Consider the following 72,089-nt stretch of genomic DNA (forward strand, 5'->3'; position numbering starts at 1 on the left):
GTTTCCTTGATTGTGAGATGTTTTCCTTACTTAAGGATGATTCCCTGTGATTTTCCATCTCACCCGTGATTTTCCTTAACTAATTGCTTTCAAAATCAGTCTGTTTATATGCACACTATATGCTTATTTACTTTCCTTACTTGTAATTATGTTGTACCTTCCTTATTTGATGCATTTTTCTTTACCGTTTGAGCTGTGACTCCCTAATTGAAGGCAATTTGAGTTTTAATTGATTCTAATAGGTTTTCTTTCTATAATTATAATCAGTCTATATGTGTTACCTTATTTTTCACTTATTTGAAGACTATATATACTCTACCCTCTCTTTAGCATAGAGGGGGGAATCATTTTCTGAACTCTCTCTTACACAAAAGAAGTAATTCAGTACTCTCTCTTTCTTTCACACAATCTCTCTCCCTTGTGACTACTGGCTGCTCAACTAGCTTGAAACTCAGGCTGAGTTTCAGGCTGCTTCATTGTTCCATTGCTCTCTATATTGCTGCTCACTTCACTACTATCGCTGCACACTCTCTATATTGCTTGCTCACTTCACCACTTTGCATATTATAACTCACTATTGTCCTGCATTACTTTGCCTTCAACTGGTATGTCTCCTATTTGATTTACAGCTTCAAAGCAATATGTTTTCTATGGGTATTGCACTTCCTTTTGTTTCTCGTATGTTTCTACTTATGCTTTTGTTGTTCTTGCTGCAATTAGCATGCTTCTATGTTGATTAACATGACTATCTTAATCTGGCATGCCCATTACTCCCTTATATGTCTCATGCATGTCTTTCCTTATCCTCTAACCCCAGTGTAGTTATCAGCATGAAGTTCTGACCTCTTTGGTTGAAACCTACCTGATTGTTTAAGTGCTGAAGTGCTTCTCTTTGATATTTGTGTAACTGTGTTCTCACTCGTGAATTACTTGTCCCCTTCTCCTCCGCCCCTGCTTGTGCTTACCTGACATTGTATCTTCTATTTCAAACTGCTTTTTAATTCAATCTTTTGAAACTCCATCACTATCTCACTACTCTTAGAAGTTTAGGGTCAGCCACCTTAGTGTAAGCATTGCTTTGGGTACCTTGAGTACCCACTAAACTTTGATGTACAAGGCTGGTAATTCCACACTTGCACTTGTCTTATTAATTTGTTTTGGGTGCCTGGTATTGGCCAAGGGTCCCAATGGGCCTTTAGGGATCTTTGCTGCACCCAAACCTTGGTAAAGGTTGTGAAACTCGAAAGAAGTGAGGATTGGAGACTTGGGCCTGGTTGAAGGCTCCCTATAGAATAGCTTCTTATTTTTCTACTCTTCGCTATTGTAATCTGATTACTTCGTCTGTAATAACTTGTAATGAATAATTGGGGCTATAGTGGAATTGGGTGGGACTATGCATGCTTGGTTAATGGATAGAGAACATGTCTATAGGGTTTTACTTACTTATTTGTGCAATAGATATCCTGCATAGGACATGCATCTCACACGATTAGAAATCCTGTTTTAGGCTCTTTTACTTTCAGCTCGTTATTATACTCACTTTGTAATCACGATTAATTAACAACCTGTTATACAAATTGCTACTGCATTTAGGGACCATGTTTTAGGAGCTTTATGTGCATTAGACATCATGTTACTTAGGATCTTTGTTTGAGTTGCAATTGCTGAACGCCTCACTAATTTGTCTAATTTAACAACATAAGTCTGATGAACTATGCCTCCTCTCCTTAAAACTGGATTAATATGCATGCTCACCTTTCAAGTAGGCAATACATACGACGCCTAGGCAAGCTTTAGGCCAAATAAAATTGATTGATTTTGTTTTGCCAGTTTTCAGACTACTCCGTCTCTTTCTTAAACTACTGAACTCCATTCCTTGTTTGCCTCGCTGAGGATTACTCTAATTTCTTTTAAAACTCCAGTCCCATTTTGACATACTCTCGGAATCAGGCATATGTTTTATCATGTCTTCTACTGGGTTGTTTGCTTGTCCAGAATCGTGCTATTTTACTACATCATTACTATATTTTGAAAGTGTTTCAATATGTCTTTTACTAATTCCTAAACTATTATATACCTACTGCCATTTTTTAGTTATACTTCTGAAAATTTCGATCAAACTTTTTGATTTCTGCCAAAACCTATCTTTAATATTCCTGCTTTTAACTCTCATTTCTTTAGACCTTAAATGTGATTGAGACGTGCTAATTATATGTCTATCCGTGGAGGGACATTTGAGCCTCTTACATGCCTTTATGTGATCCCTTACATGAAGTCTTATTTGTTTTGTATGTCGCCTAGTATTTTGACCTTCAAACCTAAGGGTTCAACCTAGTCCTTACCTTATAGGAATAATGGTCCTAAATACCCTCTAGGACTTATAGGACGGGACGGGTAATAGCACGCAATAAGCACTCGCGACCAATCCACACGTTTAATTAACCTTTACAGGGCGGGAAGGGTAGAATATGGAGATTATGACGATGCGCTAATATCTCGTGCGATAATGATTGCTGGGTATTGCACCAAACTGATTCATATTATATTTAAACCTAGGACCCCTTTTCTCCTTCTTTAGTCATTGATGTTTTCTTAAATTAATGTTTCTTTAACTAAGCTTTCTGCTTTTAAAAACACTTGTGTCTTTCTTCTTTCAAAATTTTTCAACTTGTTATGTGCAAACTTTGCTTGTTTATTCCTACTCTTCTTAAAGTCATAATTAAGCACGGTCGGGAACCACACTAGTGGATCTTGGGGGGTGCTTAACACTTTCCCCTCGAGATAATCTCAAGCCCTTACCCGAACTCTGGTTTATCTTTCAAAATCCTCTTTTTTAAGTGTCCTAATGCACTATAATCATTAGGTGGCGACTCTTCAAATTCCATATCCAGATTCCTCAAAAGGGGAATAAGAGTTGTTTTGTCCATAATGTCGTAAACCAGATTTTGCCTTCTTTTAGGAGGGAAAAAGTGGGCGTCGACAAATGTCTCCTCACCTCTTGATCCTACTGTCAAGCTAAAAGCACAAGAGGGCAATCCCCTACCAGATCCCACATACTATAGAAAGCTAGTGGGAAAGCTCAACTTTCTCACCAATGCTAGGCTGGATATATCATATAGTGTGCAGCTCTTAAGCCAGTTTATGCAAACTCCAAGGGACACTCATTTGATTGCAGCATTTCATCTCCTTAGGTATCTCAAAAAGGATCCTAGCTTGGGTGTATTCTTCTTCAACAGTCCTGACTGTTCACTCAAGGCCTATTGTGACTCAGACCGGGTAGCTTGCCTAGACTCTATGAGGTCTGTTACTGGGTACATTGTTCTAATAGGAGACAGTCCTATTAGCTAGAAGTCTAAGAAGCAGGAGACTGTTTCCTTGTTCTCAGCTGAAGCAGAGTACAGATCCCTCAGGAAAGTAGTTGGGGAGTTGGTGTAGTTGAGCAGGCTATTTGCAGAGCTTACTGTTGCCCAATCAAGTCCCATTCAGGTGTTTTGTGATAGCCAATCTGCCATACATATTACCTATAATCCACTATTTCACGAAAAGACCAAGCACATTGAAGTCGATTGCCATTTTGTGAGGAACAAGTTACAAGAAGGTCTCATCTTTCTTCATCATGTGAGTACTCACAATCAGTTGGCTGACATTCTCACCAAAGCCCTCACAGGGGTCAAACATTCAGTTGTTCTAGGCAAGTTGGATGTGCAGGCCTCACCTCCAACTTGAGGGGGGTATTGAGTATAGTTATTATTCATATATTCATTATTGTATTGTATACTTAGCATACTTAGGTAGAGGGGGAAAGGGAGGTAGAGGGGGCAAGGGAGCCTATAGGTTGAGAATCGGGTCATGGACATAGGTTCACTAACGAGTAAGTCCATAGAGTTGGCGAAAATCCTTCAGAAGAGGAAGATTAATATAGTGTGTGTCCAGGAGACTAGGTGGGTCGGATCGAGGGCGAAAAACGTGGATGGTATAAGTTGTGGTACTCTGGAGTCCTGAGGGGTAAGAATGGAGTGGGCATCCTGGTAGATAGCCATCTTAGAGAGTCGGTGGTAGAGGTCAGGCGGGTGAATGATAGACTAATGACTATTAAGTTGGTGGTGGGTGAGGGTACTTTAAATGCCGTTAGCGCGTACGCGCCGCAAGTAGGCTTGGATGAGGAGATTAAAAGGCGTTTTTGGGAGGGGTTGGATCGTTTGTAGTATTCCGCCTTCCGAGAGGTTATTCATAGGAGGAGGTTTCAATGGTCATATTGGGTCATTTGCAGGTGGGTACACTGAGGTGCATGGCGGCTTTGGTTTCGGGGAGCAGAACGGAGGGGGCATTTTGCTGTCAGACTTTGCCATGGCATTCGATCTAGTGATTGCGAACTCAAGTTTTACGAAGCAGGAGGAGCATTTACTTACCAAAGTTTGGTGGCGAAGACTCAGATTGACTATCTCCTCCTCAGGAGATGCGATAAAAGGTTGTGCGAGGACTGCAAGGTTATCCCAGGTGAGACTCTCGCAACGCGGCATAGGCTTTTGGTGATGGACATTTGTATTATGATAAGGAGGAAGAATTGGTCAGTACGAGGACACCCGAGGATTAGGTGGTGCGCCTTAACTCAGGATAAAGCTAAGGAGTTGGAAGGAAGGTTATCGGCAATGGGAGCTTGGAGAAGTAGTGGGGACGCAAATACTATGTGGTCGACGATTGGACTGTATAAGGAAGGCGGCGAGAGAGGTGTTAGGGATATCTACGAGCCGCACTGGTGGTCACAAAGGAGACTGGTGGTGGAATGCAGTTGTCCAAGGTAAATGGGAAGCAAAGAAGGCGGCTTACCTACGGTTAGTAGGGAGCACTGGCGAGGAGGAGAAGAGAGCGAATAGTGAGAGGTATAAGGTAGCTAGGAAGAAGGTGAAGATGGCAGTAACAAGAGTCTAAGACGACAGCTTTTGCTCGTCTGTATGAGGAACTAAGGAACAAAGGCGGGGAGAAGAAGTTATTCCGACTCGCTAAGGTGATAGAGGACAGCTTGGGATCTGGACCAAGTGAGGTGCATAAAAGATGATGATGGCAAAGTTTTGATGGGAGATGACCAGATTAAGAGGAGGTGGTAGACCTACTTTCATAAACTTCTAAGTGAAGAAGGGGATCAGGATATTGTACTAGGGGAATTGAGGAATGCCGACAGTCCCCATGAATTAAGTAATTGTAGGGACATTGAGATAGATGAGTTCATGGAGGCAATGCATAAGTTGAGAAGGGGCAGAGCTACCGGGCCCGACGAAATTACGGTTGAACTTTGGAGGTATGTGGGTAGAGCAGGCGTGGAATAGCTTATTGGATTGTTTAATGTTATATTCAAGACTAATAGGATACCTGAAGAGTGGAGGTGGAGTACAATGGTTCCGTTGTATAAGAACAAAGGTGATTCCAAAGCTGTAACAACTATAGAGGTATCAAATTATTGAGTCATACCATGAAAGTTTGGGAGAGAGTGGTAGAAATGAGAGTGCAAATGACAGTGTCTATTTCAGACAACTAGTTCGGGTTCATGCCAGGGCGATCTACCATAGAAGTTATCCACCTTATTAGGAGGATGGTGGAACAATACAGGGATAGGAAGAAGGATCTCCACATGGTGTTTATTGATCTGGAGAAAGCGTACGATAGGGTTCCTAGGGAGGTCTTATAGAGCTGCTTAGAGGATAAAGGGGTCCCGGTTGACTACATTATGGTGATTAAAGACATGTATGGTGGAGTTAAGACTTGGGTTAGGACAGTAGGAGGTGACTCTGAGCATTTTCCAGTTGTTACGGGGTTGCACCAAGGGTCAGCGCTCAGCTCATTCCTATTTGTCCTGGTGATGGATGCACTAACTCATCATATTCAAGGGGAGGTGTCATGGTGCATGCTATTTGCTGATGACATTATTCTAATTGATGAGACATGAGGCGGCTTCAACGAGAGGCTAGAGGTTTGGAGACATGCTCTTGAGTCTAAAGGTTTCAAGTTAAGCAGGACGAAGACGGAATACCTCGAGTACAAATTTGGGGTTGAGCCGACGGAAGCGGGAGTGGAAGTGAGGCTTGACTCTCAAGTCATTCCCAAGAGGGGTAGTTTCTAGTACCTTGGATCGATTATTCAGGGGATCGGGGAGATCGACGAGGATGTCACACACCGTATAGGGGTAGGGTGGATGAAGTGGAGGTTAGCGTCGAGAGTCCTGTATGACAAAAAAGTGCCACCGTTACTAAAAGGTAAGTTTTATAGAGCAGTGGTTAGGCCTGCCATGTTGTATGGGACTGAGTGTTGGCCGGTTAAGAACTTACACATACAGAAGATGAAAGTAGTAGAGATGAGGATGTTGAGGTGGATGTGCGGGCATACAAGGATGGATAAGATTAGGAATGAAGATATTCTAGAGAAGGTGGGCGTGGCCCCCATGGAGGACAAGATGCGGGAAGCAAGACTCAGATGGTTCGGGCACATTCAGAGGAGGAGCACTGACGCATCGGTGAGGAGGTGTGAGTGACGGGTTGTGGTGGGCACGAGGAGAGGTAGAGGGCGACCTAAGAAGTATTGGAGAGAGGCGATCAGACAGGACATGGCGCGACTTAGGATTACTGAGGACATGGCTCTTGACAGGGAATTGTGGAGGTCGAGCATTAAGGTTGTAGGTTAGGGGAAAGTTGTGAATATTTCTACAACACAATAGAGTGAGACTAGCCAGTTAGGAGTTAGTCTGAGGATGTTATTGGTCGTCTATTGATGCAGGGCTTTATCTGTTGGTTTTTACGATACCATCCATCTATTTCGTATTTCGTATTCCATATTTCGTATCTCTTATATTGTTGTTATTCTATTATGAGTCTATTGATGGTACTAATATATCGTCTCTTGTTGCTTTCTTGAGCCGAGGGTCTCTTGGAAACAGCCTCTCTGCCCCTCGGGGTAGGCGTAAGGTCTGCGTACATATTACCCTCCCCAGACCTCACTTGTGGGATTATACTGGATCGTTGTTGTTGTTGTTGTTGTATACTTAGCATACTTAGCTTACACTTAATTAGCTTAGTTAGTAATTTAGCTAGCTTAGTTAGTAATTAGCTTGGTCAAGTAGTCAACATGTATATATACACTTGTACAATTAATGAAATGAATTGAGGGTTCTCATTTTACAGAAAACACTTTCGTTTATGTGTTTCTCTCTATCCCTCTCTCCTGTTCTCTTTTCTCAGAACCTTCCAGAAGACTCCATGGCAGCTCTGTAGATATGAGCTTGCATGTGTAGATTGTTACGTGGCAAGTGCAAGTTTCATTCTTCTCTTATTTACTTTAAGAGGAAAAAATCTGTAATAAGAAAAATTAGGTAATTTCATTTTCCTTAATCTTTAAGGGTTGAAAAGTAATAATTTTCTGTAATTTTTTTTAAAAATTAACGAAACTACCCTTAATCGTCCAAGTCTTCACTCTTCAATATAATAAAAAGGTCGCTCTTTATCTTTTCCAATTCAAAATACTGTCTTAAAATGCCTTTTACTTAGTAAGTACGCATACAAGTCCTTAATATAACTAAATTCATCAATGGAATAAATTAGAAAATAAATAAATATGTCTTTTTGAAAAAAGAAAAAAAATACGCGACAAAAGTTGATAAAAACAATTTCTTTTATGAAATGATAAATAAATATCTGAGTGATATGCACTTATTCGACCGGGGTCACGTGCGTCACCAACTTTTCTTTGTTTTCGCTACGCTTTACCCAACTCATTGTTTCTTTCCTCAGTTATTACCGCCACGTTTCAAGACAAAAAAGACCCACGTTCGCTTTTACAAAACCCTCTCTATCTTACTTCTTTTCTTTCTTTTTTCCCAGTCAACTTGGTAAATGGAGATGCCTGTAGGTTGAATCTAGTACAGTTTTAACCTCCATTCAAGTCTATGTTGCGTTTTTAGAAGGGGTGTGAATGGGAGAGGCAACTCTTGGATTGTACGTTGTCATCTCATTCTTTCATTGTTTATAAATTTAGAGGTTTCATTTTTCATGCAAAAATTCTGAAATTCTCTCATTTTCTTTACATTATTTTTTTAAAATAAAATATAAGTGTTATGTGTGATTTGCTTCGCCCTACTACTAAAACACTAGAGTTTGAGTAGGATACACCCCTATGCATAATCCGTTTTGTTCTATTTTGGAAGAAAATAATCCGACATCTCGGTACTAGAAGAGCATTGTAAATTCAGTAGGCTGGGATTTAATTTTATTCTTGCTATGCATTTCTGTTTCCCTTTTACTTTACAAAATTTTCTGGTTTAGAACACAGAGCCGTCGCTAAAGCTTTAACATACAACGTTCGTCATGTATTTTAACTTTACCATGTTCTGCTCTGAGTGTGTTCAGTTAACCACTTAGGAAATTAAATAATCAAAATTCCGATTTCAACGTAGCGCAGCTCATCTCCTATTATCGGAAAGATGAATCAGTTATTGGCAAGATCGGTGCTGAGGCGGTTGGTTAATTCTGGCAGTAACTGTAACCGTTGTATGTCGTCCTTGTCATCGCCGTTGTCTTTGCCGTCCGCGGCGGTAGTAGTTTGTATGGAAGTTCATAAGCCGATTAGTGAGTCAGTTTTGATGATGAGTGGCAGGCGGCTGAGATTTTCCGGTCAGTGGTGGAGGATGATGAGCTCCACTAGTGAACCGCCAACGAAGAAGTCAACGTCGTCGTCCACTGCGGTGAGGAAGGAGGATGAGAAGAACGAGAAAACGAGTGGTGCTGCTGTGGAGAAGATGGAAAGAAAAAACGATGAAGTTGTTATTTCCAGCTATTGGGGCGTCTCGAGACCAAAGATTACTAGAGAAGATGGCTCTGTCTGGCCTTGGAATTGCTTCATGGTATGTGATGATCACAAGTGTACGACTTGTTACTTCTACATATTTCTTCAATCAATTAATTTTCAACCACATAGTAATAGGTAAAGTTGACCGAGTCCTACTTTCAGTTACTGGTTTATATCTTTGTGATACATTAATTACTAGTTGATGACTACTTGATTTTGCAAATTCGGAGTTTGATATTAGTGTTTAAAGTTGTTGATTAAAAAAAAAACTATCCTTAGTTTCCGGTTAGAAATATAAAGTAACTACATGTTCTTATAACGTCCATAATTTGAGGTTTCCGGATATAGAGTACATATGTTTGAAATGACCAACTTCCTCACTCTGTTGACTAAATTTTTTTAATTCTAATCAGTTCCAAATGATGAACCTGCTTAAGATTTTTCATTTATGAGAAGCTTTAGCTCATTTTTCTTCAGAGTCCAGTCAAAAAAAAAAAAAATTGTTCTTAGTCAATTTGATGATTAAACAATTAATTTAAAAAACAAACGAACGAAAAAATAGTTAAAATAGTTTTGAGTTCGTTGGTTTAGATTATTACCCATTGTTTAGTCCAAGTTGATTCAGTCCATCTTGGCCGGGGCGAACTTTGGGCTGGTTGGATTATGACTCGTTATTGACTCATGCCCTTTAACTTTTCTACATTTAACTCAAACCACCTATTTGACACTCCTATATATGAGGAAATTTTATCTCCCATTTTATTGAGTTTAAGGTTCAAGCCAAATGCACCTCTGTTGTAAGGTTAGACTCTATTAAATTAAAGAAGGGCGCAAAACACAACGAAGCAGCGTCTCTCAAATTTGAAGTAACATTTACACGATTGAACTAGTATACCGTATAATGAATCCCTTTCACTTTCACTCTTGGATAATGGGATTCGTTCTTTTGCTATAATTTTTATCAGTATTTATCTCAAGGCTCAAAACAATTATTGAATTGCCTTGCTGATCAGCTTTCTACCTTTCTTTAACATGCAGAAGGAAATGATTTCCCGGAATAGGTGGTTAAACTTTTCGTAATTTTGTCTTGCTAGGTTTTGTCATCAATATAATCTCTGTTTTAGCATCTCCTACTTTCTCACTCTCTGAGGGTAGGTGGAGTAAAATTTCAATATATTATGGAGTGATGTTTCAGTAGTACATCACTGATGTATAGAAGAGTTGTAGTTGTTTCATTCTTCTTTTGTCTACTCTGATTTTTCAGTATATTATGTAGAAATTTTGTAAATGTTTTATTGGGACTTTCTTGTGATCTTTTCCTTTGTCCCTGGGACAAGATGCTATGTAAAGCATTAAGTTAGAAATTGTCATGTTTTAGTGCTCTAAAGCAAAAGGAAATCTTGTCTTTCATTAAGCTATACGTATCTAATTCTCCATTTTGTTTGTAGCCATGGGAGACATATCAAGCTGACTTGTCCATTGATCTAAGCAAGCACCATGTACCCAAGGCATTCCTTGATAAGGTTGCTTATTGGACAGTGAAACTTCTCAGGATTCCGACAGATTTATTTTTTAAGGTTTGCTTTCCACTCAAATTTGTAAGGAATCTGTTATCCAATCAAATGCTACATGACTACTTTTTACTACTACTTTGGAAACAAAGCTTCCTTGTAACTTCTCGATCTCGATTTTACCTGGAAGTTCTTAAAAAGAGCTTGTACTAGCATCTTTTAACATAAATAGAAATGCTAAATGGAGTCCAATTCACTTGAGCTTTGGGTTGTTATTTACGTAACTGGAGTTGTCAAAATGTGTCATTTTGGAAAATGATATGTGATCCAAACTTTAAAATGGAGCATCTATTCCGGGCATATACTGATTCAGTCTGTTGATCGCCATCACCATCAGTTTGTGCAACCGACCATTCACATGTCATGCGAAATGTCTGGTGATGAATTTATGTACATGTGGCCAATTGCTCCGATGGCACACTGAGCAGGGATGTCACAGAGATGACCTCTTTACTTCATCCTTCTACAGTTGGATTACATATTTTTGCAAAAGGAAACACGTGACAAAATCACAACACTTGGTATTTGATGGACTATCTAAGAGCACATTTCTTTTAAAAAAAAAAAAAAGAGGAAAAATAAATACTTTTCTGTTCTGGACACCACATCTATTCTTGACACCATTGATAATCTCTGACCTGTATTGCAGAAAAAATATGGTTGCCGTGCAATGATGTTGGAAACAGTGGCTGGTGTGCCCGGAATGGTAGGAGGTATGCTGTTACATCTGAGGTCGTTGCGCAAGTTTGAGCAAAGTGGTGGTTGGATAAAAGCATTACTAGAAGAAGCCGAGAATGAGAGGATGCATCTGATGACTATGGTGGAGCTAGTGCAACCCAAATGGTATGAGAGGCTTCTAGTTCTTGCGGTGCAGGGAGTCTTTTTCAATTTTTACTTCGTGCTTTACGTGCTGTCCCCCAAGCTTGCACATAGAATTGTTGGGTATCTGGAAGAGGAGGCTATACACTCGTATACTTTATATCTGAATGATATTGATCGTGGTGAAATTGAAAATATTCGTGCTCCTGCCATTGCAATTGACTACTGGAGACTGCCTAAGGATGCAACTCTAAAGGATGTTATTACTGTCATTCGCGCTGATGAAGCTCATCATAGAGATGTTAACCATTTTGCATCTGTAAGTGTCTATCTTCAGTTTGGTGGTGTATGGAGTCGATACTCATTTTCTCAGATTCCTGTAGTAAATATATAAACTTTATTCCTACTTGTTACATGTCATACTGCATTGTCCTTTGTCAGTGATGTCTTTTGTCTAGTTGCCCTGCTGATAGTAATTCATTCTGTTTCTTAGATCAAACTTAAACATCACTGAGACTTTACACGTTTGTAGCTGGTAATTTTATCTCCAGTTGGCATTGTGTGCAAAAATTATTTTGCAGCTGATTTAGGTGTTGCTCTTGCTTTGCAGGATATCCATTATCAAGGAAAGAAATTGCAGGAAGCAGCTGCTCCTATAGGTTACCATTAAATCTACATACTATTCTGTCTTGCGTGGTTGTTCTGCTTTCCATGTTTTGTTGTAGATGATGGGTCCATTCTGAAGATTGGTAATGAAATCTCTAGACAGTAGCAGATGTAATGTATGGATTAAACTGATGTTCTGTTCCTGCATAGTGGTATGATAAAATTGTGGTATTGCTCTTCGAAGAGACGCGAGATGTTTGTATTTAACTGAAAAAACTGGGGAAAGTATGAAAGACACTGATACCACTGAAAATATTTTGTTAAAAATGAACCTTTTCGATTGAACTCATGCTTGGAAAACTTTTATCTCCAGAATTCATAGGGAAAGGAGAGGAGGAATCAAGAATTTTACGCATAACACACGAAGTTCTACTAAGCCAAGAGAGTCCTATTGAAATAAGCTAGAGATAGAACTAAAAAGGAAGTAAAATTTATCGTCTGATCATCGAGGGAAATCTTGGTTGGTGGATATGCATTTGAAAGGATGCCTGTGTTGAGTTTTCACATGACTTCAGGAGGTTTTTCTCACTCCAATTTGTATTAGCCAAATCTTTCAGGACCAGAATTTGGAGTCACAAATTAATGTACATAGATTCTTTTACTAGTGTTTCACAACAATATTCATCCAAGAGCCATCAGTTTCCACCCAAAGATGGATGAATTAACATAAAAAGAATGTCACTCTGACTGAAAAATAGGTCATTCAGGTAACTTGCGTGTATTAGCTATATGGTCCAGTGTGTATCTTAAACCATACCTTTCAACTGCCCATTTTGCTTCTCTAAATCCATGACCATATGCCTCAGAATAGCTTTTCTCTATTCCATCTCTCAAAAACTCTTTCAAATTTCTCAAAAACTGAGCTGTTTCTCTTGCACCATTCATAAAGTCATCACCAGTAAAAGATTGCCATTCTAGCCACTTGTGAGCAATAACTTCGCAAATACCTTCTGCGATGTTTAGGGCCAGCCCTCTATAGCCTATTAAATATCAGAGGAAAATTGAAAAAAGTAGATTCATGAGGTATGTGTTTATTTTCCCTTATTTTTGGTTGAAATTAGGCAAAAACAACTAGAGATCATAGTAAAAAGCTGGAAACCACCTTGAATCTGCATCCAGGCGTGCATCATTTCATGAGCCAAAGTTGCTCCCAAAGCCAACCTGTTTAGTGTTTACAATGACCATTGATGCATACCATAAAATAAAAGTAGGGGATTCATTACACATCCTCTTGTTTACTAACTATACTAGGATATGTTTACTCAAAATAGCATTTTAACTACATCGTTGGACAACATACCTCGAAGGGGAGTCTTGGAGCAACGGTAAAGTTGTCTCCATGTGACCTATAAGTCACAGGTTCGAGCCGCGGAATCAGCCACTGATGCAAACATCAGGGTGGGCTGCCTATAACACACCCTCTTGGGGTGCGGCTACTCCCCAGACTCTGCGTAAATGCAGGATGCTTCGTGCACCGGCTGCCCCCATTGAACAGCATACCTAATTGCAGTTAATAAGAATCTGAATAATTCAAAACTGAAATTGCTTATCTGCTTATCCTAATTAGATGAAGAGCATGAGATATATTTCCTCTTTACTCTCCTTGAAGTTACTAGGTGAAAATTGCTTGGAGTTCAATACTAAATCCATCAGAAGACCATTTATGTGAAAGTATAGAAGTTTGGAAGAAGATTACTTTGGAAAGCCATATAAAAGCAGCATTGCTTTCACTTTGCGGCCTGGAACCAGGTGCTCTACTTCTTTCACCACTCCAATATTTTCACCCTTTTGTATTGACCTTGACACCTAGCATGAATGAATTGAATGCAAAATGAGAGAGTACATCACTTCGTACCAAAGATAGCAAGGTTTATCCACCTCATTGCATACTTTACTGAACTTTACTCGTTATAACAGAAAACATCGACTCATCAAACAGAAGTCTATAATAGAAACAGATGTACTAACATAAGTTACGGCGTCCAATTTAGATTTCTCATAAACCGTCAAGCCAAGTGAGCTCTGTGAAAAAAACCAAATACTATTACTACTAGAAAATATGTGGAAGTAATAGAATTCCTCTTGCTAATGTAAACACCTGCTCTGCCTACCTTGCCATCGTTTCCGATCATCTCTTTTTGATCAACTAAAAGAATTGGAATGTAATATCTGACTTTCATGTTTAATCCTTTGAAAAATCTGTGCACTTCATCAAGAAGGGGCTTACAGTCTTCAGGATCCAGCACTGCTGTGTTACGACAGTCAGGGCAAAGTTTTCGACCATCATTCAGAGTGATATACTTCATATCTCCAATCTACAAATAGGTGAGTAAGTTCTCAGTTAACATGTCATAAAGTTGACCAATTGTTAGTACATATTTAGCTTGAGATTTATCATCATTGAACGTTAAGCCAGTGTTGCAGCTAGAAAGGTTATTCTATATACAGAGGCGGATTCAAGATTTGAAGTTTATGGGTTCCTACCGTAATCTTAGATTAATATGCAATAATATTTGGATTCACAATTAAATATTTACAGATATTTAGTTGATTTCTTTATATAAATATAAGGTCTACGTCAAAGTTATTGGGTACCCTATGTCAAATTTACTGGGTTCCGGGAACTCATATTCAATGCTCTAAGTCTGTCATTGTCTGTATGTTAGCTACTCAGGAATCATCGTGCAAGTGCTAGTGATTGATTTATTAAAAAGATTACTTAGCATTTCGTTTTTAATAATTCTCAAACTAATCGAGAGGTTAGTATTCATCCAGTTTCTGAAACATGCTAAGGGCTATAGTGAAAGAATTACTAGTATTAATTATTAACCGAATCCCTGTCTGTGGATCGTCACACTCCAATATATATATGCATTATATGATGGGATTAAACTAGGGGTGGCAAATGGGCGGGTTGGGCTGAATTTGGGCGGGTCAAGATGGGTTAGGTCAATAAATGGGTCATTGCCCAACCCAGCCCATAACCCAACCCGCGCCAACTTAACCCATGTTTTAGAATCATGTTCATCTTACATAAAAAAAATCTTTTACCTTAAAATGTGTAAGTCGGAAAAAAAAATTGTGGGGGGGGGGGGGGGGTGGGTAATGCAGAAAAAAAAAAAAAAAAAAGTAATGTTTTTTTTTAAATACAAAAAAAAGGGGGGTGGGGGGTGGGGAGGGTTTAAGAAAAAAAATTGAAAATTGAAAATACAAAAAAAATGTAAAAAAAAAAATTTTTAGGGGAGGGGGTGGGTACAGAAAAAAAAAACAGAAAATTGAAAATACAAAAAAAAAAGTAAAAAAATTTTTTTAGGGGAGGGGAGGGGGGTTGGTGGTGCAGAAAAAAAATAGAAAACGAAAATACAAAAAAAAAAAAAAATCTTTTTGAGTGGAGGGGAGTTTTGCGGGAGGGAGGCAGGGTGGATGGATGGTGGAGAAAAACAAAAGAATATAAAATTAAAAATACAAAAAAAAAAGTAAAATTGGGGCAACTAAATAAATTTCTTTATAAGTTGGGTTGAGATACCTTTTGTTTTAGGTGAGTTTCATGGGTTGTATTTGGGTTGCTTAATGGGTCAAAATGGGCTATAAAATATAATGGGTTAACTTGGGCTCAGCCCAAATTGACTCATGAGCTAAAATGTTTGTAACCCAACCCATTAATCTCTGGGCGAGTTGGATGGGTTTGGACTCAAATTGCCACCCATAGATTAAACTAGGGTTGCGCACGGATCGGATCGGATCGGATCAGATTTAGCACATTTCGGATTTGAATTTCGGATTTCGGATTCTAAAAAATGCAATCCGAATCCGATCCGAATTATATCGGATTGGATCGGATCGGATTTCGGATCGTATTATTATGCCTCAAAGTTAAACTAATATGTATATTTTCTTTGTAAAAGAGGCAATACATTAAGAAAAATTCATGTTTATGCAATTATGAGAGTGTTAGGGTGTCAATATAGCTAAATCTAGCAATTGTAAAGGTAATAACTTGGAGGTTGATGTAAAGGAAGTACTGACTATCCGAAATTAAAGTGTAGTATTTATATATGCCCTAATAATTTCGAATTTCGGATCGGATCACATTAAAATATACCAATCTGAATCCGATCCGAAATCCGAAATTTTAATAAACACAATCCGAAATCCAAAATCCGAAATTGAATGGATCGTTTCCGATTTCGGATATCCAATCCGAATGAACAACCCTAGATTAAACTATGAAAGGTTAAGAAAGCAGGATTGTGCAATATAGATTCAATGAGGAACATCTTCTGTTTAATAATATAGAAGGGCGATTGAAAACCTTAAATCTAGAACAGCTACAGCACTGAGGAGTTCCATCAGATGTATGTTTTTTACAGAAAACCTGGCCCCAGTAGGTACACCTTAGCCACACCGAGCAAATCTGTTAAACATAGTAGAAGCATCAGGTAACACATTCCGATACTTTGAGGAAAGGGAAGGATATTTGAGAAAAGAGAATACAAACTTGTTCTTCACAAACATCACAAACAAGAATATTGCATCGCTTGCTACTCTTTCTCCACCAAGAATTGCCCCTACAAAAACATGCCAATTTGATTAGATGGTATGCAAAATACAAACACTTGAATTGTGGTATACTTACTTTGATGTATGGACAAAGGGATTTAACTCCTTGAAAAGTTTCCACCATTTCAGTTCTCTGCCTCCAGTACTAGTACTGTAATAATGTAAACCTTTAGTAAGCAAATATCTAAACTAAAACATAATGAGCTTGCAACAAAGGGGAGGTAAATAGGACAATTACATAAATGTGACATAAGGAAATGGTAGATGGAAATATTCATTTCCCATACAACGGTTAAATCTGAAGGCAGAGGCGGATGCAGTCAGAGGCGTATCCAGGATTTCACGAGAATGGGTGCACCCAGGGCGAAGCTATGTACGGCGAACTGACCATCGTTCGCCGAAAAATTATACTATGTATAGGGTAAACTATTACTTGTTTTTTTAAAAAAATAGACTTTGAACACCCTTGCATAGCCCACTGGAAAAGGATGTTAAACATTTGAACACCATTATTGAATTTCTGGCTTCATGAACGTTATTGTTTTTCAACCCAACTTCATAAATCAAAGAAAAAAGATAAAGAAACAAAAGAAGAAGTGAGATTGATAAAGAAACTGAAAAAATATGTGACTTTTGATGGTAGAAAAGTTGGTATTTTGCTGATTTGCAGAAGACTTAGAGCGCCAGAGAGTGTTGTGTGGAGAGGTATTTTTAATTTAGGGATTTTGAAAGTATAACTGAAAGACTAAGAAGCAGTTATGTAGTAATAAAGAGAGGAAAAGAAAAAAAGAACGTGTGTGCTAAAGAGCATGGGAAACTTTAAAGTGCAGGCCCAGGAGCATGGGTATGTAGCCAATTTATTAATTAAAAAGTGAAATAATGGATAATTTTAAAAAGGGTATTGCGGGGATTCGAACCACCTACCCGGTGGATGGAAGGTGCACTTCTCTACCAGTGCATTACAATGTTCACTTGAGTATGGATTCACCCATACAAATTCAAGTAATTTTGTGCTGAAATTTACTGGTGCTATACAAGGTTTAGGGAAAGGAGGATGGGTTCACGTGAACCACCCCCTCCCATGTAAATCCGCCCCTGGATGCAGTGTGGTAGTTACAACAACAACAACAACGACCCAGTATAATCCCACAAGTGGGGTCTGGGGAGGGTAATATATACGCAGACCTTACCCCTACTCCGAAGGGTAGAGAGGCTGTTTCCAGGAGACCCTCGGCTCAAAAAAAAATAACAGGAGACGATATATTAGTACCATAAAATGCATAATAAAATAATAGATTTATAAGAGATATGAAATACATAATACGAAATACGAAATAGATGGCTGGTATAGTAAAAACTAGCAGGTAAAGCCCTGCATCAATAGACGACCAATGGCATTCTTAGTCTAACTTCTAACTGGCTAGTCTCACTCTATTGTGCTGTAGAAATATTCACAACTTTCCCCTAACCTACAACCTTAATGCTCGACCTCCATAATTCCCTGTCAAGGGTCATGTCCTCAGTAATCCTAAGTCGCGCCATGTCCTGTCTAATCACCTCTCCCCAATACTTCTTAGGTCGCTCTCTACCTCTCCGCGTGCCCACTACAGCCAGTTGCTCACACCTCCTCACCGGTGCATCAGTGCTCCTCCTCTGAATGTGCCCGAACCATCTGAGTCTTACTTCCCGCATCTTGTCCTCCATGGGGCCACGCCCACCTTCTCTCGAATATATTCATTCCTAATCTTATCCATCCTTGTATGCCTGCACATCCACCTCAACATCCTCATCTCTGCTACTTTCATCTTCTGGATGTGTGAGTTCTTTACCGGCCAACATTCAGTTCCATATAACATGGCAGGCCTAACCACTGCTCTATAAAACTTACCTTTTAGTAACGGTGGCACTTTCTTGTCACACAAGACTCCCGACGCTAACCTCCACTTCATCCACCCCACCCCTATACGGTGTGTGACATCCTCGTCAATCTCCCCGATCCCCTGAATAACCGATCCAAGGTACTTGAAACTACCCCTCTTGGGAATGACTTGAGAGTCAAGCCTCACTTCAACTCCCGCTTCCGTCGGCTCAACTCCAAATTTGCACTCGAGGTATTCCGTCTTCGTCCTGCTCAACTTGAAACCTTTAGACTCAAGAGCATGTCTCCAAATCTCTAGCCTCTCGTTGACGCCGCCTCGTGTCTCGTCAATTAGAATAATGTCATCAGCAAATAGCATGCACCATGGCACCTCCCCTTGAATATGATGAGTCAGTGCATCCATCACCAGGGCAAATAGGAATGGGCTGAGCGCAGACCCTTGGTGCAACCCCGTAATAACTGGAAAGTGTTCAGAGTCGCCTCCTACTGTCCTAACCCGAGTCTTAGCTCCAGCATACATGTCTTTAATCACCCTAATATAGTCAACCGGGACCCCTTTATCCTCTAAGCAGCTCCATAAGACCTCCCTAGGAACCCTATCGTACGCTTTCTCCAGATCAATAAACACCATGTGGAGATCCTTCTTCCTATCCCTGTACTGTTCCACCATCCTCCTAATAAGGTGGATAGCTTCTGTGGTAGATCGCCCCGGCATGAACCCGAACTGGTTGTCTGAAATAGACACCGTCCTTCGCACTCTCATTTCTACCACTCTCTCCCAAACTTTCATGGTATGACTTAGTAATTTGATGCCCCTATAGTTGTTACAGCTCTGGACATCACCTTTGTTCTTATACAACGGGACCATTGTACTCCACCTCCACTCTTCAGGCATCCTATTAGTCTTGAATATAACACTAAACAATCCAATAAGCCATTCCAAGCCTGCTCTACCCACACACCTCTACAGTTCAACCAGAATTTCGTCTGGCCCGGTAGCTCTGCCCCTTCTCATCTTACGCATTGCCTCCATGACTTCATCGATCTCAATGTCCCTACAATTACTTAATTCATGGTGACTGTCGGCATTCCTCAATTCCCCAAGTATAATATCCTGATCCCCTTCTTCACTTAGAAGTTTATGAAAGTAGGTCTGTCACCTCCTCTTAATCTGGTCATCTCCATCAAAATTTTGCCGTCATCATCTTTTATGCACCTCACTTGGTCCAGATCTCGAGTTGTCCTCTCTCTCGCCTTAGCGAGTCGGAATAACTTCTTCTCCCCACCTTTGTTCCTTAGTTCCCCATACAGACGAGCAAAAGCTGTCGTCTTAGCCTCCGTCACTGCCATCTTCGTGGTAGTTATGGGTTTAAAAATTCATAACTTTCGAAGCCGAGTAGAAATTGAACCCATAACTTTCGACGCTGAGTAGAAATTTATGTTTCAAAATTCATTAAAATGCAAAAATAATAGATTTGTATCCATGACTTTAATAATATAATGGATTCAATGTTAAAAATCTTAAAAGTTGGACCCATAGAGTTTAAATCCTGGATCCGCCTCTGTCTGAAGGGGAGCCTTGGCGTAACTGGTAAAGTTGCTGCCATGTAACCAGGAGGTCACGGGTTTGAGCCGTGAAAATAGCCTCTTGCACCCTTGCGGTCCGGTCCTTTCCCCGGACCCGCGCATAGCGCAAGCTTAGTGTACCGGGCGGCCATATAAAGGTTAAATCTAACTAAAATGAAGGAATGGATACTGTAAGAACCAGGGAATGAGAGGTTGATACCACAGGCCATATTTACCTCAAGTCTGTAGAAGATAATGTGCTTTCTTCCAACGCTTGTGCAAGTTCTTCTACTTCATCAATCTGAGGTAACTCCATATCTGAAAAAGTAACCAAATCTATGTATAAGAGACCACTTGCATAAAGAAACACCTTTTCAGCAATTATAGCTCTGGCAAAACAACCAAACAAAGCTCCAAAATCGTGAAATTTATATGGAATTGAACTAAACATATCAACTTCTTACTAGGACAAAATTTAGCTTTAAAAAGCAAGACGAAAAGGCTACATCAGACAAGTGAGACTTGCTCAGTTGGTAAAAGTACCTCCACCCACGACTGTTAGGTCTTGGATTCGAGTCGCGCTAGAGGGTAAGTGTGGAAACACTGTACATCCTAGGGATTTAAGAAAAAGGCTACATCATTAATGGCCCTTACCACTCGTGTATATTTCTTTTCCCTTTGATTCTTGAAGCGAGAGTTCAACAGCACGAACCACATCATCATTCTCATCTTCTGATAACTGGCCGTGCATTCAAATTTCCAATAGATTTAACCGATAAATTGATAATAATGATGATGATAATAATAATAATAATGAAAGACAGAAGTAAGAAACACAAAACCTCATAAGAAGGACCTTCATCCAAGAATCTATTAGCTGACATTTTTCAAGGTTAAAAATCCTGTGAGTTTAATGTAATATAACAGCACTGCTGCAAATCATGAAATGTTTTAATAAGAAATATCCATGGTGAAGAAAACGAAATAAAACAACAAATATTCTGCAAGTAGCCCTCAAAGAACTTGCAACTCAATTGAAGTGGTAGTTTCGTCTTGTCATCAGAAATAATATAATATAATAATTAATTAATCATTTCCGATCGAAGACTTTGACCATGTCGTACTCAAGTCTTCATGAAAGTTATAAACAAAGTGTGCTTCATGCTACTAGCAGTTAAGCTTCTAATCACTTTACCCTTTTCATATTTCTGATTCTTTTTTCTCATTAAAAGAGAATAGAAAAAGTTACAAGTACCTTTTTAAAATCTTAAGGAGAAGTAACGAAAGAAATTAAACACAAGCATGCATGCATGAGACGGAAGGGGTATTCAAACCAAATGGAAAACACACCAAATCGAAAAGTCAAACCAACCAATTAAAAACCCGATTAAGTGATTTTATTTTGGTTTGGTAATGAATAAAAAAATTAGAATTTTTAAGTATAGAATATACTTTAAAAAAATTATATAATTTATATATACTTTTAAGACTTTATATAGAATTTTCTTTAAAAAATGTCTAGAAATATTTGGGATCTTCTCCTGGGATATAATATCTAATAGAATTATGAATTTCATTCAATTTTATTTACCTTAAATAATAGGTTGTATCACTTTCTTATCAAATATTATCGTAATACGTCAATCATCTCTTTGCTATTCCATATTCATATGTCAAGATTTCTTATATCTTTTTCGAATTTGAAATGGTATCTCGATAATCTAAAATTAAATAGAACATATCATTATTTCATATTAATTTTATATTTAATTATTAAATTCGATTAACCTTGAAAGAGTACATCAATGAAAAATTATTGTTAGATGATTAAGAAAATAATTATCGTGTGTTACTAAAAAAAAATTCTCATAAGAATATTTAATAGATTATATGTTTGTCATTTTTCCATTTTTACATATATTCACTTGTCAAAAATTTATCAATAACTTTAATAAAGTAAGATTGAAATGATATTCACGTAACCAAAAATACTCGAAAACCCCGATAAAACCGAACAAATCCAAACCAGTGGCGGACCCAGGATTTTGTGCAAGCTGGTTCAATCTTAGAAGTACATAACTTTAGTCGTAAAATAGTGGTTGTCAAGTGGGTTCAAATAAAATATTTATACAAAATCTATGCAGCTTTAATCGTAATTTATATATATACACACAGTATTATTTTTTGATGAAGAGGGTTCAGTTGAACTCGCTTGCTACCATGTGCGTTCGCCATTGATCCAAACTGATATAGTTGGTTTGGTTTGATTTTGATAAAAACCTAATCAACCTGATACATACACACCATATGATGAGACAAAACTTACAAGTGTCTTTTGTGCATGTAAGAGTTTATTCTATAGTAATTTTTTTAACCTTTACTACCTTACTCGTGTACCATTTGTGAAAATCTCCCTTGTTTGCAAAATTCTTAATTGGTATAACTCTCCTTATTACTTATATTTGAGGTTATTTTATTAGTTATTTTATTACTCCATACGGACATTATGCAACCTTGGTGATATAAGGAAACAAAAAAGCTCTTATTTTCTCTCCATCTGATCTACGGCCAGTGGCGGAGCCAGAATTTTCATTAACGGGTGTCAAAATATATAAAAGTAAACATATCAGGAAATTAATGAGAGTCAATACAAAATAAATATCATTAAATTCATTTTTTTACTTACTTACACGGTGTATTTTTTCCACGATAGGGTGTCATTTGACACATTTCCTATAAGGTGGCTCCGCCACTGTCAACGGCAAGAAATGCCAGTAAGAAGAATAATTGGAATCCGACAAATAATCCAAGTTTCTCCGAATTGCCAAAAGTCAATGTGATCATGAAGTATCTAACGGAGATATCATCAAATTTCCAGAAAGTAAAGGGGACGTCAGGATTAAAAATAAAGTGTCTTTGAAAAAAGCAAGGTAACAGCCAAAAAAAGAAAATCGGTTTTTGGTTGACTGACTTGACTCTTACGAAAAGATACAAATTCTAAAGAAAGGAGAAAAAAGGGCAATTAGAAGTTAGAGAGACAAGGACATTATCTCGGAAAGGCAAAAAGTCACTCTCACTAATGAAAACAAAAACTAAATGAAGATATATGTGTTTGTTACGGAAGTTATTTTCCCCGAAAAATGTGTTTTCCGTAGAAAAAAATTATTTTCTTGTATTTAATTGGGTAAGTGTAAAATATTTTTCGGAAAAGAATATATATTAAAATAACATTAACAAATTAGAGTGTTATTTGATGAAATTTTTGAGTACTAAAAGATTAATAATAATGTCTAAGCTTTATCAGGTATCGCGAAGTTAAAGCTTAAGATTTTTATTGGCACGACCCCAAACCACCCCGGTCGTGATGACGCCTATCATAGTACTAGGCAAGTCAAACCAACATTTACCATATCGAATTCTTTTCAGTAAATCATTTTTTTCTAAAACCGATTAAGTCTCAAATCTTTCATATGTAATATAAAAATCAACAGAAATACGCGGAAAAACAATACAAAATATACTAACACAGCCCGAATCTGGTGTCACTAGTCATGAGCCTCTAAGTACAACCCAACACAGTCTAAATAATACATAGGTCTGAAAATACAAAGTACTAAGATAGGAAGGAGGAAGGCAGGGCTGCGGACGTCGTGCAGCTACCTTGCGGTCTCCGGATAAGACTCTGAGAGTGATGGACGCTCTCACTCTAATGCTCGGGTACCTAGATCTACACACAAGGTGCAGGGAATAACGTGAGTACGCCAACTCAGTAAGTAACTAAAGTAAATAAAGTCTGAGTGCAGTGACGAGCATTTAAAATCATATAAGAAATCTCAACCGAGTGTCAGTTAGAAATCTTTTGAAAACATTTATTCAACATTTTTCAACAGAGACTTAGTAATAAAGAATAGTGAAAACAGAGAAAATGTCATAAACAGGCCCCTCGAGCAAGGTATCACTCATAAGTATAGCCTCTCGGGCAAGCCTCTCAGTCACTCGTGACTCACCTCACGTTAATCAGTACTCACACCCAACACTCTGGCTCAATAGATATCTCATAATAGTAATAGTAACCGCTGCGGCGTGCAGCCCGATCCATAATATATAGTCGATTACGCTCACTGGGGTGTACAGACTCCGGAGGGACTCCTACAGCCCAAGCGTCATATCGTTGTGGTGCATAGCCCGATCCAATACATATCGCTGCGGCGTGCAGCCCGATCCATATAAATATCACTGCGGCGTGTAGCCCGATCCATAATTTATATATATAATATCTCTGCGGCGCGCAGCCCGATCCATAATATATATGTAATCCTCACTATTAGGTCATCAACCTCTCTCAGTCATTAATCTCACGGCCACTCGGGCATATTGGTGAAAATCAGGGAACTCATCCCAAACAGTTTTCATATATTAAAAAGAAGAGTGATGAAACCGGTTTTAAACAATAAATAGGTAAAACATGATTGAGGATATGCTTTCAAATCAAACAAAGTGAGAGTAGTAAAAATACCCCTAAGGGTCTAAAGAGGTCGGCACAAGGCCTCAAACATGGCATTTAGCCCAAGTTAACAAACCAAATTCTAAAACACATGGATATCATATACAATATACCAAAATATGCAACTATACAGTCGCCACGGGACGGACCAAGTCACAATCCCTACAGGTGCACGCCCACACGCCTGTCACCTAGCACGTGCGTCACCTCATTTATCAAAATAGTACGAAAATCCGGGGTATCATACCCTCAGGTCTAGATTTACAATAGTTACTTACCTCAAACTGGATGAAATATTACTCCGCGACGCCCTTGCCTCTCAACTCGGCCTCAACTCGCGTCGAATCTATCCAAAATCAAAATTATAACATCAATATATGCTAAGTGAACGAAGCCCAAATATTTCTCTTTCGCGAACGCGAGTCCCATCTCACGAACGCGGAGCTTCAGCTGTACAGGCCATCGAGAACGCGACACTTCCAATGCGGACGCGAAGGGGGCCCAACCGCTCCATTTTCCTCTTCGCGAACGCGTTCATCTCCTCACGTTCGCGTCCCTTTGAATGTCCATACCTTCGTGAACGCGAGCCCCCTTCGCGAACGCGAAGGGCAATTCTTCTGCAACAAAATACCAGAAATCTGCAACTCTCCAAAACAATAACATGGCCCGTTAACCTCCCGAAACTCACCCGAGGCCCTCGGGACCTCAACCAAACATGTCAACACATCCCATAATATCATTCAAACATGTTCCAACCTTCGGAACGCTCAAAACAACATCAAAACATCAAATCACCATCGGATTCAAGCCTAAGAATTCCAAAACTTCCAAATTCCGCTTTCGATCAAAAAATCTATCAAACCTCGTCCGAATGACCTGAAATTTTGCGCACACGTCACAAATGACACAACGGACCTACTCCAATTTCCGGAATTCCATTCCGACTCCTATATCAAAATCTCCACTACCAACCGGAAAACGCCAAAATTCCAATTTCGCCAATTCAAGCCTAAATCTATCCCGGACCTCCAAAACACATTCCGATCGCGCTCCTAAGTCCCAAATCACCTAACGAAGCTATCCGAACCATCGGAATTCACATCCGAGACCTTTTTCACATAAGTCAACTTCCGGTCGACTTTTCGAACTCAAGCTTACTCAAAAGAGACTAAGTGTCTCATTTCTCTACAAAACCACTCCGAACCCAAATTAACAAACATGATACCACATAATACAGTTGAACACGACATAAAAAGGCAGAAATGGGGGAAACGGAGCGGTAACTCATGAAACGACCGGCCGGTTCCTTACATTTATGATAAATAACTTACGTACGCAAGGAGAGAAGGCATTTTTTTTCATTTTGGTGAAAAGGGTTTTCCTTGGTTTAAACTAAAACATCATTGCATTCAGACCTAAGAATCAATTATGGGTGAAAACTTAAACATCATTGCATCCAATTTGAATTAGCATAGTTGCATGACCTCAATTTGGAGTAAAAAAAGGTACATATATAAAAAAAAAAAATTACAGGTTCGTTCACAGCAATGTTTGTCCAAGACACTGATGGTTCTTGGACAATAAATATATTGATGAATAAATTAACACAAAGATTAACAACGCCACCTAATTAAGAAGTAAGTTATTCAGGTAACTTTCGTGTACGAGCTATATGCTCCAGTGTGTATCTTAAACCATAACGTTCAACTGCCCATTTCACTTCTCTAAATCCATGACCATATGCCTCGGAATGTCTTTTTTCTATACCATATTTCAGAAACTCTTTCAGATTTCTCAAGAACTGAACTTTATCACTTGTACCTTTCATGTAGTCATCACCAGCAAAAGATTGCCATTCTAGCCACTTGTGAGCCATAACTTGGGAAAGACCTTCTTCGATGGGTAGGGACAGTCCTGGATAGCCTATAAATACGAGAGGAAAATTGTAAAAAGAGAGTGATAAAATTTCCTCTCGATAGTAGGGAAAGTAGGGGAGAAGGACATTTCTGCTTTTCTTCTCTCTTTTGCTGAACTAAAAAGGTAGATTCATGAGGAATGTGGTTTTCCACGAGATTTGCTTTTCTTTACTTTTAGTTGGATTTAAGTTATATATACTGACGCTATAATTTTTTTTTACTTAATTTAGCCGGCTATAACAGGTTGTCACTCTATTTTCCAGTTACCAAATCAGGTTTGTTATAATTTATAGAGAGTTAACTATTATTGTAGGTCAAGTTAACCTGATAGGATAAGAATTCTATAGATTATCTATGCATAAAATTCAAACTCTTTTTAGTTTAAGTAGACAAAAGCAACAAGCTTAATTTAATAGTAAAGAGCTGGAAGCCACCTTGAACCCGCATCCAAGCGTGCATCAGTTCATGAGCCAAAGTTGCTCCCAATGCTATCCTGCTTACAAAGACCATTGCACACCATGATGTTAAATTATTTATGAAACTGGAAGCAAATTATTTATGAAAAAAAAGGTATATCTGTTATTACTATGCTTGTATTTGTAAATAATGATTCTGGAAATTAGAACGTTAGCTTATAAACGTAAATATAAATAAAACAGAAATTAATTCGAGCCCACTGAATTCACAGTGTTTCCTTAAGGAATTTAATTCCCTCCTAGTACCCAAGGTTATGGATTATTTCGTCCCAGGATAGAACGAATTACACACTGGTTTAGCGATACTTCAAACCCCAGTATTTCAGCGAACACAAAGTTCGGCAGCAAATCACACTTACGGTTATTTTGTTTGTAGTTTAAAGCAATGCACAAGAAAGGAGGAAAACTCAGAAGTCGAATGGAAATTCTGAGAGGAAGGAATGCAAATTATAGCCAACGTTGAGTTTTTCGGTGAAGAGAAGATCAATAGCTCTCAATTCTGTTTCGGTGTGTGATTCTCCAACTATTGCTGCTCATATTTATAGCAGTCAGTTGTGAGACCCGCCCCCTCTCCATGGTGGAGCATGCACTAGCTTGTTATGGAGCAAGCACTTAGCCATGGTGGGAGGAGCACTAGGCGGCTGCTATTGCAACTGGTGGTACAATACACGGATTGGAACATATCCGTTACAAACACGGATAATATTACGTTAATATTTACTATTAACAAATAAATTTGGTCCAAAAAATTAATCAATCAATCGATCATTTGACCAAATCCAAATCCAAATCCAAAGCCGAAGCTGAAGCCGAGCCGAGCGAGCGAGCGACGGCGACGGCGCGAGGCTTGCCTTCTTCCTAACTCTTTAAGAGCTACATGAAGTGCATTTGTATATAAACCCACCAAACTCTTTTTCCTATACCAATGAGGGACAATGTCTCATTAAAAGGAGAGAGAAACTTAAAATTTTACTCAAAATTTTCATTTCCCATTCACCCTCTTTTTAATACCTTTCTATATTAAAAAGAAACTCAATAATCCCCCACATGAATGGGGAATGGCTATATCACGGAAGTATGCATGAAAAACTTGTGTGATTTGCAAGCAAGAATTAATTGCATCTGGATAAGTAGGTTTCCCTTTGAACTTTCCATAGTGAACTTATGTCGTATATACTCGGTCAATCGTTAGATTTGATATCTTTGAACCGTCGAACTTTAGTGTATACCTAGACAACCATAAGTCACACAATCAATCCCTTAACCGTCTTTGGTTCTCATTGTTGTGTTCGTTTCAGCTATGAACACTGCCTGGTTTTATAAGTGCGTAGAGAATTGGCCTTGCAAAATTCTCCTTGAAGCGGCTAACACTTCACACTTACATAGGTGATTCCTAAATGTGTCATCCCGTAGATACACTATTTGATATAACCTGTATCAAATTTAGAAATCATTAAAAAGCCTTAATGCTTTATCCTTGGTACAGAACATTGTCTCATTACAAGAATGGACTAAAAAATTTTGTTGACAATGTTGAACCGTCATTAATGACTTTGTTTGATCTCCTTGAACCTAGATCTTGGGATCTCCAGTCTTCTAGGTAGAGTTACCGCCACAATGACTTGTTCTCGGCCATAGTCCCATTCCCCTCGATGATTTCTCAACTACCTCTCTAGTTAGGCCTTTTGTAAGTGGATCTGACACATTATCACTTGACTTTACATAGTCAATCGTGATAATTCCTCTAGAGAGAAGTTGCCTAACGGTTTTATGTCTTCGTCGTATATGACGAGATTTACCGTTATACATAACGCTCCCAGCCCTTCCAATTGCCGCTTGGCTATCACAGTGTATGCATATTGGTGCCAACGGTTTGGGCCAAAATGGAATATCTTCCAAGAAATTCCGGAGCCATTCAACTTCTTTACCGGCTTTATCTAAGGCTATGAACTCAGCCTCCATTGTAGAGCGGGCAATACATATTTGTTTGGACGACTTCCAAGATATCGCTCCTCCACCAATAGTGAATACATATCCACTTGTGGACTTCGAATCAGTTGAACTGGTGATCCAATTTGCATCACAATATCCTTCAATCATCGCAGGATATTTACTGTAGTGCAAATCAAAGTTTTGGGTATGTTCTAAATATCCCAAAACTCGTTTCATTGTCATCCAGTGAGATTGACCTGGATTGCTCGTGTATCGACTCAGTTTACTTATAGCACAAGCTATATCTGGTCGTGTACAATTCATGATGTACATTAAGCATCCCAACACACGAGCATAATCCAATTGTGATATGCTTTGGCCTTTGTTCTTTGCTAATGCAAGATTCACGTCAATTGGAGTCTTTGCAACTTTAAAGCCTAAGTGCTTGAATTTTTCAAGTACTGTCTTAATATAATGAGATTGTGACAATGCCAGACCTTGAGGAGTCTTTTGGATCTTAATCCCCAGAATTAAATCTGCAACTCCCAAGTCCTTCATATCAAACTTGCTAGTTAGCATACGCTTAGTCGCATTTATGTTGGCAATGTCATTACTCATTATCAGCATATCATCCACATATAGGCAAACAATGACTATGTGATTTGGTATATTTTTAATGTACACACATTTATCACATTCATTTATCTTAAAACCATTTGACAACATTGTTTGGTCAAATTTCGCATGTCATTGTTTGGGTGCTTGTTTTAGTCCGTAAAGGGACTTAACAAGTCTACATACCTTATTTTCTTTACCTGGAACCACAAAGCCTTCAGTTTGTTCCATGTAAATTTCTTCCTCCAAATCTCCATTTAAGAAGGTTGTCTTTACGTCCATTTGATGAATTTCAAGACCATAAACTGCAGCTAAAGCTGCTAGCATTCGTATGGACGTAATTCTCGTCACTGGAGAATATGTATCAAAGTAGTCACAACCTTCTCGTTGTCTATACCCTTTGACAACAAGTCTTGCCTTAAATTTATCAATAGTGCCATCATCTTTCATTTTTCTCTTAAAAATCCATTTAGAACCCAAAGGTTTATTTCCAGGAGGAAGATCAACCAATTCCCATGTATGGTTGTTCAATATGGATTCTATTTCACTATTGACTGCCTCTTTCCAGAACAATGATTCCGAAGAAGACATAGCTTCTTTAAATGTTCGAGGCTCATTTTCCAATAAGAAAGTCACAAAATCTGGTCCAAACGAAGTAGACGTTCTTTGACGTTTACTACGTCTTGGATCCTCCTGATAAAATGTACTTTCTTTTGTTTCTTCCCGAGGTCGTTTAGATCCTTCACCAAACAACTCACATTCCTTTTTATACGGATATATATTTTCAAAGAACTCAGCATTATCTGATTCTATAACCGTATTATTATGAATGTCAGGATTTTCTGATTTATGAACCAGAAATCGATATGCTTTACTATTGGTCACATATCCTATGAAAACACAATCAACTGTTTTCGGTTCTATTTTTACCCTTTTGGGTTTAGGAACTTGTACTTTTGCCAAACACCACACTTTAAAATAATTTAAGTTGGGCTTCTTTCATTTCCATTTTTCATATGGAATGGATTGTGTTTTGCTATGGGGTACTCGATTTAGTATTCGGCTAGCCGTAAGAACAGCTTCCCCCACAAGTTTTGTGGCAATCCAGAACTTATCAACAATGCGTTCATCATCTCCTTTAATGAACGATTCTTTCTTTCCGCAATCCCATTGGATTGGGGCGTGTAAGGGGCTGTTGTTTGATGAATAATTCCATATTCTAAACATATTTGTTCAAAAGGAGATTCATATTCACCACCCCTATCACTTCTTATCATTTTGATTTTCTTGTTAAGTTGCGTTTCAACTTCATTTTTGTATTGCTTGAATGCGTCTATTGCTTCATCTTTACTATTAAGTAAGTAAACATAGCAATATCGAGTACTATCGTCAATAAAAGTTATGAAATACTTCTTTCCACCGCGAGATGGTATTGACTTCATGTCACAAATATCTGTGTGAATTAAGTCTAAAGGATTTGAATTCCTTTCAACCGACTTATAAGGATGTTTAACATACTTAGATTCCACACATATTTGACATTTTGATTTTTCGCATTCAAACTTAGGCAATACTTCCAAGTTAATCATTTTTCGCAAGGTTTTATAATTGACATGACCCAAACGTACATGCCATAAATCATTTGACTCAAGTAAGTAAGAAGAAGCTGAAGTTTTATTATTAGTTTCAACAACTATTACATTCAGCTTGAAAAGGCCCTCAGTAAGGTAACCTTTTCCTACAAACATTTCATTCTTACTAATCACTACCTTGTCAGATACAAAAACGCACTTGAAACCGTGCTTTACAAGAAGTCCAGTAGAGACTAAGTTCTTCCTAATCTCGGGAACATGAAGGACGTTGTTCAAAGTCATGACCTTGCCAGAAGTCATCTTGAGAAATATCTTACCGTATCCTTCAATTTTTGCTGTAGCAGCATTTCCCATAGAGAAGCGTCTCTTCGGGTCCAGCAGAAGCATATGTAGAAAATGCTTCCCTCACAGCACAAACATGGCGAGTGGCTCCAGAATCAATCCACCACTCCTTTGGGTTTCCTACCAGGTTGCATTCAGAAAGCATGGCGCACAAGTCATCAACATCATCATGCTTTTCTACCATGTTTGCTTGACCCCTTTGCTTGTCTTTCTTCCGAGCACGACACTCCGTAGATTTGTGTCCGGTTTTCCCACAGTTGTAGCAGTTTCCACTGAACCGCTTCTTGCTTGGGTTGTATTTCGGACCAGAAGCCTTCTTTCTCTTTTTGTTATCTTCAACAATATTTGCTCCCATTATTGTTGAATTTCCATGGCCTCTCCTTTCAGCAGCTTTATTGTCCTCTTCGATTCTCAATCTAACAATGAGATCTTCAAGGGACATTTCCTTTCGTTTGTGTTTCAAATAATTTTTGAAGTCCTTCCACAATTGAGGCAACTTCTCAATTATTGCTGCTACTTGGAATGCTTTATTGATGACAAGACCTTCAGCAAGTAGATCATGAATAATTACTTGCACTTCCTGGACTTGGGTAATAACAGACTTGCTATCTACCATTTTGTAGTCCAAAAATTTTGCAGCGACGAATTTCTTCATCCCGACATCTTCAGTTTTGTATTTCTTTTCAAGCGCATTCCACAATTCTTTTGATGTCTCCATGCCACTGTATACATTATACAGATTATCCTCCAGTCCGCTAAGAAAATAATTCCTGCACAAGAAGTCAGAATGCTTCCACGCCTCAATCACGAGAAAGCTTTCATTCTCTGGAGTTTCATCTGGAAGATAAGGAATATCTTCCTTGATGAACTTCTGTAGACATAACGTAGTCAAGTAGAAGAACATCTTCTGCTGCCAGCGCTTGAAATCCATCCCAGAAAATTTTCCGGGTTTCTCTGTTGGTGCCAATGCCGGAGTTCGACTTGTCAATGCGTTGGCAGTCATCATCGGAACAGCTTGATTTCCGTCATTCGCCATTTTTACTGTAAAAATGACACAAACAAACGTTTAATAAACGTTTAAAACTGGAGTGAAAAATCACGTAGATTTTAATCTCCAACAAAACGCCACGAAGGCTTTACTCTCCAAATGGGAGTACACAAAACCACAAAGGTTTTAAGTTTCCAGAATAATAAGAATAACACAAATACAGAAATTAAAATTATTAAATTCCTTAAGCTTGTTATTACTTTTGTAAATGATGATTCTGGAAATTAGAACGTTAGCTTATAAACGTAAATATAAATAAAACAGAAATTAATTCGAGCCCACTGAATTCACAGTGTTTCCTTAAGGAATTTAATCCTCTCCTAGTACCCAAGGTTATGGATTATTTTCTCCCAGGATAGAACGAATTACACACTGGTGTAGCGGTATTTCAAACCCCAGTGTTTCAGCGAACACAAAGTTCGGCAGCAAATCACACTTACGGTTACTTTGTTTGTAGTTTAAAGCAATGCACAAGAAAGGAGGAAAACTCAGAAGTCGAATGGAAATTCTGAGAGGAAGGAAAGCAAATTATAGTCAACGTTGAGTTTTTCGGTGAAGAGAAGATCAATAGCTCTCAATTCTGTTTCGGTGTGTGATTCTCCAACTGCTGCTGCTCATATTTATAGCAGTCAGTTGTGAGACCCGCCCCCTCTCCATGGTGGAGCATGCACTAGCTTGTTATGGAGCAAGCACTTAGCCATGGTGGGAGGAGCACTAGGCGGCTGCTATTGCAACTGGTGGTACAATACACGGATTGGAACATATCCGTTATAAACACGGATAATATTACGTTAATATTTACTATTAACAAATAAATTTGGTCCAAAAAATTAATCAATCAATCATTTGACCAAATCCGAAGCCGAAGCCGAAGCCGAAGCCGTAGCCGAGCGACGACGACGGCGCGCGGCTTGCCTTCTTCCTAACTCTTTAAGAGCTACATGAAGTGCATTTGTATATAAACCCACCAAACTCCTTTTCCGCTACCAATGAGAGACAATGTCTCATTAAAAGGAGAGGGAAACTTAAAATTTTACTCAAAATTTTCATTTGCCTCCATTTCCCATTCACCCTCTTTTTAATACATTTCTATATTAAAAAGAAACTCAACAATATCTTTATTAAATTTGATCTAAGTCAAGAAAACCAGACCACTAATGGATAGAATATGGACAGCAACATCTGAAACCCCACACCGATAGCCATTCAATATTTCTTAGTTGTCAAATTCTGGTGACATTTTAGGAAGAGTAGCGTGTAAGAACCTATCCTTGGGTGAAAACAATAGCTGGAAATGGCCGTTAGTGGTCCAGAAATATTTGTCCTTAAAAACGAATAACATTTCTCTACTACTCCAGATCAGTTTTTCTTCAGCTGGTGATACTTACTATTCTAGGATACGTTTATCAAAAACAGATTTTTGTGACTGTTCATTAATTAGAATACGATAATGCACATCCATTTTAAAATGCAAACGTTTGTAGATAAACGAATTGGGCAGCATATCTCATTGCATAGAAAGAAGACAGTGAACAGTTAAAAACTGAAATCGCTTGTTTGTTTATCCTAATTAACTAGATAAAGAGCATGGGATATATTTCCTATTTACTCTGATGAAAATTGATTGGAGTTCTAAACTGAATCCATCATAAGACCGCCTATGCGAAAATATAGAAGTTTAGAAGAAGATTACTTTGGAAAGCCATATAAAAGCAGCACTGCTTTCACTTTGCGTCCTGGAGGCAGTTGTTCTACTTCTTTCACCACTTTAATATTTTCACCCCTTTGTGTTGACCTTGTCACCTAGCATAAGTGATTTGAATACAAAATGAAAGAGTAGATCACATTCACTGTTACAGGGGCAGATGCAATATATAATCAAAACTCAATGTTCTTTACTCAGAGAATATATATACATGTAATAAATCAATGAAGTTTCTACAAATATTAAAATATAAACTCATAATTGCAAAAATCCATTGAGTTCAATAGTGAGAATATAAAAGTTAAAACCATAAAGTAGAAATTTTGGATCCGCCTCTGACTGTGTACCATAAAAGTTGTATTAACTTTCATTCCATTGCAGAATGCATCAACCCATCAAACAGAACTGTAACAGAAACAGATGTACTCACATAATTTACGGCGTCCAATTCAAATTTCTCGTAAAGCGTCAATCCAAGTAGTCTCTGTGAAACCAATCAAATGCTATTATTATTAAAAGATGCAATAGAAGTGATAGAATTCCTCTTGATAATGTTGACACATTTTCTACGCACCTTTTTATGGATTCTGATAATCTCGTCGTTATCTACTAACAGAATTGGAATGTAATATTTGATTTTCATGTTCAATCCTTTGAAAAATCTGTGCACTTCATCGAGAAGGGGCTTACAGTCTTCAGGATCCATCACTGCTGTATGACGACAATCAGGGCAAAGTTTTCGACCATCACTCAGAGTGATAAACTTCATATCTCCTATCTGCAAATAGGTGAGTAAGTTCTCAGTTAACATGTCATAAGTTGAGGAACCGTAAAACAAAATTTAAAGGAGGTATATATTTAACTTGACATCTGTTATTATTGCATAAAGCCAGTCTCGCAACTAGAAAGCTCGTCGTGTATTTTGCTGTTCAGGAATATTCATCATGCAATATATATGCATGTCTATAAATCTCTCTATATGATGGGATTAAATATGAAAGATTGAGTCAGAAGATATTAAGGGAAAATGGGATTGTCCATGACCAGTTACTTTGGTGCTTCTGACTCAAAAAAGCTTAGCTTATCATTGACTTTCATTTTATTAATGAACATAGATTCAATCAGGAGCATCTTCAATTTAATAATATAAGTGGTGTTTAAACACCTTAACTCTGGAACAGGCACAACAGCAAGGGGTTCCATCAGATGTATGCTTTTGACAGAAAGTCTGGCCCCAGTAGGAACACCTTAACCACGCCGAGCAAATCTGTACCAATATTTATGATGTTAAAAGGCAATAATCGAACACAATAGAAGCATCAGCTAACTTATTCAGAAACTTTTTGATCATCTTCACATTTTACAAGGATAAATTACTTCAAGAAAGAATGATTACAAAGTGCAAAAAGGGAAAGACATTTGAGGAAAGGGAACACAAACTTGCTCCTCACAAACATCACAAACAAGTGTATTGCACGGCTTGCTACTCTTTCTCCACCAAGAAGTGCCCCTTCAAAATCAGAAAAGAATGCCAATGCCAATTTGATTAAATGGAATAATTAAGGTAAAATATACTGCAGAATGCTACTATGATAATTAAACCTGGAAAGCTAAAGATGAAGATAAGAAAATGTACTTATCAATCATGAACTGCTTTACTTTCTTATACTGCTAGCTATTATTTCCAAAAATGAGGATTAACAACCTTCTCAAGGATTTAGTATCTAGAAGAATTAGTTTTACAACAAATAGAAGCGTGATTTTATTCTCTTCGCATGGATAACTAAGGACCTAATTGTAAATACTTCTGTACAAGCATTAGAATTGTGTTGCACTTACTTTGATGTGGGGTCAGATGGATTAAACTCCTTGAAACGTTTCCACCATTCCAGCTCTATGCCTCCAGTACTGGCGCTGTAATGAGGTAAAGCTTTAGTAAACAGATATCTGATATTAATCAGATTGCGGCAAAATGGATGTGGTAGGAAAATTACATAAACGTGACATGCGAAACAGTTATAGTAGCTTTGCTGCCATAAATTTAGAAGGATAACTATGTTACAAAGATGAAGTAATCTATGAAGCAGTAAATTTATTTTTCACTATGTTAAAAAGATGAACTAGTCTATGAAACAGTAATTCTATTTTCGGTCCATGTGCTCATAGAGACATGATCTCCCAACATCCTAAAGGGAAATTGACACTACATCATCAACTTAATGGAATATTGCATGTTTTCAACAGGTTGAAGAGCATGGAACTAGTGAAATCTGTAAAAACGTGTTCAACCAAATCTTGTCATGATTTGGGTAGTCTGTTGATTGTGCATAGTTAATGTTCAAGGATCAGGATTATGGATTATTTCTGCAGCCACTGCTCTATATTCAAATCTTGATCACTTCCTTGATAAGACTCCACATCTTCAGAGGCTAATTCGTTATCCTTAACCTCAGAGGAGTAGCACGCTGGTTGATGAATATTAAAATTCACATAACCGTCTCATTATCTACATGGGCGGATGTATAGCTTAAATCATGGGGCACGTGAACCCATGGTCTCTCCGTCAAATTAGATATTTTATATACATGTTATCAAGAAGTGCCCAAACCCCACTATGTGGGATTTTACTGGGTAGTTGTTGTTGTTATCAAGAATTGGTCTAATATCTCTATTGGTACCCATGCTCCAAAAAGATTGGATGGTCCACTTGGTTGAATGTTGAGTTATTTACTGAGAGAAATAGGGATCAATTCTCACTTAGTACTTTTTTAAACTGTTTTTAGTGTGCACCCATGTTCAAGAAATTATAGACCCGCCTCTGATTATCTACATGATTTTGTTGAATCTATGGCAGATAAACAAGTCGGTCTGAAGCCTAATCTCGTCTCCACAAAGAGTAAATTTAATTAAAATGAAGGAATGATACTGCAATAACAAGGGAATGAGAGGTTGATCCACATGCCATATTTACCTTAAATCTGTAGAAGATAATGTGATTTCTTCCATCTCTTGTGCAAGTTCTTCTACTTCATCAATCTGGGGAAACTCAATGTCTGACAAAAATTGACCAAACTTATATATGAGACTACTTGCCTAGTAAGAAACCTCTGTTGAGCATTTATAGTTCTGGAAAAATAACAAGTGAAGCTCCAAATTTGTGAAAATTATGGGTTGAGCTAAATATACTAACTTCTTACTGGGACAGAATTTAGCTTTAAAAAGTGAGATGAAAAGGCTACATCATTACCACCCATGTTTACTTCCTTTGCCTGAGATTCTTGAAGAGAGAGATCAATAGCACGAACCACATCCTCATTCTCATCTTCTGAGAATTGGACCTGTGTTGAAGTTCTTCAAATGGGTTAATTGTGCGTTAAGAGATGAATTGACAATAACTATAAAAATCTCCATTTTCTTTGCAACTTTTAATTGCACAGATCTTCTAAAATACTAACAAATTTCCCCTAGCTTTAGAAATCAAGAGGAAGTTGATATTATCATGTACTATGACCGAATAGCTGCTTATTGAAAGGCTAAAGAACAGATCTTCAATCAGATTTTGATGTAGCTAAAACCAGATGGCAAAACTAATGAAATGACTAAGTTGTTAACTGTTAATTAAGAAAGTGCGACTAGCGTAGTTAACAGCATCATGATCATGGCCCCTACGCTTATCTGTATCAGTTGTTAGACAATTATCATGTTACTGAATCAAAAGGAAACAACCACTGAATTAAGAGAAATCCTAAGCCATTTTCAGATAAATTGCAAGATATGTAATCCTCACTAAGATATAAAGCTACATTGCATGGACTTCCAATCAAAACTTTCTTACATCAGAAGCATTAATCAAATGATAGTAATAATAATGATGATTATGTTAATAACAAAACTTTTGTTACGAAAGACATAGAATTAAACACGATACCTCGTAAGAAGGACCTTCATCTAGGAATCGATAAGCCGACATTTTTCAACGTTAAATCCTCTTGAGTTTAAAGCAATATAACAATAATACAGCTGCAAAAACAAGAAAATGCATTAATAGGAAACATCAATGGTGGAGAAAATGGCAAGTTTACCAGAAAATACAAAGGACTGGACGTAGAATCATGATCACTAACCAGAGAACAGAACCCCAAACTTCTGCCAGATGCTTGAAATGTCATAGGCTATTTGTTCAGTCATAAGCAAGAAAAACCAGCAGACTAACATGCCTACTAAATTAATTTTTAAAACATGGTTTACCAAGAAATAAATTTTTAATAAATATTCGTTTGGTTGTACTTACCAAAAAAAACAACAAATATTGGGCTGGTAGCACATAAAAAACAAGCAAATCAACCCAAGTGGTAGTTTGGTGTTCTGTTTCTTGTCATCAGAAATAGTATAATATAACAATTGATTAATCATTTTCGTAGACTTTGACCTTGTCAAGTCTTCCTGAATGTTAACAGGCCCGTTTCTAAAATCTAATCACACTACATTTTTCCCTCATTCAAAAAGTCATAAAAAAAAAGGTCATCTTTTTAAATCTTAAGGAGAAGAACGAAAGCAAAATAACCTCAAGATTACAAGATGTATAATCATTTCTGCAAGCAACAATTTTCCCCTTTACTACATTACTCGTGTAAATGGACGGGTTGGACTGAATTTGGGCGGGTCAAGATGGTTTCATTGCCCAACCCAACTCAAAGTGTACTTGAGTTAAGATGGGCTGGGTCAAGATAGGTTAAACAATGGGTCATAATTCAACTCGTCCAACTTGACTCATGTTTTAGAATCATGTTCATCTTGCATAAAAAAAGTCTTTTACCTTAAAATGTCCAAGTAACTAAACAGCAACATAGTTGGGGTATGGATAAAGTATAAATGTGCTCAAGTAGGGGGTGGGGCAGGTGGGTGATGCAGAAAAACGAAAAAAAACAAAAAATAGAAAATTAAAAATAAAAAAGCGTAAATTTTTTTATTTTGAAATACAAAAAAAAAAGGTAAAAAAAAATTTTTTTTAGGGGAGGGGGTTTTGCGAGCGGGGAAGTGGGGGCAGGGGCAGGGTGGTGGGGGTGGTGCAGAAAAAAAATAGAAAATTGAAAATACAAAAATAAAATTAGGGGGGGTGATAGAGGGGAGTGGGTGGTGCAGGGACAAAAACAAAAAAATTAAAAATACAAAAAAAAAAGTAAAATTATTTTTTGAGGGGAGGGGGGTTTTGGGGGGACAAGGGGATGGATGGTGCAGAAAAAAAAAAGTAAAATTAGGACAACTAAATAAATTTCTATATAAGTTTGGTTGGGATACGTTTTGTTTTGGGTGAGTTTCATGTTTTGTATTTGGGCTGCTTAATGGGTCAAAATAAGTTATAAAATATAATGGATTAACTTGGCTCAAACCAAATTGACCCATGAGCTAAAATTATGTAACACAACCGATTAATCTATGAGCGGGTTGGGCGGGTTAGATGGGTTGGGACTCAAATTGCCACCCCTGACTCGTGTTCGGCTTTACCATTTGCAATTAGTACAATTTCACTAGTTTGTATAATGCATAGAATGAGAATCAACACTCTGGCATTGACTATATTGGGAAGGCAGAAAGAAAACCCTTGAAAAAGGAGGAAATTAAAATCCAAGTGAACTTTCATTAGCGACTTTTAGAGGGAAAAAATAGAGGAAGCCGTAGTTATCAAGCAAATATATAAAGATTATTATTACCCTTTCTGCAGGGAAGAATAAAAAAGGCCATCGTTTCGTGTCTATTGAGTCAAGAACTCAAAATGGTATCCGTAACCAAAATGTGATTTTTTTTACTCAAACTACACAACTAGGTGGTAAAAAAAAAAGTTACATTTTTATATATAGCGCCACAATACCTGGCGCTATACATTAACAGTAACAGAACCGTTAATGTATAGCGTCAGGTATTGTGGCGCTATACTGTAAAAGCTGACATGGCCAGGTATAGCGCCACAATACCTGGCGCTATACATTAACAGTTTTGTTACTGTTAATGTATAGCGCCAGGTATTGTGGCGCTATAATAGATTTTCCTGGCCCCACCAATAATTTCGGACTTCAATAATTCAAAAGCGTATAGTGCCAACGTTTTTGGCGCTATACATATATAAAAAAAACGGCTAGCCATTTCCTATATAAAGAGGTTAGGATTATATAGAAATTCATCCAAAAAAATTTGTTAACTCTTGTTGAAACGTTTATTGTTCTTAAATTCTCCAGCATTTTTTCATTATGTCTGAAGAGCGTAGAATAAGAGTTTCATTATATTGAGGGGTGAGGTTGTGATGGAGAATAACTCTGTGGGCTACAGTTTACCTGCTCAATGTCATGTTAAATTGCCACTTACAATAGAGTACGATAAATTGATATCGTTATTATGCAAAAAACTGAGTGTGAGGAAACGTTCAGTTATAGTTAAAGTAACCGGAAGATATTCGTATTCCGTCACTCCGCAAAGGGTTGTTTTTTACTCGGAGTTTAACATCGACGATGATGAAACTTTGAGTGATTTTTTGAGGACTCCGGACGAATGTCGGGAATTTCTCGTAATCACAATGTTGGAGATGTATGTGAAGGTCGAAGACGTTCCCAAAAACGAGGTTGTGCGTAGCAGAGATAACCCTCAGTCATCGAGTGGTTATTCTGGAGCAGTTTTTGCCGGACAAGTTCCGGATGAAAGAGTTTTCATTGATTTAAACTTATCACCGGCGACGAATGAGCAACGAAAAAATAATTTATACCCTACTTTCCATAATTCACTAGACGAGTGGTAAGCTTTAATTTTCATTTGTGTTAATTATGTATATTTTTGGCGTACTTGAATTTGTATTAACGCTCATATATTTAATAGGAGGTACCGGCCGGATATCAATTTTACAAGTGGCCTATCTGGTAGTCATCACCTAATTGAAAACGTTCATCATGGAATTTCATCACATTACGACTTGTAAGTGAAGTGATATAAAACCATATGGATATCATTTATTAATTCAGTAGCTAATATTTTTGTTGGTTGTGCAGTGAAAACGAGCAAGTTGAACCACCTGTACTCACTCAATTGACGGAAAATGATGTATTACACCGGGATCTGGTAGATGCACAGAGTGAGGAACAAAACAGTGATTACGATAACAATGCCGATGAATCCAGAGACGAGACACCCTTTTTTCGTGAGGATAGTGATGAACAGGATGAGGAGGAAGGACCTGATTTGAAGAGAGACCCACCTAGACGAAGAGTGTACGAGTCCGAAGTGTCGTTTCATTCAAGGGAGATTCCTTACATTGATAACTTGCCAACCGTGCCGGATGTGGAAGCTCTCACAAGGGATTTTGATGAAATCCGGACAGCAATGTGGGATGAGTCTAGACCAACGGTGCTTGCAAAGGGGATACTTTTTCCTGATAAAGCACGCTTAAGCAGGGCTTGTAAAATGCACAACGTAAAAGAGTGTCGTGAGATGCAGGTATGGGAGTCAAGTCCGATGGTATACAAGGTTGTTTGTCGCAGGTGGTTTTGGCCATGTAATTGGATGTTGCGTGCGACCAAGAAGAAGACATGTATGTGGAAAGTGGGTAAATATATTCCCACCCACACATGCGAAATGGACACATTCTACGGTAATCACTTCAACTTGGATATTGACTTGATATCTCTTGTACTTATTCCGCACCTCGAAGCATCCATAAGGTATACAATCAAAGAGTGCATTACATCAGTCCACCAGGAATATGGCCATACCATTACGAAAAGAAAGGCATTTCTCGGGCGCAAACGATTATTTGAAATTGTCTACGGTAATTGGGATAAGTCATTTGCATCTCTGCCAAAGTACATGGCCGCACTGCAGCACTTTAACCCCGGGACAGTTGTTGAATGGAAGCTTGAGCAGAGTTTGGGAACACCATAATACATATTCAATTACATGTTCTGGGCGTTTAAGCCAGTAATTGATGGTTTTTTGCATTGTTGGCCCGTAATATCCATAGACGGAACTCATGTCTATGGAAAGTATGATATCAAGCTATTGATAGCCGTGGCAGTGGATGCTAATGGACAGATATTTCCTCTAGCTTTTGTTGTTTGTGCCAATGAAAGCACAGAGACGTGGACGATGTTTTTGAACCACCTGAAAGAGCACGTTGTCAAACAGTGTTCAGGTATTTGTCTAATATCTGATCGGCACGGTGGTATATTAAGTTCTGTGGAGAACTTGCCTGCATGGCAAGAACCTTATGCATACCACCGTTACTGTGTGAGGCACTTTAAGGCCAATTTTCAGAAGGCACATCCCAACAAGGATCTACATGATTTGATGTGGATGGCAGCAACAGACCACCAACAACATAAATTCCGGAGGCATATGGATTCTATCAGGCAAGAAGACGAGGCAGCCTATCGTTGGTTAATGCGACATGACCCTGAAAAGTGGACGTTGCATGCGGATGGTGGCAGACGATGGGGAATTCTTACTACAAATGTGTTAGAGTCCTTCAACGGGTTATTAAAGTCAGCAAGAGGATTGCCCGTCACAGCCAGGGTGCGGATGTCGTTCAAGCAGATGGCGGAGAGGTTAGTTGAATGGTCTGCAGCTGCAACGGAATTGATGGAGAGGGGTGTTGAATTTATGCCAGTGCCTATGAAGAGATTTGATAAATACAGACGACGAGCACATTGGCATTCATTTTTGCAGTATGATAACGAAAGAGGTATTTTTGAAGTTCGCACTGCTATCCATAATAATCGAGGTAATAATATACATAATGTAAATAAATCTGCAAGGTTATGCTCCTGTGGGAAATGGTCCATTTACCACATGCCTTGCTCACATGCCATCAAGTGTTTTCAATGTGTTGGTTATGCGGAGACCAACTATGTTGATCAACAATATAGTGTTTCCAAGTACCTAAACACATATACTGGTCAGTTGCAGCCAGTGGGTGCTGAGCATTATTGGCCTCCAGAACCATTTAAAATGGTGTGTAACAAGTCCTATTTGCGTAAAAGACAGGTGCAGAAGAGACGTGTATACGGAACCAAATGGATGTTAGTGACATTGTTTATGCGCGCAAATGTGGTATATGCTCGCAAATAGGACACGACCATCGTAAATGTCCTTCAGCTGGTTTGGGTGGCAAAACTAATCAAGCTCGTGGTGGGTGTTCTTCAAGTGCACCTAACTACCCATGAGTTTATGTTGTAATAATTAGTTGTTATGTCTATGTTGCAAGATTTATGAAATAAAATTATGTTTGTTAACTATGATTTGTACTTTTCCATTTTACATATTTAAATATTAATTTAATAAAACTATCTGTATATTTGTTATGTATTTGTTGTCTTGTCGAACTGAAAAGGCTGACCAGTTGACATAAAGTTGTCTTGTCAACATCATAATATTTAACACGCAAAATATAGCGCCATTACATAGTACGTTATGTGTGTGTTGTTTTGAAGAAATGAAAAAGCTGACCAGCTGACATAAAGATGTCTTGTCAACATAAAGCTGACCAGAGGGGAGATTATGATGGGCATCATACTCTCGTGCAAGAGTACGACGCATAACCCACCTACAAGCTAGAAGGAGTTGCGGAATTTCTACATTAGCCGATAGTTGTGGTAGAGGTGGCTGAAACTGCAGAAATCGCTCCCAGGCCCAAACCTAACATACAAAGTTGACGTAAATTATAAGATTAACTATAACTAAGTAGAATTATAACTAATGGACATATTATTTGAATATATTGTCACCTGTATAAGCGGCAGAAAGCCACAAACGTCTCTCTGTGTGCCGATGCAAGCCCGACACATCTGCCTGTACAGCTATGAGATGACAGCACCACCCTAGTTGTAGATGGTTGTATCCTCGAACCGGGTAATATGATGCAAAAACCGGAGGCTCATTAGGTTCCCCGAAGTGTTCGGGAACAAGACCCCCCCAAATAGAAGGAGCAACAGCAACCTCGTATATCGTTGTACATCCACCTCCGCTAACTCGTCGGTGATAGTATGGTGGATCTGCACCAGGTGGTCTCTAATGGGGACCAACTGTATACGACTGGACCCAGACGCTACCTCTTCGTCCTCCGGCATGAAATCCGTGAGCATGTGCAGCATATCCCAATATGTCTACCGCGAATAATATCTCATGGTCGCAGGCAGTAAAACTGGCAAGCCATCAGCGGACAAGCCATATAAAATCTCAGTGTCCTGCAGTGTGATGGTGGCCTCGCTGATTGGCAAATGGAAAGTGTGTGTCTCCGGTCGCCATCGCTCAATCAACACCGTGATCAAAGCATAGTCGAGCTGTATCCGGCCAATCCTAATAATCCTATATAATCCCATTTCCTCCAGGTAATGGACCACGCGGGAATGTAGAACGCGGACTCCCACAATAGATCCACTCTCCTAGCCCGGAAAGTCTGCGTAAGCAACTGTCCGTCCCATATATACTCGGATCTATGCTGGGACTGTAGGGCTAATAGATCCAACGTACGAGGGCCGGGATGTATAGTCGCATCCATGTCGTCAACTGTAAACTATCATTAATAATTATGTGTTTTTTATTATAATTTAAATTCATATTTTTTAATAACTTAATTGTACAAATTATATATATATATATATATATATATATATATATATATGTGTGTGTGTGTGTGTGTGTGTGTGTGTGTGTTTATTATAATTTAAATTATTATTTTTTAATAACTTAATTGTACAAATTATATATATATATATAATGTGTTTTTATTATAATTTAAGTTCATGTTTTTTAATAACTTAATTGTACAAATTACTAATTATGTGTGTCGATACAATTATTAACTTAATTGTACAAAGTTTGCATTTTCAAATACTAGTGTAAGATACTTAAACAAAAAGAATTCTAAGCTAAAATACTACACATTACTACGCTACAAGGCTCTAAATTTTACTACGCTATAAGGGTCTACGTTTTACTACGCTAAAAAGGTCTGGATTTTACTACGCTAAAAAATAATCTAAACTAAGCATAAACAACAAATAAATTTAATTGTAAATAAAATACAAAACGGAATAAAAAACATATATATAAATCAGGATATTAATAGACAAATTTATTTTACTAATTTATATTTTATTAGAAAATACTAATATTAAATTCGGATAAATTTAACATGTTAGTATCGAAAAAAAACACAAACAAAAATAGAACACATACAAATCAAATAATATACATTATTATAAATGTTTCAACTTAAAATAAATCGAAATACCTCGATTTAGAATTTTGGCAAAGCAAAAAGATTGAAATTTTGACTCCGGAATTGTGAATCAACAATAGCACGAAACTCTACTCGAATGTGGGACCCTTTTTCTTCGAGTTTTATATGTCGGGGGGACCCAATTTTTTATTTTTTATTTTAAAATCGGGCAGAATCGGGGGGGGGGGGGGACCAAGAAATGGGGAGTTTTAAAAAAATGGGGGATGGATGAATTGGAGAAGAAGACGGAGGGGATATAAAATATCTATGTATAGCGCCACTATACCTGGCGCTATACATTAATGATGTATGTATAGCGCCAGGTATTGTGGCGCTATACCTGGCCATGTCAGCTTTTACAGTATAGCGCCACAATACCTGGCGCTATACATTAACGGTTCCGTTACTGTTAATGTATAGCGCCAGGTATTGTGGCGCTATATATAAAAATGTAACTTTTTTTTACCCCCTATTTGTGTAGTTTGAGTAAAAAAAAACCACATTTTGGTTCCGGACTCCTCAAAATGCATGTAACATAGAGTTACGGGTGTCAAACTGATTTTGGGCGGTTTAAAATGGCCTGAATCAATAAATGGGCGGGTCATTAACCCGCTCAAAAATTGTTTGGGATGAAATGGCCTAGGCCAAGATAGGGAATAACTTTGAGAGATTTTTACTTTGGAATTTTTACATTCCTATACAATATTTCAAACTTTATTACCTTCTCTATTCAAGTTTTAATCTAATTACATAATATATACAAAATTACCAATTATGTACATTTTAGGCATTTAATTATAATAATTAAATCCTAAAATCACTCTAACGTCTATATACCACTCCCCCGCGTTTCTCTCTCCACCCCTCCCCATCCAAAACGTATCTTCAGTATCTCCCTCCATTAACGTCTGTTTTCACTCTTCTTCAAAAATCCCTCTCCATTTTTATAAATACAAGCTCTAAATACTCTAACACACACATCCATTAACGCCTATTGCTTGCTTAACTTTCAATGAAGAAGAAAACACTTTCGAAGATCAGCCCTAATTACAGTAAGAGAGCAGCAATTCCACCATTGATAGCCATTAAAAAGCATTGAAATTTTGAATTCGAATTTGGGTTTTCAAAAATCATTATTTGTTTGGATTGAGTATTGTTGCAAACAATTGAGAATATTGTTTGGAGTTTATATCTCAATTTTGAGGGTGTTTTGGTGAAGATTAGACTTGATTTTGGCTGAATTTCATATTGAAACTCGAAGACATGACATACATTATACTTACGAAATTGTAGTAAAGTTGTAAAAAAATTGTATTATGTTGTTTATATATAGATTTTTATTTAAATATTATATGAAAGTTGAACAATATTGTATAAAAATTGTATTTAAGTTGTATGATATTGTAGTTGTATATAACTGGGTAGAAATAATATATGAAAGTTGTAGATAAATTGTATAATATATAATTAGTTGTATGAAATTTATTTTTACTATGTATAAATCAGATACAAAATATACAAAAGACATATTGTATAAAAATTGTATTTAAGTGGTATGATATTGTAGTTGTATATAACTGAGTAGAAATAATGTATGAAAGTTGTAGATATATTGTATAACATATATACAATTAGTTGTATGAAATTTATTTTTACTATATATATATATATCAAATATAAAATATACAAAAGATATACTATATAAAATTTGTATAAAAATTATATTTAAGTGGTATGATAAGGCGAAAGCCCTTTGCTCTTGAAACAACGGCCCTTTTTGCTTGTCGAGCTTTTAGTTTTTTCTTTTGGTAATTGAATTTGAACTGCCTTGCAACTTAGATATTTTTGCTACATTTGCATTTGTTGGGATAAGTAATTTGTCCTTTTTTAAATGATAAGGCAACTAGCGTTTCGCTGATATCACGACAAGCTGTTCTTAAAATATCATTTACATAGAGGACCACTGTTTTGTCATGAAAGATCAATTATTTAGTATTGGAATTAGACGTGCCTGAATAGAGTAGGATTCAAGTAGCTGACTCCAACGATTGAGGCATAGTTAATCGATTGATTGATTGAACTGCTTTACGGATTCACTGTTGTGTTGTTCTGTGTTTAAATTTACTCCTTCCGTTTCAATTTATGTGAACTTATTTGACTGAGCACGGAGTTTAAGAAAAAAATGAAGACTTTTGAAATTTGTGGTCCTAAACAAGTCCAAATGGGGCCCAGAGTATTTGTGTGTTTATAAAAGCTTCTCATTAAGGGTAGAGTTTTAACTTAAAGCTAAATTGTTACCAAATTTAGAAAGGGTTCATTCTTTTTGGAACGGACCAAAAAGGAAATAGGTTCACATAAACTGAAATGGAGGGAGTAATATTTTCTGAGGAATCTTTCTTAGTCAGCAGGGCTCAAATTATTGTATATTTCCTAAATATAAGTTCAATATGGAGAGAAGATGAAAGAGGGGAGAGAAAAAAGAAAAAGAAACGGTGTAACGAAATTCTTTGATTGAAGGCACAAATAATGAATTAGGAGTTTTTTAAGGTGGATTGCATATATTTTGTAACTAAAATGTGTTTAGGTCGGGTAAATACCAAAACATGAACATTTGTTATAATAAGGTTTCAAATAGTGCAGAGGAATGAAAAATCCCTATTACTTATCTAATTTTGAAACTTTATTTACCAACACTATTGAGGTTTTAACTTAATTATCAATTTTATACAAAATAATGTATTAGATTCTAATATTACATACTTTCTCTCACTCTTCCACCCCAAAACTAAAATTATAAATTAACAGAAGAATGTTTGGCTTCTTTCTCCTTAATTTCAGCCATATCGAGAACAAAGAGATTTGGCATCAAGCAATTCTATCATGTTTTTTCTTTCTTTATATTTTTTGTTTCTTTTTTCTACGTTAAACAGTGAACGAATTATCACTTTTGAATAATGGAAGATCGTTAATTTCTTTTAGCTTACGGAATCAATAAAAAATAGTATTAATCAGAAGCGACCAGGTTGGATTGAAAAATATGTTGATCCATTAGAAAGCTTATAATCATTGAATTCGAAAATCGAAATTTGTAAAATTATTTTTTGTTTGGATTGGGTGTTGTTGTAAATGATTGGGAATATCCTTTGGAGTTTATATCTCGATTTTGAGACATTTTGGTGAAGATCCGAAGTAATTTTGGTTGAAATTTCATATTGAAACTCGAAAAAGAAGACATAAACAAATTGTATATATTTTGTACGTCGAGTATCAAAACGGTAAGTAAAATAGCTACAACTTATATAATTGTATATAAGATGTGTATAAATTATATGTAAATTGTAGCTTTTGATCGAATTTTTTGTACAAAAAATGTGTATTTAAATTGTATATAAATTATAGATTTTGAGCGAATTATTATATTTTGTAAATAACTTTAGTTACTTCCTGTAAATATGAAAAGTTAGAAAAAATCGGGTAAATAAGTTTAAAATCTCTATATACGAAAAACTCCTAATTTTGGGTCAGAATCCAACTCGTCCAACTCTTATCAAGCTTTAATTAACGTGTGTTATTTTCATATGGATTGTTTACTTATCAAATAAATTTTTTTTTTCTTTTATTATAGTCATATATAACATATCAAATAAGAAAGAATTATTTTAAAGATATTTTAGCAAAGTTATTCATAGATCACCTTATCAGCCAAACTTTAGAGGAATTGAGATGGGTTAAGTTCAACAAATGAACGGGTCAATGACCATTCCAACCTTAGGCAAGTTGGGCAGGATAAATGGCTTTGGCATCAAATTATCACTCCTACGTAGAGTCAAACCCCCACATAATGTGGGTGAAGTGCAGCAATAGCCATTTTTAAACCCGCTATTTGAGATATATCCATAACTTATAATATATTTAAAGATTAGCTGATTCATCCAAATTTCAGGACTAAGTATCCTCAATTTGAAAATTTTTGAGCGGCTAATTTAAAATTTAGGATTAAGTGTCCTGAATTTCTGAATTACAATTCACCCAAACTTCACGACTAAGTATCCTGAATTTGAAAATCAAGACTTATAGCTCGTTTGGCCAAGCTGCAAAAATCAGTTTATTTTGAGAAGTGCTTTTTTTCAAAAGTACTTTTGGTGAGAAGCAGTTTGTGTTTGGCTAATTAGTTTGAAAAGCACTTCTGAGCAGCAATTAGTGTTTGGCCAAGCTTTAAAAAACTGCTTCTAAGTGTATTTTTCTCACCGCGAGGGCAAGGGAGTTTTTTTCAATTAAAGGACAATCGAAACGGGATTGGTTTATTTATTTCAGAGTCGCCACTTGGGAGGTTTAGGGTGTCCCAAGTCACCAATTTTAATCCTGAATCGAGGAAAAGGATGACTCCATATTACAGTCTGCCTACCAGAAATCCGGATAAGGAATTCTGTTAACCCGGGAGAAGGTGTTAGGCATTCCCGAATTTCGTGGTTCTAGCACGGTCGCTCAACTGTTATATTCGGCTTGAATATCTGATTTTATACATGTTAAACTTATGTGCAAAATTTAACTTTTTACCGCTTTCATAATTATTATATATATTTTATAAGGAGTTACAACGTCGTAAAAATATATCTCGAACCACGTTACATCAATGCACACGTGGTTGTCGACATATCTCGACTCGGTTGAGATTTGGATTTGGGTCACATAAATGTGCACCCGAATTAAGAAAAATAACTTATTAAGACGCGCCTAAAGCAACTAACGTATTGTTATTTTGGGGAAGGCCGTAAAATTTGCTAAACGGCATGTCCCGAATTCTAAGTATTTTTAATATATATACATTTAGAGGGCCCCGCAGCTTTGTTCATTCTTTGTTTGTCGAGGCTCGTCTCATTCTTATTTTTAAAAGGAATTTGCAACGTCATGGACACGCATCTCAAACCACGTCATAATCAATGTACCCGCGATTTAGAAAACACGCTTCGACTCCGCTGAGATTTGGATTTGGGTCACACGAATGTGCACCCGAGCTTAAGAAGGTAAGATTTGTTAAGGCGTGTCCTATAGAGTCTAACGTCTTGTTATTTTAGGAAGAGGCCGTGAAGGTTCATTAAACGGCCAACTCCAAAGTCTAGTCAATGGTGATGCATTTTATCGAGGGCCCCGGCAATTTTTGTGATTTATTTGGCGAGGCTCGTCTCATTTTTATTTATTTTTTTTATTTTTTTTTAAGGATAAACCTATAGCAACTATGTTTCTTGTCGCGCTTGTCTCTACTAACTGAAAACGGAGATAGTCCTAGTTAATTACATGCTTGCGGGTTATTTATAGCGGGATTCCGAATGCTTGCGCAAAATCAGAAGCACGGCCACGTACACAGTTAGCCGATCAAATATTAAGGGCCCAAACCCAATCCACACAGTATCGGCTGGGCCTGGGCCACTGTTTTTCCGATGAGAGCCTGCTTGGTTCGCTCGACTTGGGCTCAACCTTCGTGAGGTTGAGATTGTAAGCTTTGTATTCTTTGTCTTAAAGTATGGTTTACCAGTTATATGAGACAATTTATCAGAAGAGAAAGAGCTTAACTAATAGTGTACAGTTTTCATGCTTGGTCTACATTAAAGAGTATACTACACAATTAAACTAAGTCTAAGATACAACCTACTGCATTGGGAATACTTTTATCTACCAGCCTGCATATACAAACTAACATTTAATCACCCTACATTGATATCTACTAGGCATGCAAGCTATCTTCAGTATCCAAACAAAACTGCAAACTATTGTACATTACATGAGGTTTAACATAACAGTCTACGTATGAAAAACATCTTCAGATCTTCTCTTTTGTATTCATGCTCAACTTTCAAGTTACATTGATAGTTTATTAGTCGTGTACCTGGATAGAGAACAAAAGAAGAAGGAAAATGATCAACTGAGTGGTACGCAGCAAGCACAGCAGCAACAGATAAATGCACAACACAGCAACAACCAAACAACCACAATGATGAAACTCAACAAGTGATCGAGCAATGAACAGGCAATCCCAGAAACAGAGTAGAAAGACAGCAGGAAGCCCAGGATATCGAATGTAACAGCAACAGAAAACCAATGACCACAAAAGCTTGGCAAACAACCAACAGCAAACAACAAAGACAGCCTGACCACCTTGAACTCTTACACATTTTTTTTTAGATAATACTCATTCACAGTATTCTGAAATTTATTTCTGTTTTTCCCTTTTCAGTTTTCTTACTCACAGAATCTCTCTGAAGACTAAAAAATGTCCAGACCTTAAGAAAACCCTTTCCCCAGGCTCCAAAAATCTCTCAAAAAATCTCCTCCCTTCTAAATGGAAGGTCTGCCTCTTTTATAGCCTGAATTCAGCACTTTACAGTCTGTGTGACAACTCAAAATTCCCCCTCCCTGTTGTTTTTCCACTCAGTTATTTTAAATAACAAAACTCCCATGAGATCCCTGACAGCCCCTCTCTATTTTTTTGTTGTTAAAGTGTCCTAATCTCTTATTTATTTAGCCAAAGTATGGGCAGCAGGAATATAATCTAACAGCACATGCTGTCCAATTATTTTAATTCCTTAACAGCTGACCATACACATGCTGCCCACAATCTGAACCAAGTAAACATGGCATCCATTTAAGATCAAAGTCTGAACTGCCATTATAACCTACCCCTAGATGTTTTTTGATTCAAATTGAACAAAACCATTAGGGAATACAATTCAGTTCCTAATGGGATTCAAATACGATCACAGCAGAAATAAACAACACGAATCAAGTTGTTACCATTAATGACTGAAACTAATTGACGACATACATCGACTCGACTATATTAATCGTAACACATAATAATCAGTCGTTCATATAAACAACACGTACAGAGTCCCGAATGACTTCAGACAACTTTGTTCAATTACTGGGAACCTATATGAATTAACTTATTTGACGATTAATCTAATTGACGATCATGTATATCACAGAATACATTCAGAACACACATAGACAAACCAACGACCAAATAAAGGCCTTACAAAGATGGAAGGAATTAAGAAAAATACCAGAAATAACAAGCAATCACAACAAAGCATGCTAACAACTTAATTACCACTCGAATAAAACAGAAAGGAAAAGAAAAACTTACCGAAAAATGTCCAAACAAAATTGACCCAAGTCTGACTCAACTTTGACCATTTGAGGCCGAACAAACTTTAATCAGGGTGTTCTCAAACGAGAACACCTTGATTAAGGTCTATTAGACCTCAAACCCCCGTTAAGACTAGCCGGATTCCCCAGGTTCTTGTGTTCTAGGGTCTGGATCTTCAGATCTGGTTTTTTAGGAGTTGTGGGTAGATTCGGACCAAACCAAGCCTGGTTTGGTCACGAGGGAGGTCAGGGGAGTGTCTGGTACGAAGATGGTGAGGTTTGGTGTAGGTCAGAGTTCGACTCGAATCTTCAAATGAAGATTCGAGATGAAGGAAAGTGATTTGAGGCTAGGGGGTAACAGATTCGTGTTCAGGACAGTGAGGTGGTCCTAGGGTGTTCAGGATGTGGTCACCGGCGTTCATGCCGCCGGGTTCTGGTGGAAGGAAAATCAGGGCGGCTGCTAGGGTTTGGGGGGTTTCAGTGTTTGGTGAAGACGATGAGTGGAGGGGGTTCGAATAGGGGGCGTGGGGTACGATAGAAAGCTTATATACGATCTAGGGGTTTAGATCCTGGTCGTTGGATCAAATGAGATCTATGGCCAGGATCTATTCACTTAGGGAAGACGGTGTCGTTTGGGTTTGATAGTGGGTGAGACCGGGTAAGGCTGGATCGGGTCAAAGTTTGACGGGTTTAGGGGGAAGGCCTGGGTCCGTTGGATCAAAGGGTTGGACGGTTCAGATTAATTTGCCTGAAACGACGTCGTTGAGGTGAAATGATCAACCTGATCAGGACCGTTTGTTTGAGTCAGATCAACGGTTCTGATAAGGACGCTGATACGGCGTCGTTTGAATCAGTGTTTGGGCAGGCCTGACTTGGACTGGGTCCTTGTGTGCCGGTTTTGGGCCTATTTTTGTTTCATTTTTTGGGCCCAAACCGATTTTCCTCACTCTTTTCTTTGTTCTCTAATTTTAAAACAAAATGAAATAATAAAATAAATAATAAAAAAAATGAAATTAAAACAAACAACAATGTAACACTTCAACGCAATTATCACACCATATTAAAATGTTTAAGTACATTAAATCACAACCTAGAACGAACGATGCATATATATATTTTTTTGAATTTTCTTTCAACGACCGAATTACGGTTTGATTACTATGACAGACATACTTTGTATTTTGATTGATAAGATAAAAAATGCAAAATGGGACGAACCACAAATGACTAGCCGTACATGTCATGACAAATTGAAAATTTGTACAGCGAGGTCACTGGTCACTATTGTGTTTTCTTTTGGAGTGATTGTCCGTGAAGCAAAAATCACGTGCTTACAGCTGCCCCTCTTTGCACGAAGACACGAAGGGTTTTCGCGCAAAGATAAAGCGAGCTATTTTTGCCCGTCCGAATACTCCGTGTGAAGCATTTTTTGAAAAAGGTTTGACCGAACCTTTTCTTAAGAGGTTTCCTACATATCCTGGGCTGAACAGGAATCAGGTCAATGTAGTTCGGGAAATTTTGGTAGCTGGGACTACCGCGTGACTGTAGTGTTAGCTGCTGCTGTGCGCTGTTGCATGCTGCTGTAGGATGCTACCGCTCACCGATCTCCTTGTTACATTTTTCTAAAAGGAAAAACAAGAAGCTAAGCTAGAGTATGGATCATGAGATCTCATCTATCTTCAACTTGTTCTTGTTGCCTTGCTTTCTTGTCGGCTAACGCTTTCCTCCGATGCCTTTATTTTGTGAGCTTGGGGGATGATACTGGTCCTTCGCCTTTTCTGAATGCCAGTTTTCATCACTTCGCTTGATCTGTTGGGAACATGGCCCTCTTCTTTAAGCCTTTCAATGGTTTCTTCAGTGGTATGGCTTTCTTCAATCAAAATTGTTATGCTGGGCATGCTATAACGTTCCCAAGCTGCTTCTTTCAAGACACGTTCCTTCTTCCTTTTGAGTCACGCGCTTGCCTTCGTAGCCTTCTGCTTCTTCGTGCTGGGGATTTTATTGTTTCCTGCCCGGGGATCTTTGTTGTAACCTTCCTCTTCCAGGTGGGGTTACTGATTCCAACAATCTGTAATAAATGCATGCCCGCATTTCACTGGTGGGCAACCTAGAACTTAAAAGTATTCCCGCATTTTACTGGTGGACGACCTAGAACTTAAATGTATTCCCGCATTTTACTGGTGGGCGGCCTAGAACTTAAATGTATTCCCGCATTTTACTGGTGGGCGACCTAGAACTTAAATGTATTCCCGCATTTTACTGGTGGGCGACCTAGAACTTAAAAGTATTCCCACATTTTACTGGTGGGCGACCTAGAACTTAAATGTATTCCTGCATTTTACTGGTGGGCGACCTAGAACTTAAATGTATTCCCGCATTTTACTGGTGGGCGACCTGGAACTTAAAAGTATTCCCGCATTTTACTGGTGGGCGACCTGGAACTTAAAAGTATTCCCGCATTTTACTGGTGGGCGACCTAGAACTTAAAAGTATTCCCGCATTTTACTGGTGGGCGACCTAGAACTTAAAAGTATTCCCGCATTTTACTGGTGGGCGACCTAGAACTTAAATGTATTCCCGCATTTTACTGGTGGGCGACCTAGAACTTAAAAGTATTCCCGCATTTTACTGGTGGGCGACCTAGAACTTAAAAGTATTCCCGCATTTTACTGGTGGGCGACCTAGAACTTAAATGTATTCCCGCATTTTACTGGTGGGCGACCTAGAACTTAAATGTATTCCCGCATTTTACTGGTGGGCGACCTAGAACTTAAAAGTATTCCCGCATTTTACTGGTGGGCGACCTAGAACTTAAATGTATTCCCGCATTTTACTGGTGGGCGACCTAGAACTTAAATGTATTCCCGCATTTTACTGGTGGGAGACCTAGAACTTAAATGTATTCCCGCATTTTACTGGTGGGCGACCTAGAACTTAAATGTATTCCCGCATTTTACTGGTGGGTGACCTAGAACTTAAAAGTATTCCCACATTTTACTGGTGGGCGACCTAGAACTTAAAAGTATTCCCGCATTTTACTGGTGGGCGACCTAGAACTTAAAAGTATTCCCGCATTTTACTGGTGGGCGACCTAGAACTTAAATGTATTGAAATTTTTTCCTCGTTCTTCCAAGAATTTTTTTGACAATCGGCAGAAAATTTTCTGCCCCGGTTTTTGGTGATTTCCCTGGCATTGCGTCTTGCTGCCATCATCAATCCTTTGTTTTCCTGCAGCAGACAAATGATTTAGTTAGTTTTAATCGTGGTTGGAGGAGGTGCCTTTCCGGCGGATGATTTTTCCTCTCTTCCCCTTTTCTTGCTCTATGCCCTCATAATTGGTTGGTGGACGAAATTGCTTGTTGGGGGTTTCCGGCCTGCTGGGGATTGATTTTTCAATTTATCCCCTTTTCTGCTTTCTCTTTATAGTACATTCTGTGGGAGTCTGCTTTTACTCCCGAAACCACTCCCTTTAGGAGTTTACTTCCTCCGAAACTGTAAGGCACAACATTGCCTTGCCTGGGGCTAGCCTTTAGGACTGTTGGGGTTACCCCTTCGGTCTCTGGTAGTAAGCTTTGAAAAATCCTTTTCAAGACCAACTTTTAGAAAAAGAAATAAAAAGATAAAAAAAAAAGAGAAAATCTTTCTGAACCAATATTTGGTGGGAAAAGAAATTCAGAAGAGCTTATCTGGATGACAGGACTGGTCCCCGTGATCATGACGTGCACCATAGATTCCCGACCCCGTCTATTTGTATCAATCGATTTGCCCGATGGTCTGACTTGCTGGGGATGATAAATGAGTGTCCATTTCGTTGTGAATGTGGTCGCTTTTTGTTGATCTGTCTTGTCGCCTCATAGTGCCCTTCGAGGGGTTTTCACTAATGAGACTCTCTCTTTTCTCTCATCTCCCGGCGCCTTATGGTGCCTGTGAAGGTTTTCACCAATAAGACTCTCTCATTTTATATCTCTCATCTTACGTCGCCTTTCGGTGCCTGTGAAGGTTTTCACCGATAAGACTCTCTCATTTTATTTCTTCATCGAGGAATCGGGGTGTTGTTGATACGACCCTCTCTTCTGGAGATTCCTTTGACCATCAATTCATTCCCAGTCTTATGATCCTCTTCTTTGCTGGGGATCGGTGTATTATTCTCGGCTTTATTTGCCTGACTTGGCATCTCTTGGATATTGATCGGGAGGTCTTTTGGACGTCGATGTTGGTTTTGGTGTGGGGCTAAAGAAAGGCTATCAAAAATGAAAATAATTTTGATGGGTGATCTGCTACTTTTGGAACCAAACCTTTGTTGGAACTTAAAACATAACATCTGCCCCAGTTTTCTTGCTTGGAGAATTTTATTTTTTACACTTATGTTGAGCTACGTGCGTTACGCACACTGTGCCTATTATGCACACTATGACCGAGCCGTGAGGCGCCTACGTATCCTCTTCGAGGAATCAGGTCAAACGTAGTTCCCACGGTTTTGTATTTCTTATGATTTTATCTTCTTTTTTTTTCTTTTTTTTTTCATTTTTCCTTAAAAATTATCTTTTCTTCTTTCTTTTTTCATATCTTTTCCGTTAGTGATTCCAAAAGAGGGGTATGAAAGAATAACTTAAGGCTCAAAAGGGGGAAACAAGGGTTAAAGTGTTTGGATAGAAGAAAGAATTGCCTCCGTCATCTCATTATCCAATAAATACCAGATACAAACAAACGAACCAAAAATTGCCATAATTAAAGAAATTACGCATAATATCTCTTGACTGCATCAGAATTGATAGCCATGTCGACACATCTCCCCTCGATATCTGTCAAACACAAAGCACCGTTGGACAATACTCTGGTCACGATATAAGGCCCTTGCCAATTTGGGGCAAATTTGCCTTTTGCCTCGACCTGATGTGGGAGGATCTTCTTCAATACCTGCTGCCCTACTTCAAACTTCCTGGGGCGCACCTTCTTATTATATGTTCTCGCCATTCTCTACTAGTATAGCTGACCATGACACACTGTTGCCAATCTTTTCTCATCTATCAAGCTCAACTGTTCCAATCGAGCTTTGACCCATTCCTCATCATCAATCCCGGCTTCAGCGACAATCCGGAGGGACGGAATTTCGACCTCTGCTGGTATTACGGCCTCAGTTCCGTACACCAACAAATAAGGAGCTGTACCTATGGAAGTCCGGACAGTAGTGCGGTAACCTAACAAATCAAAGGGTAATCTCTCGTGCCATTGTCTGGACCCTTCCACCATCTTTCGCAGTATCTTCTTGATGTTCTTATTGGCTGCTTCGACCGCTCCATTCGCCTTGGGACGATATGGGGTGGAATTGCGGTGTGTAATCTTGAATTGTTGGCATACCTCTCTCATCAGGCTGCTATTAAGATTCGCACCGTTATCCGTGATGATCACTTTTGGGATTCCAAATCTGCAGATGATATGGGAGTGAACAAAATCCACCACTGCCTTTTTGGTTACCGACTTGAAGGTTTTAGCATCAACCCATTTGGTGAATTAATCAATGGTCACTAGAATGAACCTATGACTGTTGAATGCTGCCGGCTCAATAGGTCCAATGACATCCATGCCCCATGCCACAAACGGCCAGGGTGCTGACATCGTATATAACTCTGTTGGCGGAGAATGAATCAGATCTCCATGTATCTGGCACAGATGGCATTTCCTCACGAAAGTGATACAGTCGTGTTCCATGGTGAGCTAATAACACCCTGTTCGAAGGATCTTCCTTGCCAATACATATCTGCTCATGTGTGGCCCACAAACTCCAGCATGTACCTCTGCCATAACCGTCGTGGCTTGACCGGCATCTATGCATCTCAACAATCCCAAATCCGGGGTTATTTTGTACAACACTCCTCCGCTGAGGAAGAAACCATTCGACAAACGCCGAAGGGCTCTTTTTGGTCTCCAGAGGCATGTTCTGGATATATCCCCATTCTGAGGTATTCCTTGATATCATGAAACTAGGGCTCGCCATCTGCTTCTTCTTCTACGGTGTTGCAGTAAGCGTGTTGATCACGGACCTGGATGTGCAGAGGATCAACATATATTTTGTCAGGGTGGTGCAGCATTGAGCTAAGGTGGCCAAGGCATCCGCAACCTCATTGTGAACTCTCGGGATATGTTTGAACTTCACCGATCGAAATTGCTTGCTCAGATCATGCAAGCATTGTCGATATGGTATGAGTTTTAGATCTCGCGTTTCCCATTCACCCTGAATCTGATGTACCAAGAGGTCCGAGTCTCCCAAGACCAAGACGTCTTGGACATCCATGTCCGCAGCCAAGCGCAGACCCAGAATACAAGCTTCATACTCGGCCATATTATTGGTGCAATAGAAGCGTAGTTGAGCCATAACAGGATAATAGCGTCCTATTTCAGAAATGAGTACTGCTCCTATTCCAACCCCTTTCGCATTTGCAGCTCCATCGAAGAAAAGCTTCCAACCCGGTTCCTCAGGTAATTCCAACTCATTTGTATGCATTACCTCTTCGTCAGGAAAATACGTTCTTAAGGGCTCGTATTTTTCATCAACGGGATTCTCTGCCAAATGGTCGGCCAGCGCCTGGGCTTTCATGGCTGTCCTCGTCACATAGACGATATCAAACTCTGTGAGCAGAATTTGCCATTTTGCCAACCTTCCCGTGGGCATAGGTTTCTGAAAGATATACTTCAATGGGTCCAAACGGGATATGAGATAAGTAGTATATGAAGACAGGTAGTGCTTCAACTTCTGAGCTACCCAAGTTAGGGCGCAACATGTTTTCTCGAGTTGAGTGTACTTGACCTCATGTACTGTGAATTTCTTGCTAAGATAGTAGATGGCCTGCTCCTTCCTTCCTGTGTCGTCATGTTGCCCCAGCACACAACCAAATGAATTTTCCAGGACCGTCAGGTAAAGAATTAAGGGCTTCCCAGGCTTAGGCGAGACCAATACGGGTGGATTAGACAGATACCCTTTGATTTGGTCGAAAGCCTCCTGACACTCTGCCGTCCAACCTACCGCAGCATCCTTTCTCAGCAGCCGAAATATGGGCTCACAAGTTGCTGTGAGTTGAGCGATGAACCTGCTGATGTAATTGAGTCTACCCAGCAAACTCATTACCTCTGTTTTGTTCCTTGGCGGTGGCAAATCTCGGATGGATTCAATTTTGGATGGGTCTAACTCAATCCCCCGTCGACTGACGATGAATCCTAGCAGCTTTCCTGATGGAACCCCGAATGCGCATTTGGCCGGGTTAAGCTTGATATCATACCTTCGGAGTCTTTGGAAGAATCTCCTTAGGTCTGCTACATGGTCTTCCTGACGCCAAGATTTTATGATCACGTCATCTACGTACACCTCAATTTCTTTGTATATCATATCGTGAAACACAGCAGTCATTGCTCGCATGTATGTTGCCCCGACGTTCTTCAATCCGAACGGCATTACCCGATAGCAGTAAGTTCCCCATGGCGTAATAAATGCTGTCTTTTCCGCATCCTCCTCGTCCATTAGGATCTGATGATAACCCGCATAGCAATCCACAAAGGATCCGATCTCGCGCCCAACGCAATTATCGATCAAGATATGGATGTTGGGTAATGGAAAATTGTCCTTGGGACTTGCTTTGTTGAGATTGCGGTAGTCGACGCACACCCTGATTTTCCCATCCTTCTTTGGGACTGGTACCACATTGGCCAACCACTCAGGATATCGAGTGACCCGAATGACCTTCGCCTGCAACTGCTTAATCACCTCTTCTTTGATCTTTACACTCATTTCTGTTTTAAATTTCCTTAGTTTTTGCTTGACCGGAGGGTATGCCGGGTCAGTGGGCAATTTGTGAACCACTAAATTGGTGCTTAATCCCGGCATATCATCATATGACCATGCAAAAACATCTTTGAATTCCACGAGGGTTTTGATCAATTCTTCCCTGACATTCGGCTCAATATGGATGCTGATTTTGGTTTCTCGGACATTATCAGCGTCTCCTAGATTCACAGCCTCAGTGTCATTTAGGTTAGGTTTGGGTTTTTCTGCAAATTGGCACAGTTCTCGGTTTATCTCTTCGAAGGCTTTATCTTCGTCATATTCAAATTCATCGTCGCAAATGACCTCTTGCATCATTGAGTCGGATTCAGATTGATTTATTAGACTAGGTCGAAGATCCGCTGTGCATGCCATGTCATTAGAACCAGTAAAAAGAGAACTGTTCAGAAAGAAAATAACAAAACAAAATTAAAATGGGACAAAAGAAAAGAACTTTATTAAACTTGCGGGAAAAAAAGGGTTCACACTTTTACAAAACAAAAGTAAACTTTGGATTACACCCTGGAATAATCCGAACAAAATAAAACACACAAAACATAAATCAGCCTACTACCAAGACTCCCCTCGGACAGAAAGAGGAGTAACCGTCCAATTGTTGGTTTTGGCCTCAGACCCTACAAACTGTATCTCTGTTCTGCTGGAACCTTCTCCAGCTTCTACCACACTGACGTCAGCGAATAGCCTCTCAAAACTCTGATTCAGGTCCTCATTTATACCGATCAATGGTCCTAGAATCTTCGGGACTGGCGACCCCTTGGCACTGGCTTTGACAAAGGACCTTGAGAGACGTGGCACCGGTTTGGGCAGAAACCAGACCTTATTCTTCATTTTTCGCGCTTGCTTCCTATCTGCTGCGGTTGGTTTGGACCCCAATCCGAAAGTTTCCAGATTTTTAGGCAAGGTGACAGGTTGGACAATCCCCTGCAGCTCGACTCCCAGGCCTTTTCCCGGTACAAATCCATTACCCAGCATTTCTGAGATCATCATGACTGTTGCGGTAGCTACCCTAGGGTGCGGGATGATTTCTCCTTCAGAAACTTTGTTGGCCGACCCTGTATCGAAAATCTGGTAGACCCAAGGACCTTTGTCATCATCGGTCTCTATGAAAGGTACAATGGCTCCGCCCATGGTGCACGTTGTGTCCTCGCCGTGTAACACGACCTCTTGTCTTTCCCACTCGAACTTCACCATCTGATGTAGGGTGGAGGGCACTGCTTTGGCTGCATGAATCCATGGTCGTCCTAACAACAGGTTATAAGATACTGTGGCATCTAACACCTGGAACTCCATGGTGAACAGGACTGGACCGATGGTCAATTCAAGTACAACATCCCCTACAGTGGCTGTTCCATTTCCGTCAAATCCTCGGACACAGATGCTATTCTTGTGGATTCTTCCGTGGTCGATCTTTAACTGGTCCAGAGTGGATAATAGGCAGATATTGGCACTTGAACCGTTATCCACCAATACCCGAGTAACTACCGAGTTTTCACATTTGACAGTTAGGTAGAGAGCTTTATTATGCTCTGTACCTTCCATCGGCAGGTCATCATCTGAGAATGTTACCCTGTTCACCTCGAAAATCTTGTTGGCAATGGTTTCCAAGTGGTTTACAGAAATCTCGTTGGGCACATGAGCTTCGTTCAATATCTTCATCAGGTCCCGACGATGCTCCTTAGAATGGATCAGTAATGACAGCAGCGAGATCTGGGCCGGTGTTTTCCTCAGCTGTTCGACCACAGAGTAGTCCTGCACTTTCATCTTTCTCAGGAACTCCTCAGCCTCTTCTTCGGACACAGGTTTCTTGGTTGCAGCCGGGTTGGTTCTTCTTAGCTCCACCGGAGCAAAACACCGACCTGATCGAGTCAGCCCTTGCGCTTCACAACTGACTTCTTCCACCTGTTTTCCTTTGTACATCACCACCGCCTTTTCATATTTCCAAGGCACAGCCTTACTATCAATCATCGACAGCTGGACTACCGGCTTTATGGTGACCAGTTCTCTATATGCCCCCTTCAACACAACTGTAGGTGCGGGCGGAATCCTTGATATTACCAACTTGTTTGGCTCGGGTTTGCTTGTTATGGCGGATGGGCTCTTTCCCAATATCACTACTGGCTTGACGCTTTCTCCCTGTGACTGTACCCTCGTTCCCCCACTGGTTGAGACTTCTTTCGGGGCGGCCTGGATCATCATCACTATTTGTGAGGGTTTTCTCAACTCTCCTCCCTCATACACCAACTCAATCATGTGAGTCTCGTGGTGTGCTGGCAGTGGGTTTTGGTTGATGTTAGGAGCCTCCGGTGTCTGGACCTCGATCTTATTGGTGTCAATAAGATCCTGTATGGCATGCCTCAACTTCCAACACTTCTCGGTATCATGCCCGAGCATCCCTGAGCAGTATTCACAACTTATTGATCGATCCAAATTCTGAGGTGGGGGATTTGGTTCTCGAGTCTGTACAGGACTAACCAAACCCAATTGCCTCAGCTTGTGGAACAAAGCGGTGTAGGTTTCTCCCAACTTCATGAAAGTTCTCTGTTTCCGCAACCTGTCATTCCTAGAATCTGGATTTCCCCGAAAGCCCGCCCCTGGAGGGTTTATATACGCCCTCGGTGGAGGATAGGTGTTTTGTGGTGGTGCATATATGTTCTGGGGAGCCGGCGCGCGCCATTGCGGGCGAACCGGAGGCTGTGTGTATGCCTGGTCCTAGTGTACGGAACAATGTGGTTCTCGAGGTGGATAGAAATTTTGTGGTGGGTTGTATGGGTAGTTTGACCTGTGAGGTCTGGGTTGGTTGTAGTGCGGCCTGCCAGCCCTGGACCAACTGCCTGCCTCGATCGTGGCAACCTCTTCTTTCTTTCTTCTCAGCGCACCTCCCGTGCCGCTTTGAATAGCCTGGGTTGTGGCTTTGAGTGCCGAATAGTTCAAGATTTTGTCAGACCTCAGACCCTCTTCTATCATGACCCCTATCTTGACCACCTCGTTGAAAGATTTTCCAACTGTTGTCACCAAGTGACCAAAGTAGGTTGGATCCAATGTTTGCAAGAAATAGTCCACCATCTCTCCCTCTCTCATGGGAGGATCGACTCTAGCTGCTTGTTCTCTCCAGCGGAACCCGAACTCGCGAAAACTTTCCCCGGGTTTCTTCCCAGTTCTTAATAATGTGAGACGGTCGGGGACTATCTCGAGATTGTACTGGAAATGACCTGCAAAAGCCTGCGCAAGATCATCCCAAGTATACCACCTACTGGAATCCTGCCTGGTATACCATTCTAGCACAGATCTGCTCAGACTTTGGCCGAAATAAGCTATTAGCAGCTCATCTTTGCCGCCTGCCCCTCTCATTTTGCTACAGAATCCCCGCAAATGTGCCATAGGATCACCGTGCCCTTCATATAAATCAAACTTAGGCATCTTGAACCCAGCCAGGAGTTGGACGTCTGGGAAAGGGCATAGATCTTTGTAAGCTACGCTGACTTGGTTGCCCAGTCCGTGCAGGTTCATGAAGGACTGCTCCAGGCTTTTGAACTTTCTCAATACCTCATCCTGTTCAGGGGCCTTAACCGGTTTCTCAATCTCTGCCGGCACTTCCAAGTGTGGATTGTAAGCCTGTGGCTCGGGGGCATGAAACGTGGGCTCGGGGGATAGTATTGCGTATCGTGAGCCTGAAACAATGGCTCACTGGTCGTTCTTTGCAAAGGGGCTGATGTTGGTCCCACAAAAGTGGGAATACTGGGTGTTGGGAGAGGTTGATGGGGTGGTGGAGCTTGGGAATCATGAGGGCTTCTTTCTTGATGATATCGGGGATTTGGGAAGCTTGTGGAAGGGCCAGAGTGAGGGTATTCCGGCATGTGTCCCAGTGGCTCAGGGTTCTTTTGTGATTTGGCTAGGGCTAGCTGCATTGCATTCATCTCTAGTCCCATCCTTTCGATCTTTTCCATCGCTTCTTTTAACAACTGGCTCATCGGCCTTTCTTCCTCATTACTATTCTCTGAAGTAGTCATGCTTGTTGCTACTGGTCCTTTGGATATGGTTTGGTGAGTGTGTTGCCAGAGTTCTTTAACAACTAACTTGTCTGGATCAGACAACAACAAACTTTGTTAGCGTTAGAGATTAACAGATTTGATCACAACACGTAGATGATGCAATGCTCCTAAGCAGTTAACTGTTTCTACATGTTTTGCTTCAAACAACATGCGTCATTCCGGTTTGCTCATTTGTCCCCTTTTTCTGTTATTTTATTTTCGTATTTTCTTTTCTTTCTTTATTAAAGCGGTCGAATCTTATAGGGATTGCCTATGTATCACGTCCCCGCGCGAATCAGACCGGGCGTAGTTCTGCCACAAAGTAAAGACACATAGAAATTATTCTGAAGTCACTTAATTTCATTATCAAAATTTGCTATTACACATTACTTCAAACAAAATAGCAACAATACAGACTCCATAGTTTTTGACTTGGTTTGACTAAAAGAAAAGAAAACAAACATATGGAAAAAAACAACAAAGCCAAACAAACAAGACTCGACTAAAGATTAATTTTCCAACTTAGGGGCCCGCAAGGCATCATTCGGCCTTCCCGCGGTCCTTGGTGTGAGGTCCCTCTGCAGGCTTTTCAATTCATTCATGATTCGGTGGACGCAGCCCATGATGGAAACAAGGAGGGTCTTCCGAGGTGTTCGCTCACATGCTAGGCATTTCATGTAGATGTAATGCCCAATTTCGTCAATCCTTCCTCGAATGTTGTCCCTTTCGATGAACAATTGCCTGATTTGTTGGTTCTTCAATCCCAGTGCCTAAGCATTGTTGGCAAGTCGATCCTGGAACAACTCCATTTGTCTTTCCATGCAGGCCATTGCATCGTAACAGTGTCTTCTGTCGGCCTGGGCATCTCGTGCTTGTTTGATGATCCTATCATGTAGAGTGGAGTTCGTTTCCCTTAATATCCCGATGCTCAATTCATAATCCCTTATGACCTGTTGCAGACGCTGCCTTCGGGCCGTCGTACCTTTTGCCCATTTGACCTTCATCCTTGCTATGCAAGCTTCTGATCGTTCTAATTCTTCTTGGCTCTGGATGACCTGATTTTTAAAACTTGCTATCAATCTTTCGTTGGAGCGACGCTTCTGTCGGTCAATGTTATTCTTACTGGCTTGGCGAAGGCGGGCCTTCAGGGTCTGGTTTTCTTGGGCTAGCTTGTTCTTTTCGCCCTGCTCCGAGGCGACTTGCACGTTGTTCTCAAATATAAGCCTCTCGACTTGTTGCTTTAGCTTCCCGTTTTCAACTCGGTAGCCTTCTTCTCTTTTTAACCAGCCCCACTCTGCCTGTGAGGATTCGTCAAAGTATTGGATGTGAGCTCTCTTAGCTGGTCTCTGATGTTCAAGCTCTCTTCTGTACCACGGGAGGTATTTCGGAGACACTTCGCCCTTAGCCCTATCTCGTACACAGGTATTTACCTTCAAGGTTTGACATTCATTCCATACCCTCCGAACGAATGCTTCAGGGAACTACCCACCAGATCCGATTTCAATCACCTGGCTACTAAGATCTTCTTCCCTAGGGATTACTTGGTATCGTCCCAACTGCCTCAACACCCTGTATAGTGCGTAGGGCTGGATACTTTGGAGACCCATCAACAACAAATAAGATTCGGTGGCTGACATGTGTATAACCTCCTCTAGGGGTAGCCACTCGAATGCCCACTCTATCTGGTTTGCTGAAACAGAGCGCAGTAGCGTGACCCATTCGGCGATCCCTTCCGGCAATCTGAACCCGTTGATCCTGGTGGTGAACTCTTCTATGCAAGTTTTTTGTGACGACCCATATTTCAGAATTTGAGGGCGACGACATAGATGATCTATCACCCACCTTTGCAGTAGTACATTGCATCCCTCAAAGAAACTTCCCCCGGCCTTGCAGATGGTGAGGGCGCGGAAAATTTCTGCATTTATCATTGGTGCTAGGGTGCTCTTTTCCTGCCTGATCAAAGTATTGACTACCCCAGCGATTTGTATGTTAATTTTTCCATATTTCCTAGGGAACACTAGAAACCCCAGAAAAACTATCATAAAAGCAATACATCTGTGTTTTTCCCATTCTAACCGGCTCTCCCCACTGCAGATCTTACTCTCAGGATTGTTGAACCCTCCCAGGTGACCGTATCTGTCGTACAGAAATGCCAAACTACAAAACCCTTTTGATAACTCCGGATTATGTACCGTTCTGCGGATCTTTACGATATCCAGGAACTTATGTATAGTTACGGTCCTTGGTGCAATGAGGTACTGTTCTTTCATAGGGACATTAGGTCGTCCAATATACCCTGCCAATTCCTCCAGCGTTGGGGTGAGCTCGAAGTCTGAGAGGTGAAACACATTGTGTGCCGGGTCCCAAAATGAGATTAGAGCCCTGATAACGTCTCCTCTTGGCTCGATGTCCAGTAATCTAACCAAGTTTCCCAAGTATACTTTGACCATATCTTGCCGGGAACCTCCCAAGTCGTTCCACCATGTGCGTAAACCCAGAGGAACTTTGTTTATAATGGCCTCAGATGAACTCCTACTTGTGCTCATTCTGCACATTTATTAAGGTGATTTATTAAGGTGAGAGAAATAACATGTGTATACACATATATGGGCGGAGATATATATATATATATATATATAATATTTGGTAAAACAAAACCGGGGAGTTGGACCCGATAAGGGTTGCCTACGTATCCTACATCCGGTGGGAATCAAACCGACGTAGTTCGGGCCATTTAAATGAACAAACCATTTCTGAAAACAAGGTAAAATAACTCTTCATTTTACAAAAAAAGATAAAATGACCTATTTTCCCAAACTAAAATAAAGACTCTTTTTTTTCATTTTCTTTTCGACAAACGATTTTCCAAAATAACGACTTTCTTTTTTTTTCTATTTTTTCATTTTCTAAAATAATCAATTAATACCTTAACTATTATTTCTTTTTTTTTTCTTTTTCTTTCTTCCTCTTTTCTCAACATTCCCAAGGTTCAGAAACCAGTCAACATGCAGGTTTGAAACAAATATGTGTATACAGCAAATAAGATGCATCAGGATGGTCTTTTCTGTTTCAGGTTGCTATTCCTAGACGGACCCAACCCCTGTGTTGAGTCCCCTAAGTCAAAATGCACATGATGCAGACAAGCGTTCCTACTAGGGATCCGGCATGAAGTCTCGTTATTCTACGTTCAAAACCTGGGTCAGTGTTCTAGACAGTGTACCCGAGCGGACAACTCGAGTCGAGGAGGGGGCTACGTACCGGGGACCCGCGGGATCGTCCGACTTTGTAACTTATCCAGCCTCTTTCTTATTTCAGGTATCGACACTAACAGAATAGGGAGTCTCGGCCAGCGAGCTTCTCCCCGGAGGTAAGAAGTGAATGGTTTCGGCACAGTTTATATGTACAGTTCAAATAATATCAAAGCGGTAAAAGCAGCATTTAGCACATTAGGCTCAAAACATGTAATAAAATCAGATAATCAACAAAACCAAATAATAACAATTATTCTAAGCTCGAATTCTTAACCCTGAACCGGTGGTTCTGGAATCCCCAGCAGAGTCGCCAGAGCTGTCACACCTCCTTTTTCCGCACCCGAGAGGCGCAAGGGAGTTTTTTCCAATTAAAGGACAATCGAAACGGGATTGGTTTATTTATTTCAGAGTCGCCACTTGGGAGATTTAAGGTGTCCCAAGTCACCAATTTTAATCCCGAATCGAGGAAAAGAATGACTCCATATTACAGTCTGCGTACCAGAAATCCGGATAAGGAATTCTGTTAACCCGGGAGAAGGTGTTAGGCATTCCCGAGTTCCGTGGTTCTAGCACGGTCACTCAACTGTTATATTCGGCTTGAATATCTGATTTTATACATGTTAGACCTATGTGCAAAATTTAACTTTTTACCGCTTTCATAATTATTATATATATTTTATAAGGAGTTACAACATCGTGAAAATATATCTCGAACCACGTTACATCAATGCACACGTGGTTGTCGACATATCTCGACTCGGTTGAGATTTGGATTTGGGTCACATAAATGTGCACCCGAATTAAGAAAAATAACTTATTAAGACGCGCCTAAAGCAACTAACGTATTGTTATTTTGGGGAAGGTCGTAAAATTTGCTAAACGGCATGTCCCGAATTCTAAGTATTTTTAATATATATATATTTAGAGGGCCCCATAGCTTTGTTCATTCTTTGTTTGTCGAGGCTCGTCTCATTCTTATTTTTAAAAGGAATTTGCAACGTCATGGACACGCATCTCGAACCACGTCACAATCAATGTACCCGCGATTTAGAAAACACGCTTCGACTCCGCTGAGATTTGGATTTGGGTCACACGAATATGCACCCGAGCTTAAGAAGGTAAGATTTGTTAAGGCGCGTCCTATAGAGTCTAACGTCTTGTTATTTTAGGAAGAGGCCGTGAAGGTTCATTAAACGGCCAACTCCAAAGTCTAGTCAATGGTGATGCATTTTATCGAGGGCCCCGACGATTTTTGTGATTTATTTGGCGAGGCTCGTCTTATTTTTATTTTTATTTTTTTATTTTTTTTAAGGATAAACCTATAGCAACTATGTTTCTTGTCGCGCTTGTCTCTACTAACTGAAAACGGAGATAGTCCTAGTTAATTACATGCTTGCGGGTTATTTATAGCGGGATTCCGAATGCTTGCGCAAAATCAGAAGCACGGCCACGTACACAGTTAGCCGATCAAATATTAAGGGCCCAAACCCAATCCACACAGTATCGGCTGGGCCTGGGCCACTGTTTTTCCGATGAGAGCCTGCTTGGTTCGCTCAACTTGGGCTCAACCTTCGTGAGGTTGAGATTGTAAGCTTTGTATTCTTTGTCTTAAAGTATGGTTTGCCAGTTATATGAGACAATTTATCAGAAGAGAAAGAGCTTAACTAATAGTGTACAGTTTTCATGCTTGGTCTACATTAAAGAGTATACTACACAATTAAACTAAGTCTAAGATACAACCTACTGCATTGGGAATACTTTTATCTACCAGCCTGCATATACAAACTAACATTTAATCACCCTACATTGATATCTACTAGGCATGCAAGCTATCTTCAGTATCCAAACAAAACTGCAAACTATTGTACATTACATGAGGTTTAACATAACAGTCTACGTATGAAAAACATCTTCAGATCTTCTCTTTTGTATTCATGCTCAACTTTCAAGTTACATTGATAGTTTATTAGTCGTGTACCTGGATAGAGAACAAAAGAAGAAGGAAAATGATCAACTGAGTGGTACGCAGCAAGCACAGCAGCAACAGATAAATAGCACAACACAGCAACAACCAAACAGCCACAATGATGAAACTCAACAAGTGATCGAGCAATGAACAAGCAATCCCAGAAACAGAGTAGAGAGACAACAGGAAGCCCAGGATATCGAATGTAACAGCAACAGAAAACCAATGACCACAAAAGCTTGGCAAACAACCAACAGCAAACAACAAAGACAGCCTGACCACCTTGAACTCTTACATAGTTTTTTTTTAGATAATACTCATTCACAGTATTCTGAAATTTATTTCTGTTTTTCCCTTTTCAGTTTTCTTACTCACAGAATCTCTCTGAAGACTAAAAAAATGTCCAACCCTTAAGAAAACCCTTTCCCCAAGCTCCAAAAATCTCTCAAAAAATCTCCTCCCTTCTAAATGGAAGGTATACCTCTTTTATAGCCTGAATTCAGCACTTTACAGTCTGTGTGACAACTCAAAATTCCCCCTCCCTGTTGTTTTTCCACTCAGTTATTTTAAATAACAAAACTCCCATGAGATCCCTGACAGCCCCTCTCTATTTTTTTGTTGTTAAAGTGTCCTAATCTCTTATTTATTTAGCCAAAGTATGGGCAGCAGGAATATAATCTAACAGCACATGCTGTCCAATTATTTTAATTCCTTAACAGCTGACCATACACATGCTGCCCACAATCTGAACCAAGTAAACATGGCATCCATTTAAGATCAAAGTCTGAACTGCCATTATAACCTACCCCTAGATGTTTTTTGATTCAAATTGAACAAAACCATTAGGGAATACAATTCAGTTCCTAATGGGATTCAAATACGATCACAGCAGAAATAAACAACACGAATCAAGTTGTTACCATTAATGACTGAAACTAATTGACGACATACATCGACTCGACTATATTAATCGTAACACATAATAATCAGTCGTTCATATAAACAACACGTACAGAGTCCCGAATGACTTCAGACAACTTTGTTCAATTACTGGGAACCTATATGAATTAACTTATTTGACGATTAATCTAATTGACGATCATGTATATCACATAATACATTCAGAACACACATAGACAAACCAACGACCAAATAAAGGCCTTACAAAGATGGAAGGAATTAAGAAAAATACCAGAAATAACAAGCAATCACAACAAAGCATGCTAACAACTTAATTACCACTCGAATAAAACAGAAAGGAAAAGAAAAACTTACCGAAAAATGTCCAAACAAAATTGACCCAAGTCTGACTCAACTTTGACCATTTGAGGTCGAACAAACTTTAATCAGGGTGTTCTCAAACGAGAACACCTTGATTAAGGTCTATTAGACCTCAAACCCCCGTTCAGACTAGCCGGATTCCCCAGGTTCTTGTGTTCTAGGGTCTGGATCTTCAGATCTGGTTTTTAGGAGTTGTGGGTAGATTCGGACCAAACCAAGCCTGGTTTGGTCACGAGGGAGGTCAGGGGAGTGTCTGGTACGAAGATGGTGAGGTTTGGTGTAGGTCAGAGTTCGACTCGAATCTTCAAATGAAGATTCGAGATGAAGGAAAGTGATTCGAGGCTAGGGGTAACAGATTCGTGTTCAGGACAGTGAGGTGGTCCTAGGGTGTTCAGGAGGTGGTCACCGGCGTTCATGCCGCCGGGTTCTGGTGGAAGGAAAATCAGGGCGGCTACTAGGGTTTGGGGGTTTCAGTGTTTGGTGAAGACGATGAGTGGAGGGGGTTCGAATAGGGGGCGTGGGGTACGATAGAAAGCTTATATACGATCTAGGGGTTTAGATCCTGGCCGTTAGATCAAATGAGATCTATGGCCAGGATCTATTCACTTAGGGAAGACGGTGTCGTTTTGGTTTGATAGTGGGTGAGACCGGGTAAGGCTGGATCGGGTCAAAGTTTGACGGGTTTAGGGCGAAGGCCTGGGTCCGTTGGATCAAAAGGTTGGACGGTTCAGATTAATTTGCCTGAAACGGCGTCGTTGAGGTGAAATGATCAACCTGATCAGGACCGTTTGTTTGAGTCAGATCAACGGTTCTGATAAGGACGCTGATACGACGTCGTTTGAATCAGTGTTTGGGCAGGCCTGACTTGGATTGGGTCCTTGTGTGCCGGTTTTGGGCCTATTTTTGTTTCATTTTTTGGGCCCAAACCGATTTTCCTCACTCTTTTCTTTGTTCTCTAATTTTAAAACAAAATGAAATAATAAAAAAAATGAAATTAAAACAAACAACAATGTAACACTTCAACGCAATTATCACACCATATTAAAATGTTTAAGTACATTAAATCACAACCTAGAACGAACGATGCATATATATATTTTTTTGAATTTTCTTTCAACGACCGAATTACGGTTTGATTACTATGACAGACATACTTTGTATTTTGATTGATAAGATCAAAAATGCAAAATGGGACGAACCACAAATGACTAGCCGTACATGTCATGAAAAATTGAAAATTTTTACAGCGAGGTCACTGGTCACTATTTTTGTTTTCTTTTGGAGTGATTGTCCGTGAAGCAAA

The 72,089-nt window shown here is 39.2% G+C and overlaps 3 protein-coding genes across 4 annotated transcripts; 1 reads left to right on the plus strand and 2 right to left on the minus strand.

Annotated features, from left to right (window-relative positions):
- Positions 1 to 7,798: 7,798 nt before the first annotated feature.
- Positions 7,799 to 12,070, plus strand: LOC104217661 (ubiquinol oxidase, mitochondrial). Its single transcript, XM_009767964.2, has 5 exons — positions 7,799 to 7,979; positions 8,443 to 8,884; positions 10,278 to 10,406; positions 11,050 to 11,538; positions 11,830 to 12,070. Exons 1-5 carry the CDS (start codon positions 7,957 to 7,959, stop codon positions 11,887 to 11,889), a joined length of 1,143 nt encoding a protein of 380 aa, XP_009766266.1. The 5' UTR covers positions 7,799 to 7,956; the 3' UTR covers positions 11,890 to 12,070.
- A 308-nt stretch (positions 12,071 to 12,378) lies between these two features.
- LOC104217662 (protein DA1-like) lies at positions 12,379 to 20,896 on the minus strand. 2 transcript variants are annotated; one of them, XM_070166858.1, is made up of 11 exons: positions 20,733 to 20,896; positions 20,545 to 20,629; positions 20,127 to 20,208; positions 16,522 to 16,596; positions 16,384 to 16,453; positions 16,198 to 16,299; positions 13,997 to 14,200; positions 13,854 to 13,907; positions 13,582 to 13,691; positions 12,988 to 13,046; positions 12,379 to 12,865 (listed from the first exon to the last, which is right to left on the minus strand). In XM_070166858.1, the coding sequence occupies exons 1-11, from the start codon at positions 20,772 to 20,774 to the stop codon at positions 12,585 to 12,587; spliced, it is 1,164 nt and encodes a 387-aa protein (XP_070022959.1). In that variant the 5' UTR covers positions 20,775 to 20,896; the 3' UTR covers positions 12,379 to 12,584. The 2 variants fall into 2 exon arrangements, with proteins under 2 accessions (XP_070022959.1, XP_070022962.1); XM_070166861.1 differs by lacking the exon at positions 13,854 to 13,907.
- Positions 20,897 to 25,849: 4,953 nt separating this feature from the next.
- On the minus strand, positions 25,850 to 38,242 carry LOC104224297 (protein DA1-related 1-like). Its single transcript, XM_070160043.1, has 12 exons — positions 38,145 to 38,242; positions 37,949 to 38,040; positions 37,268 to 37,358; positions 36,992 to 37,073; positions 35,860 to 35,934; positions 35,461 to 35,530; positions 35,186 to 35,287; positions 34,595 to 34,798; positions 34,451 to 34,504; positions 34,009 to 34,118; positions 26,745 to 26,803; positions 25,850 to 26,317 (listed from the first exon to the last, which is right to left on the minus strand). Exons 2-12 carry the CDS (start codon positions 37,988 to 37,990, stop codon positions 26,037 to 26,039), a joined length of 1,170 nt encoding a protein of 389 aa, XP_070016144.1. The 5' UTR covers positions 37,991 to 38,040; positions 38,145 to 38,242; the 3' UTR covers positions 25,850 to 26,036.
- Between the last annotated feature and the right edge of the window lie 33,847 nt (positions 38,243 to 72,089).

This window comes from Nicotiana sylvestris, chromosome 1 (genome assembly GCF_000393655.2).
Source record: "Nicotiana sylvestris chromosome 1, ASM39365v2, whole genome shotgun sequence".
Classification (NCBI taxonomy): Eukaryota; Viridiplantae; Streptophyta; class Magnoliopsida; order Solanales; family Solanaceae; genus Nicotiana; species Nicotiana sylvestris.

Excerpts from the sequence above, each read along its gene's own strand:
- LOC104217661 (XM_009767964.2), top strand. The coding sequence starts at position 7,957 with ATGGGAGAGGCAACTCTTGGATT. Across the intron at positions 7,980-8,442 it reads GGAGAGGCAACTCTTGGATT|CTCATCTCCTATTATCGGAA; the intron begins GTACGTTGTCAT and ends AACGTAGCGCAG. Across the intron at positions 8,885-10,277 it reads GGCCTTGGAATTGCTTCATG|CCATGGGAGACATATCAAGC; the intron begins GTATGTGATGAT and ends TTTTGTTTGTAG.
- LOC104217662 (XM_070166858.1), bottom strand. The coding sequence starts at position 20,774 with ATGTCAGCTAATAGATTCTTGGATGAAGGTCCTTCTTATGAG. Across the intron at positions 13,047-13,581 it reads CTTTTATATGGCTTTCCAAA|GTTGGCTTTGGGAGCAACTT; the intron begins GTAATCTTCTTC and ends AACACTAAACAG. Across the intron at positions 12,866-12,987 it reads CGCCTGGATGCAGATTCAAG|GCTATAGAGGGCTGGCCCTA; the intron begins GTGGTTTCCAGC and ends GATATTTAATAG.
- LOC104224297 (XM_070160043.1), bottom strand. The coding sequence starts at position 37,990 with ATGTCGGCTTATCGATTCCTAGATGAAGGTCCTTCTTACGAG. Across the intron at positions 35,531-35,859 it reads CCATCTGACCCCACATCAAA|GGGCACTTCTTGGTGGAGAA; the intron begins GTAAGTGCAACA and ends CTGATTTTGAAG. Across the intron at positions 34,505-34,594 it reads TTATCAGAATCCATAAAAAG|AGACTACTTGGATTGACGCT; the intron begins GTGCGTAGAAAA and ends TTGGTTTCACAG.